Raw genomic sequence first — 72,089 nt, forward strand, 5'->3', positions numbered from 1 at the left:
GGTGTAGATACCTCGAAAGGTTTGATTGACTCCGGTTTTACCTCAAATCGACTAACAATATAAGGAGTAACATATAATGTGGAGCCTGGATAAATCAATGTATATACATTATAAGAAAATATCGATAATATACCTGTGACGACATCAGGGGAGGAATCAAGATACTGTCGCCCCGCCAGAGCATAAATATGGTGCTGATGACCACTAGAATCAGGCGCTCCCCCTCTACCTCTACCACGACTGACTGGTGTCTGTGAGCCCTGCCCCAGAGGGCGTATAGATGATGAAGACCCAACTGTTGACCCTATGGCCTGGACCCTACCCATACCACCTATGGATGAACAGTCACGCATGATATGGCCTGGCCGACCGCAGGCATAGCAAGAATCTGAACCTAATCGGCACTGGCCCTAATGTAGCTTCCCGCACTGAGAACATCGTCATAGGGGTGATCTTTCCTGGCCCGAGTCACCCCTATAATGAGAACCCAAAGCTCTAAAACTCTGACCCCGTCCGGAGTGGATAGGACTATCAAATCTCTGGCCCGCAAACCGTGGAGGCGCACTAGTCATGGAATAGCCTGAATGCCTAGAAAACTGCTGTCTTTGCCCTCTTCTGAACTCACTAGTCGGACCCGAAGATCTAGCCCTCTTACTATAGCCCCTATCATGCTCCCGCTCACTCCCTTATGGTTGCTGTGAGAGGCTGGGCGAGGCCCACTACCATTATTGAGATTCGTAGCTTTGTGGGTTTGGCCAGTTATTACCGTCGCTTTGTAAAGGGTTTTACTACCATTGCTTCATCCTTGACCAGATTGACTCAAAAGGATGTTCCCTTCCAGTGGACGGATGATTATGAGGAGAGCTTTCAAAAGCTCAAGCTTATGTTGACTACAACCCCGATCCTAGCCTTGCCTGTGGAAGGTAAGGATTTCGCGATTTATTGTGATGCTTCCCGTACGGGTTTGGGTGCGGTGTTGATGCAGGAGGGTAGAGTGAAAGCTTCCCATCAGTTAAAAGTTCACGAGAAGAATTACCCTACCTATGATTTGGAGTTACGAGCCGTAGTCTTCGCTTTGAAGCTTTGGAGGCATTACTTGTACGGTTTTCATTGTGAGATTTTCACCGATCACCGTAACCTTCAGCATGTGTTTACTCAGAGAGATCTTAATTCCAGGCAGCGCCGATGGATGGAGCTCCTGAAGGACTATGACATCTCTATTCTATATCACCCTTGTAAAGCCAATGTGGTAGCTGATGCCTTGAATCGCAAGGCGGTGAGTATGGGGAGTTTAGCTCGATTGATTATTTTCGAGCGTCCGTTGGCCATGGAGGTTCAGACTCTGACCAACAGTTTCGTCCATCTTGACATTTCAGTCCCGGGAAAGATCTTGGCCTGTATAGAGACAAGGTCCTCATTATTGGATCGGATCAAGGCTCATCAGTTTGAGGATGCTCATTTGAGAAAGATGCGAGACAGGGTTTGGAGAGGGGAGGCCAAGGAGGCCGTGATTGATTCTGAGGGCATTCTGAGGATTAGAGGACGTGTGTGCGTTCCTCGTGTTGGTGATTTGGTTCAGTTGATCTTATCTGAGGCTCATAGCTCTCGCTATTCCATCCACCCGGGATCAAATAAGATGTACTGAGACTTGAGACATCACTATTGGTGGCGTCGGATGAAGAGAGATATAGTTGATTTTGTGGCTAAGTACGAAAATTGTCAGAAGGTAAAGTATGAGCACCAGCGACCCGGTGGGTGCTTCTGAGGATGCCCATTCCTAAGTGGAAGTGGGAGAGGATTGTTACACTCCATAATAATCCGTGCTACTGTGTTAAAACAAGAAAGAATGAGTTAAGAAGGTTCAAGGAAAGTTAATCGAGTTAGTAAGAATATCGTTATATATATGGTTGTCTTAAGTATCTCGAGGTGACATGGTAACCTAAAGGATTTGAAATCGCGTTATGAGTATGTATATGAGGTAATGCGAGTGACCTTTTAAAGTATTTGAGATTATTAGTAATGATATAGAAGATGGACAAAATATATGAACATACTTTTGCGATTGGAGTTTCGTCGAAGCTGTGTGAGTTCTCTTATGTTTAAGGTTATTGTGATTCTCTGGACCTTTCGAGATGTGTATATGGATATTTATTGATGTATACAAGTGTGTATATGTATGCATAAGAGGTTACATGAGGTTGGAAGAGGATTAGAAGTTAAACGAAATGAATCGGAACAACTTCAATAAAATCTCGGACCCCATTTTAGTCTATATTGTAGGAGGCATATCTCCTAGTATATGAGGAGTTTTAAGGTGTTTCAAAAGCCTAAAACGAATTTCATCGAGTCTAGTTTTCAATGAAACAAACCGGTTGTCGAAACGATATCGGGGTAATGGGATATGGACGATGCAAGTTGGATGAGCGGGGATTAAGACTTAAATGTTCACAATTTTTCAATTGTGGCCGTGTGGGCCCCACAAACACATGGCAAAAATCAGATTTTTGCCCATGCTCAGTTGGGGGAACGTGCAAGACCCCTTGGGCAGAAACATATCCAACTTTGTTGACCAAAAGTTGCATGCCAACTTATTTTTCCCAATGCCACAAATTGAACAAGAGAGAGAAGCTCTCATCTTCTCCAACTAGAGAAAGAGAGCCACGGCCATCGAAGCTCCACCACCAAAAAAAAAAAAAAAATAGTTTTCTTCCTCAAATCAACTCCTCATCTAGTGTACAAGAACGTGTAGTAGTTGTTGGAAAGAAACAAGGAGGTGTAGCACCTCAATAGGGTTGAAGATTCGGCCAAAGTGAAGAACAAGTTGTAAGGTAAGAATGTTTATTGTTCTTGTGTTGCATGATGATTTGAATGTATAGTTCATGAAGGTTGTTGTTGGATTGTTGTTGTAGTTGAAGTATAGAGTTAGCCATGAGTATTGGTGAAGTCATGGTTGATTTCATTTTACTTGTATTGTTGATGAATTGAATATGTATCAACATAGGTAAATGAACAAAGATTGTAGAAGTTTGTTTGTGATGTTGCATGTTGGATATTGGACTGTTTTTCTTGAAATGAAAATGAGCCGTGTGTTGAAGATTCTAATGAAGTCATGATTTATCTTCTTGAACATGTATTGGAAATGGATTGAATGTATTGTAGTTGGATAAACGGATAAAAATCATGAAATTGTGGGAAGGGTGTTGTAGCCGTGAAAAAGGGACTGTTTTAGGGGAGATTTAGGGACTGTTTTGTGTCACCTTTTGATTGTTGTTGTTATGGACATTGTGGTGTATTGTATGCATGTTGAATATGTGAATTAAGGTGTTAAAGAAATGAATTATGTTGAAGCATACGAGCAGTCCAAAAACAGTGGACTGTTTTAGTGCTAGAGGTGAATTTGTATGTGTTGAGTGTTGATTCTTGTTGTGAACGTTTAGTGAAAGTGAAGTGCAATGATTCAGGTCGAAATTGGAATGATTTGTGGGCTGTTATAAGAATGTAAATGATGCTAAAACAGTTCCAAGGATCATGAAAGTAATGTCATTAAACATGTTGTTGTCGTTGTAAGGTTTTAGTGTCGACAATGTAGCTATTTGCGTACGAATTTGGTGATATATTTATCTTGTGACTGCTGGTCGTATTTTACTGAAATTATATGAAATGAAGACATGAAATAATGTGTAAGAATCATATGTGGTTTGCTTGGTATGTTCGTAAACGTTTGCAAGAATTCCGGGCACCTTTATGTTGTTGGTTAGGGACTGTTTTGGGCGTGTTGATTGGTTAGGGACTGTTTTGGGCGTGTTGTTGTTAGGAACTGTTTTGGACATGCTGTCTTCTATAAATTGGAAATACTAATGATAGTTAAGAATCTATATTGTATTTACGTTGTTTGGGTTGTTGTAAAGTTGTTACACGAAAACGTTAAGGCTACGAATTATTAGGAGTAACTTGAGAATGTAGTAGCCGTATGTGAATCGTTATGGAATGTTGTGAATGTGGGATATTTGGAATGTTATGTGGGCTGTCCGGGTTGGTATTGAACATATGATTATTGATGTTGGATTGGTTGTATGTAGTTGGTTTGAATGCGAACGAAACGTGGTCTAAATGTTTGAAAGGGATTGTTAACGTTAAGATACGTATTGAATTCCCTTGTAGACTAATTGTAGCTCTTGATATCTTGATATAGGATAAGTGTATTTGGGCAGCAAGTACAAGTTAGAATACAACTAAACGCTAAAGGTATATAAAGCTTATTCCTTCTTTTCTTGGCATGTCCTAGACGTAAGTATGAAATGATATGAACCTTGGGGTAAATTCTATTCTCTAGTTCCATGCATGACTTATGATTCTATATTTCCTTAATGCTATTGTCACGAGCCTACTACATGATTGACTAATGAATTATGTATAGAAGTTCCTACTCTTAAAAGAATGGCATGAATAGAAGTATACTTGATTTTCAAAAGCTACATCATGAAAATTGATACATGTACATGAAAGCTGAAACGTTCCTTGCTATGGCTTATAATGAGAGTTGAAAAGAATTGAATATGATTATTATCCCAATAATTTAGAGCTGGTTAGTTGCTTATCTATTGAGTCTCAAAAGATGCATTGCATATATGTGGTTGCTTATTATTCTGCTCGTGCTTATCGCTATATCCTTCACTGAGTCCCGGGCCAGGACACGTTCTCGTGCGCACATCTACTATATTATTACCGAGTCCCTCATTAAAGGGCCGGGACACGTATATGTTTATGTTTATGATGCTATGACTATATTCACCGAGTCCCTCACTAGAGGGCCGGGACACGTTATATATATATGATGATATGATGATGTGCTGATATGATGATATGGAGATGGTGGCCAGGAGGGCATATATATTCCTTATTACCGAGTCCCTTACGAAAGGGCCGGGACACGTCTATGTGCATGTTTATGATACTATGATTTTAATTACCGAGCCCCTCACTAGAGGGCCGGGACACGTATATATGTTATATACAGAATGATTATGCAGCTTTGATTACAAAACACTATATTGACATTGATATGAGAATGATACAGATGAAATATGTTCAAAGGCAAGTCTTTATGAAATTCTGTTAGTTGCATTGAGTCATATACATCTTATCTCAGTATGAGTCTATCACTATGTTTCATGCTTTACATGCTCAGTACATATTCCGTACTGACCCCCTTTCTTCGGGGGGCTGCGTTCATGCCCGCAGGTACAGACGTTCATTTCGGAGATCCGCCAGCTTAGGACACTTATTCAGCTATTTTGACTGCTCCTTTGTTCCGGAGCCTAGCTTATGGTATAACTCCCTTATGTTGAATTCATATGAGTTTATTTGGGTATGGCGGGGCCCTGTCCCGCCATATGATACGGTCATTACTCTTAGAGGTCTGTGGACATTTGTGTGGGTCTGTTTATGGTTGTTGACGTGTTTTATGATTATGACATATGTTTGGGGCGTACCCATTCGTAATGGCAGCCTTGTCGGCTTGCATATATATGTATGTTTGGTATGTTGCATATCGTGGCAGCCTTGTCGGCTTGCGTAGGAATATATATATATATGTTGTTGTTTAAAAATTTTAATTCTTCAGGAGACAGGTGCCTACGACATACAAAATTTTGACAGCTTTAAAAATAACACCCTACCTGTTTATACAAATAAGTTCGTGACATGCTAGTGTTAAATGATTACAGTTAACAGGCAATATGAGTGTCCAATTCGGGCACTAGTCACGGCCTACGGGGTTGGGTCGTGACAAGGATTACCATGGATTTTGTCACGGGTCTTCCGAAGACCTTTGGCAAGTTTAATTCTATTTGGGTGATATTGGATCGGTTGACTAAGTCCGCTCATTTTGTTCCGGTTTCCTATACCGCGGAGAAGTTAGCCAAGATGTATATTCGGGATATTGTGAGATTACATGGGATCCCTATTTCTATTGTATTTGATCGGGGTACTAACTTCACTTTTCGATTCTGGAGGGCATTTCATGAGGAATTGGGTACCTAATTGGACTTTAGTACAACTTTCCATCCCTAGACCGATGGCCAGTTTGAACGGACCATCCAGGTGCTCGAGGACATGTTGAGAGCGTGTGTTATTGACTTTGGTGGTCATTGGGACCAACACTTTCCCTTGGTAGAGTTTGCGTATAATAACAGTTATCATTCGAGTATTGGTATGGCGCCTTTTAAGGCCTTGTATGGCAGGAGGTGTAGATCTCTGATTGATTGGTTCGATGGGTTCGAGGCTCGACCTAGGAGGATGAATCTATTAAGAGAGTCCCTTGATAGAGTGAGAGTTATTCAGGCCAGGCTCATGGCAGCTCAGAGTAGGCAAAAGATGTATGCGGACCGGAAGGTCTGAGATTTGAAGTTAGCTATTGGTGACCAGGTTCTATTGAAGGTTTCACCTATGAAGGGTGTTATGAGATTTGGTAAAAGGGGAAAGTTGAGCCCCTTGTACATTGGTTCGTTTGAGATTGTGGATTGTATCGGCGATGTAGCTTACGAGTTAGCATTACCGCCAGGCATGGCGGGAGTTCATCCGGTCTTTCATGTTTCGATGCTGAAGAAATACCATACCGATGGTACCTACATTGTCCGTTGGGATTCTTTATTGCTTGATGAGAATTTGACATATGAGGAGGAGCCTGTCGCGATCTTGGATAGGCAGGTACAGAAATTGAGGTTAGAGGATATTGCTTCTGTGAAGGTGCAATGGAAGTACCGCTCTGTGGAAGAGGCTACTTGGGAGACTGAGTCCGGTATGCCTAGCCGATATCCCCAGTTGTTCACTGATTCAGGTATTTCCCTACTTTCCTTCTTTCTTTGCTCGAGGACGAGCAACGGTTCAATTGGTATCTGATGTAATGACCCGTTTGGTCGTTATAGTCTCTCCTGCATTTTCGCCCGTTTCCGATATTTCCCATCTCGATATTTGAGCTTCAGGAAATTGTTCTTGGAGATAATTTAGAGAAATTCTTGGAGGTAAAACTTGCCTAATCCTTTACTCTTCCTTAATCACAATCATCTTAGATTTCCCCTTTCCCTTTAACAGTCCCTCGGAGGTGGAATTTGAAGGAGGGTTTTAATGTACTTTCCCTTAGGCTCATGTATGAGGAAATTGATGATGTTTATGTTAAAATTTGATAAATCTAAGCTTATTAATCATATATCTTCCACTTTTAACATTGAATTTCGAGATTGAACACTTAGGGTTTATACCCAAATTGGAGGTTTTGCTTGAAATTAGAAACTAGGCTAATCCTTGGGCTAAATCAACAATTAATGGTTGGATTGTGATTGCCTAGTACTTAATTAGGTATTTTGCCCGTGAATTTCACGTTTTTCCCTTGTGGGCTTGTTTCCTCAATTTTTAGGGTTAAAATGGACCTAATTGAAATCCTAGCAATATTAGTATCATTCTTCATGATTTCTAATATAGAATTAGATTATGCTTAGACTACTTTGGTTCTGAGGTTCAGTGGAAGGGCAAAGCAAAAGAGTGAGTTGTTGGTGTTGCGGTTCAGCAGTCTAGGTAGGTTATGGCTTACCTTTGGTGAGACTTCGTATAGCGAAGCACATATTTAGATTATGATGTCGGAGATAGCATGTGAACCTTCGGGTATGATGTTGGGTTAGATATTGCCTTAGGTTGGGCCTGTTATGTGTTGGGACTAGCCACCCCGTTATGTGTGTTTGATTGTTCCATTGTGATGGTTTGATGCCTTGAGTAGTTAGTAAATATCAGAATCTGTGTTATTGTCTTGACTAAGATAGGATTTATATACCGTTGTTAGTATTCGAACTACGATACATCGTTAACATACCCGTTGTTGGTAATTGTGATATTGATATACTGTTGGCATACCACTATTGGTATTGTAATCTGATACATTATTGGCGTACCCGTTGTTGGTACTTGTGATATTGATATACTGTTGGCATACCACTGTTGGTATTATGATATGATACATTGTTGACGTGCCCCATTGTTGGTACTTGTGATTTAAACTTGATTGTTGATGGTTGATATACTCATTTCCCGCATTCTCACACATTCATGATGCATGGCCGATACCCGGTGATGATCTGGTATCGTTGATTGAGTAAACTGATATTTCGATAAACTGTTTACTTGAGTGATTGTGAAAAGACCGATATCCGAAGATGAATTTCGAAATCGTTGATTGTATAATATTGATATTTGATAAACTCTATTACTTGAGTGATTGCGAGAAAGCCGATGTCTGAGGTTCATTTCCGGAATCGTTTCTTGTGTGAGACGGATATTTGACAGACTCTTTTACTTGAGTGATTGTGAGATAGCTGATGTCTGATGAACTATTCCGGCATACTTATTGCATGGCCGATTCCGACGATATCCCGGAATCGGTGTTAGTGCATGGATTCCGCGGGTCCCCCAGTATGGTGCTGGTGAGACTCCCTGTTACACCTCAGAAAAATCTTCCGTTGGTACGCAAGTGAATGAACTAGTGATGAGTACGAGCGTACGATGTTTCCGCGAGTAAAAAATAACATTTGACGACCCTAAGTGAGATTCTGAAGGCAATCGCAATAAGAGAGAGGTTATGCTCCATAATGAATAATTATAGGTTTTGGAAATGTAAAAAGTTGCAGGTTTGCATTCTGGCCAGTTGGTCGTAAAATGAAATACGGACCGTAAAGTGGTATACTGTCCGTAAACTGCCATGTCGTATTTTGGCTTCCAAAACTTCAACTTTCTGCCAAATGAGCAAATGGGTAAAAATGACCCAAAATACGGACCGTAAAGTGGTTTACGGCCCGTAAACTGCGTCCGTAAATCACCACATCTCAGTTTGAGTTTCTGGTTCTGATATGATTAAATACGACCACGAAAGACCGTAAACTGGAATACGGACCCGTAAACCAAGTTTACGACCACTGTGCACTTCAAATCAGATTTTTAAGTCATTAAATAAGGGGACCAAGGCTTATTTCATTTCACTTCTACATCACACCCCTTCTCTCTAAAACATCTCTCTACATATATTCCAGAAGAATTCAAGGATATTTGGTGATCAACAACACAAATCAAGGGAATCAAGTGTAAGAAAACCATCAAGATCATCCAAGGTCAAGAAATCCAAATGGAGATAAACTAGGGTTTTGCTCAAAGTGGAGTATTATCAACTAAAGCTTGTTCCTACAACATTTAAGGTAAGATTCATGATATTTCTATGTTGTTTAAGGTAGTTAAGAGTTGAAATACTTGGATTGTAGCAGAGTATAGAAAAATGAGTCATGAATATGGAATAGTGTCATTTTGAGAAATAGTATGAATTGAGCTATGGGTCTTGATGTATTGTGATGTAAATACAATATAAATGATGTTGAGAACATGAGATGAACAATGTATGTAAACGGACTTCGTGTGTGTTATGGCCATGGTTATGGATGAATTGAATGTAAGTCTAGAAATATGGATAATGTGAATGAGTAATGGCTATTGTTATGGCATCGTGAATTTATTATTGACGTTTGGGAGTCGAGATACGTTATGGAGGAGATGCTGTCCGATTTTCTCTAGTTTTAGTCATAGATGCTAGCTATCGATTCTAATGATAGTATGACTTTAATGAAGGTAGAAACGCGATCGTTAAAGGGGAACGTACAAGCGATAAATAGTCGAACGGAAAGGTATGTAAGGCTAACCCTTCTTTCATAAGGCATGGTTCTTTGGCCAAACATCTAAATCCTCTATACGAGTATGTTGTCTTTCAAATGATTTGATCTTCCGAGCTTGTAAGCTCATGATTCTTGATACGCTACGATTGTACTAAGTTCCTCGCATAACGAGTAGGCCTATTAGGGTAGATGAAATGAATGATGATGATAGTGATAATGGTATTGATGATGGCTATAATGATAATAACGATGAAGATTATGATAATGGAGTTAAAAGTAAAGATGCTTATGAGCTATTGTGTATACGTATGACTATTATGGAACACCGAGCTTATATGGCCGGGTAGTATATGTATAGATGTATATGTATGTATATTTACGTAACGCGAGCACACCACTGCAGTTGGGTATGGACAATATTGAGTCTTGGTAGGGCCAGGTACGTGTAACACTGAGCCTTGGTTAGCCAGGTATGTATGATCACCGAGCCTATATATGATCGGGTACGTGAAACACCGATCCTACGTGGTCGGGTATGTTATATAAGGATATGTATGAAACACCGATCCTACGTGGTCGGGTATGCTATGTAAATGCTATGTGTATGACATGATTATGTATATGATATGATTACGAATATGATATGACCATGTATATGAATGTGAATAAGGGCATGTATACGAATACGAGCAAAAATATGGTACGGGTATTATGGTGGAGTACGGATAGTGATGTATGTACACAAATACGTATTAGCAAGGGGAAGTTCCTATGAAAGGCAAGTAAGTGCATATGACGATGATATTGCCATTTCCCTTCCTATGCTATTTCTTATGTTGCTATCTATGCTTCTATATTGATATTGACTATGCTTTACATACTCAGTACATTCTTCGTACTGACGTCCTTTTGTTTGTAGACGCTGCGTCATGCCCGCAGGTGCACAGGGAGACAGGCTTGATTCATAACGGTATTCTCAGAGACCACCTAGCAGAGCTCCATTTCATTCGGAGCTATAGCTTTTGGGTACTCATTCTTTTGTGTACATAATTATGGGCATAGCGGGGTCCTGTCCCGCTCATGTGATATGTTATACCCTTCTTAGAGGCTCGTAGTCACTTGTATATGGTTAGATATGTCTGGCCTTGTCGGCCCATATTTTGTATATCATTTTGATAGCCTTGTCGGCTTATGTACGTTGATGTGGCATAGATGCCAATCATTATATAAAGGAATTATCGTCCAATGGGACTGGTATGATGAACGAATAGATTTATATGTTTAATTGTATAGCTCACCTAGATGTAAGCATAAAAGTGAGTTAAGGGGTGCCCGGGTGGGCTAGCACCCAGTGCTCGTCGCGGCCCTCTAGACGGGTCGTGACACTCCCCCTGTGAGCAATTAGCCTGGGTCTCGTCTGTCTGTTGGGCAAAGATCCAGGACGGGTGGCACTTAGACTTCGCGAGTCACGCTGGGTTGTGCTACCGATACGTCAATATTTCAGTCCGGAGTATATGTGTACACCTCATTTGCATGGCATTACATTGCATTCATTCCATCATTGCACTGCATTGTATTATGACTTGATTGAGATACTTGGTGATTGGAATGCTTGATGATTGGATTGTATAGGATACATTCGGACTTGACGTATTTGGGTTAGATTCTTTACATAGGCGATTACGGATACTTGGCTGTGATTATATTGTCTTATACTTGCTAGATTCCTTGCTTATCTGCTTTATCTTCTGAATTGTGTTAGCTATACTTAGTCGGCCGATGATGCCTACCAGTACTGTTGTTTGTACTGACCTGCACTTGCTGTATTCTTTTATGAATGCAGAGTTCCAGGTCGGATCTACTTTTGTGACACGTGACCAATCGACACTTCAGCTTTCTCTTGAGTTTCCAGGGTGAGCATGGCGTCCGCTGACCTTGAAGACTTTCTTATCATATGTCTTATTTTTACTTCAGAGACATACACATTATGTATTAGTATTCCAAATTGTATTATTATACTTAGATGCTCTTGTGTTATTCAAACTAGACCGTGGGGGTGTTTATTGTCTTCCGCACTTTCTACTACTTATATATAGATATATCGTGAGACTTACGTATTTGTTCTATTCCGTTGTTTTAAATTCATTCTTCGTGTATTTGTTCATTGTTGGGTTGAGGGTTCGCTTATCGAGGTGGGAAGGTAAGTGGCCACACGGCCCATGGAAAATGAGTCGTGATACTACTTGTGTGCATTTGAACATCTTTTTGTGAGAGAGAGTTAATTCTTTTCATTTGATATCCCATTTGTGTTTTAAATCGCATTTTGCGAGTTGAGATTCTCTTTTGATTGTGAGGGCACATGAGAATTTGAGTTGTGAATTTATTCCATTTTCCAATCGAGAGGAATGAACAAGAGAAAGTTGTTTTATGATGATGAGGCAAATTTTGAAGCTTTAGTGTCATGACTTGATTACTACTTTGATTAACTTAGTGTTTGAGCACTTGAAATGAAAATGAAGTTTTTGAGAAGAAGTTTGTAATTCATATGTTTTGGATTAATTGTTGGTACCAATGAAAGTATGTGTTTGCGCTTAAAGTAGACTTTTTGACTTGGTATGATGTTGGTGCACTGTTGAATGGAATCCTTTGAAGGAAATTGTATGATTTGATTTTCTTGAGGACAAGCAATAGTTTAAGTTTGGGGTTTGATAAGTTGGTATTTTACCAACTTATTTCTTCTTTAATCTTAGATTGTTGTTATGTTTTAATTGAGAAAATAGTGCATTTAATGTCGTTTACTTCAATTTTATAGGTTTATATGATTGAGAAGTGATCATGAAGAAATAAAGTGAAAACAAGTCAAAAAGAGGTCAAAGTGAAGAAAATGACAATAATGGCTAAAACTGCAAAAAAGGGACAGATTCGCAAATCTGAAAATATGGGGCTGTTTGGTCATATTTTGATGTGGAAATATTGGGGAGATATAAAAGCAACACTTGAAGGAAAATATCATCATCTTTGGCCATTTTCAACACAAGTTTTTGCGACTAGGGTTCATCAACTCGCACTTTGGAAGAGAAGATTTGAAGACTTAGATGACAAATTTCTTACTCTTTTACTCATTTCTTCAATTCCTTATTATGTATTGAATATCTAAGTGTGCAGAACTCCATTCCATTACTTGAATCTTGTTTATGGAAATATTCTATGATTAAAGTTTGGATGAAACTCTTGTTTTACTTATGTATTGACTGATTTTTATTGCTACTGAAGTGAGTTAATGTTGTTTTAATTAATCTTGTTCTTTAATGTTTCTTAAGGGATTAGCTAACTCTAAGACCCGCCCATTTACTTCGATTTGAGCTCGAGAGAGGAAGATTGAAGTTGGGAAAGATTAATTTACAAGAATTTGGGGCTTTAAAACTCATCTAATAACTTGAGTTAGAAATAAGAAAGTTACTTGAGATTTTTTATTTATTGTGCTTAATATCACACTCTAAGGCTTGAGAAAGCTTAGAGTGAAATTCATTGATTTGGTCGAGAAACTTTTGATGAGATTTTAGAGATCTTTATCTAATTAGCATAAACTCACTCATAGTTGTAAAATCATGAAATACATTGGATCGTTACTTGAGATTGATTTCCCTTGTATCCATGCTTGTGGCCATTGATCAATTTACTTGTTTTTTAGGTTAGTTTTCTCTTTGTTAGTTTTTAAATCAAAAATCAAATATTGAAAAAGTGTTTGGCTTAACTTAGTTGGTGATAATTCCTTACTTGTTTAAATTGCCTTTATATTGTTCCCTGTGGATCCGACCCCGACTCATAGTAGGATAAATTATATTGCGACGACCGTGTACACTTTCTCTTTGAGAAGTGGATTTAGACGTTATCAATTTTGACGCCGTTGTCGGAGAACAATTTGGCGTATCTGGGTTAGTTTGGGATTTAAGCTTTCTTGCTTTGGTCCAAACTAGTGAATCTTTACTTGTGATTTTTTTGTGCTAATTTTTGTTTTTTGTTAGTTATTTTTGTTACTTGTGTTACTATGGCAACATGGAATGAAAATGGGTTTGATGGTTACGCCCCTTATTTTGATGACCCATGTTCATATTGTGGAGGACCCCACTTTTGGCAAGATTGTAAAAATGCTCACGGGAGAGAGATGTGTGCACCGTCTGAATTCTATGATGGGAATATTTGCGATATATGTGGTGGTCAAGGTGGACATTGCGGTGATTGTCCCAATTATTTGGTGAAATTCCAAGTACACTTGGAAGTTGTGTGACAATTGTTAACCTAACAATGAAAAGAAATTTCTTTCACAGGCTTATTCCTTCCACTTTCAGTTCACTAAGGAGTCTTGAAGTTTTAGATCTTTCTCATAATAAGTTGTTAGGTATGGTTCCAAAGTACTTGGAAGGCTTTGCCTTGAAACCCTTAAACTTGTCGTTTAATGATTTTGAAGGTGCCCTTCCAGAAAGATACATCTTTGAGAATGTGAGTGTAATTTCTTTGGTTGGAAATCCTAGAATCTGTGGTGGTGTACCTGACTTGAAACTTCCCAATTGCAACTTCAGTCATTCAAAGAAGCTAAACTTAAAGCTTATGATCTCAGTGATATTTGGAATTTTGGGGCTAGTTTTTATGGTTGGTTCCCTTCTTGTCTATCGATTCGGAAGGAGCAAAAGAGCATTTCCTTATTTAGATAAGGATCTAAATTCCTTATTTAGATAAGGATCTAAACTAACTCCTGGTCATCTCTTATCAAAGTATTCTAAAAGTTACCAATGGATTTTCTGCGAGCAACTTAATTGGTGTTGGGAGTCATGGATATGTTTATAAGGGAATTTTCGAAATGGATGGTAAACATGTTGCTATAAAAGTATTGAATCTTTTACAACATGGAGCTATCAAAAGTTTCATAGCAGAATGTGTGGCCCTGAGAATTGTTAGACGCCAAAATTTAGTTAAGCCACTCACTGCATGTTCTGGTGTTGATTATGGTGGCAACGAATTCAAGCCTTTGGTTTACGAGTTTATGGCCAACAGTAGTTTGGAGGATTGGTTGCATCCAGATAATTCAAGAGCAAATGTTCAGCCAAGAAGGTTGGGGTTCTTTCAACTACTCAATATTGCTATTGACGTTGCTAGTGCAATCGATTATCTTCATAATGATTGTCAAATATCAATAGTTCATTGTGATCTCAAACCTAACAATATTCTCCTCAACAATGAATTAGTTGCCCATGTTGGGGATTCTGGATTGTCAAGATTCCTACATCTTACTGATGAAACCACCTGTAGAATTCATACAAGTTCTACAACTTTTAAAGGATCTATCGGCTACATAGCTCCAGGTAATTTCCCATATAATTCATGATCATATTCTAAAAATAATTTAGTGTGGCAATATTAATTTTGAACGTGGCTTAGGTCATAACATAAGGATTAAGCTTTTAGATTGTTGCACAAACATGTCCTCCTATCATGATGAATAGAAATAAGTAGAAACTAGATTAGCACATTAATTCTAGTGATGTTCTAATTATTTGTGATATATTTTCATTGCAGAGTATGGGATGGGTAGCGATCCAACAATGCATGGTGATGTGTATAGTTTTGGTATTGTCTTACTTGAAATGTTAATCGGGAAAAGGCCAACAAATGACATGTTCGGTGGTGATTTAAGCCTTCATGATTTTGTTAGGAATCACATGGCTGATGGATCACTTGAAATAGTAAATCCAGTCCTTGATTTGGAAGAGGAAGAGATAAATAGAGAGAGCTCTCGAATTCTAAGATTCATGAGAAGGCAAAAAATGGTACAGGGTTTAATCTCCTTGTTTCAAATTGGAGTTGCTTGCTCGGAATTGGAGTTGCTTGCTCAATGTATGATTCAGGTAAAATAAAAAACATCAGGGAGGTTGTTAGAGAGTTGTGCTCTATTAGAGATTCTCTTGTTCGTTGCACATGAAACACTTTTTTTGTTTATGTTATAGAAGGTTCCAATAAAGCATTCTTGTGAATAATATGAATGTATAGTTTGCTTATTTAACTGATATCTGTTCTCAATAACATATGGATAAAGCTTTTATTTGCTTACTAGATGGGAATTGCCCTTTGCAAAGCATATGCACTGATCGACTTCTAGAAGTATATGTTTTTAGACACATTACACCTCACATTTGTTACTCTTTTCTTGTGTTTTTACGTACATTCCGATCACTTTATACTCATTGCATTCAGTGTTATGAGACAACAAATAATAAAAGAAATGATAATGAAAAGAAAACCCACGGCTAGTCACCAACTCCTTTTATTTCTCAACGAAAAATGATTACGAAATACCACAGAAAATTTAAGTTTGTATCGGCTACCAAAAACCCTAACCCCTAGAGTCTCTTGCTTCGTCCATTGCAGGCCCCTGGAACCCTCGCAGTTTTGCCCACAAACTTAACATTCAGAATATGAGAGGAACATGAGCCCTTCACTTCATTCAATATACAACGTACAATACATTCATAATACAAGAGTACTAGGTGAACATGAACTCTATGAGATACGACTAGTAGTTCTAGCTATACAAGACTAGGTTAACTCACTGAAAATAAGGTTGATCCAATATCCCCCTTGCAAATTAAAGGTGATTGTTGCACCTTTACTTTGTCTCTTAAAAATTGAAACCTAGATGTGGAGAGTTGTTTATCAAGATATCCACTACTTGATCCTTGGATGAGAGAAACTAAACTATTAGATCCCGGCTAGCTACCTTGTCCCGAACAAAAAGAAAATCAATCTCAACTTGTTTAGTGCGCGAGTGTAAAATTGGATTTATAGACAAGTACACATCACCAAGATTATCATACCACAAAATGGGAGCACGAGGAATATTAATCGAAGCTCAAAAAGTAGTGATTGAGTCCATGCTAGCTCGGTGGCAACATCTGTTAAAGCCTTGTACTCAGATTCAGTAGAGGACCTGGCCACTATTCTTTGCTTTCTTGAAGACCATGATATCAAATTCGAACCAAAATATATGGCATAACCCCAGTATAATTATGATCCTCAATGCTCCCAACCCAACCAGAAACATTAAAAGCTTGTAAGTGAGCATCAGGAGCTCTAGAAATGAAAAAGGACATGAATTTGGTGTGTTATAAATATCCTATAATCTTCTTGACAACAATCCATTGATTTTGCAAGGTATTGTGCATGCACTGACAAACTTTGTTAACTAACAAAGAAGATATGTGGTCTTGTTAATATAAGATATTTTAGAGCACCAACAACATGTCTATAGAGGTCGGGATCACCAAAGAAGGAACTATCACCCTTGTAAAACTTTGCATTGGTGGCCATAGGTGCCCACAAAGGTTTACAATGAAGCATGTTGGCCTTGGACAAATAGAGGAATATGAGATCTTCACAACATTATGAGTGGCTTGTTGTTCTTATTCTATGGTTACGGGATTATCCATGATTGTTGTTAGTAGAAACTTGATGTTAGCATACGTTTTATTATCATCGATTTATATTGGTTTAATTTGTTTATTGATGTTATCCTGCGCTTAATTATTTGATTACTAGATCATCGATTGAATACTATCTATGAATTTAGACCGTGAGTCCAAGGGAAGAGGTCTATTTTGTATTATAGTATAAGGTAGGGCTTGTTCCGTGATCCGGCGATTCGTCCAACACTGATTAGTGCCTCTTACAAACGTACAATTACCAAGTGAATGACTAGTTGTAGACCTTTACTTTGTTTGCCTTCCGTAGTCAAATATTGGAGATACAACGGCATCCTTATTGTTAGAAACGATCATGGAGACATAGGCGTTTTAGTAGTTTGGGTAGACGTCGGTCGAGGATAGGTCATGTCCGAAGTAAAATCAACCCCGTGGCTAGTAAACTAGATCTTCAATGGACTAACTCAAGTGAATACACACCATTAATGGATAAATCGCCCCGTAAGTCTAGGTTTTTTTCTCTCTTCTGAATTCTGAAAATCATCTTCTGCGTTGTTCTTACTCACATAACAATAAAAGTATTAATGTAATAAACTTGGTCGAGCTATTTGATCTAGTTAACACTAAATCCTTGTTGGGAACGATACTTTACTTCATTCTATACGATTTGTTGACCATGTGCACTTGCGTACTGCTGTTTAGCATCGATCAAGTTTTTGGTGCCGTTGCTGGGGATTTAAAGATTAACTTTCTTTTTAGAATAGATAGTTCTAAAATTTTCTTGTTTAACGTTCGTTCTTCACGTTTATATTTTGTTACATGCACTTGAATGCATAGGGATAATGTTCTGGATAAAACCTCGTTGAGCCAGATTCGGATCCCGAAAAGACACTACGCAAGAGATTGCATTAGCAGAAAGCTTTAGCCGACGAGGCCAAGAAACTTGAGAATCTTGTCGATGAAACCTTTGACATTGACCCCACAACTGTATAGATGCACACGTAGATGGCACAGGTTATGGAACAAGTTGTAATAAAGGCGGCTTCTCGATGTGCATGTCGAGTACCTAACACAGACGATCTCAACGTCCATATTCATAATAGAATCAAATATCATAACTAGTATTGTGGAATATAAATAAATCATGATTAGCAGGTAAATATGTAATCTACTTGCGAATAGCTCGAAAAGTAATCTAACATGAAATTATTGCTCACAACATCTTCACTAGCATGGAATTATGCTCAACTAATCAATTAAAACATTCAAAAATAGGCCTAATAGATAAATAAACCAGAAAATGTCACCTGGTACCGGCATTAACGCTCGTCACTGATGTGTTGTAGAAATACGACACATTTGATGCCTTTTTACTTAAAGTTTTACTTGTTTTTAAGTAACTTTTTGTCGTTTTGATGTCATTTGTCTTGTTGTAGGTATTTTAGTCATGTGATGGCAAATACATGGAAAATAGTATGAAGAAGGCCCAAAAATGTGAAGTTCAGAAGAAGCAGATTCAGAGGATGGTTTTACGGTGACTTATACGGTCCGTAAAAGATTCTACGGACCGTATATCTTGTCCCAAACATCAACAGAAACCAAATCAAGAAGAGTTGAATTACGGTCAGGATTTACGGACCGTAATATATTCTACGGGCCATGAAATCGACCGTAAAGTCGCAACAGGAACTTATGCATGATATGTCATTCTATGGTGGAAATATACGGACCGTATTTCTGTTTTAGTGTCCGTAAAAATGAAGCATAAAAGGAAGACCTAATTTGAAGAATTCCAGTTCTACGGTGGATGATGCAAATTTTACGGACCGTATTCTTGTTTTATGGTCCGTATTTCTTTCGTCAGGGCAGGTTTGTCTAAAATTATTTCTCATGTGTGGACCATTATAAATACATTTTTTAGGGTTTTGTATTCATTATTCTGACTTTACTCTTGGTTTTTGAGCATTGCATACTTAGAATATTGGTGGTTGGAAGCTTTTAAGAGAGAATTTTGCACTTTTTGTCTCCTTCTTCCATAAAACCTAATAAGCTTTATGGATCATTTTATTATTCCTGTCTTTTAAAACTTTTATTTAAAGAACATGAGTAGCTAATCCCATTGGCTAAGGTTGTGGGACCAAATGTGTTAGTTATGTGATTGGATTTTGCATTCAAACTTTATTAGTATGTTAATGGTGTTTGCTATTAACTCTTCAAGCTTGAATGACTTTTAATGGTGACCAACATTATTTGTACCTAAATACTTTTATTTTGCTTGGAAAAGAAAGTCCAAATTAGGAAAATATTTAAATGCAAGAATTTGGGGATTTAAACCCCATCTAATAGCTTGAGCTAGGAATAGTAATGCTAACTTGAAACTAAAATGGGTATTCATAATTTCTACATTCTAAGACTTGGAAAAGCTTAGAAATGATGTTTATCAATTTGGTTGGAAAATTTTTGGTAAACAAAAGAAACCCATTGTTTATTACATCTAAACAAACTAATGAATTAAATTAATACCCATTTGCATTACTTTCCTTTGGAATCACAACCTTAGTCCCTTTATCAATTGATTAAATTTACAACAATATTTCTCTAGCAATTAGCATAACAATCTTCAAACCAAAATAATATTTATACTCCCTTTCCTAGAAATATAGACTAATAGTCGAGCGTTACACTTAGTAAGTACATTTATATATTGTATTCTATGTGAGATTCGACCCCAACCTCGTTGGGTTCTATATTTGACCAACGATCGCGTTATACCTATTTAAAGGTGTAATTTGGGCGCATCAGTCACCTTGCCTATTAATTAACCCCCATACCCACAGTACGTCACATTTTTATAATTAGTTGGGAAACATCCTCTATCAAAGTCAATCTGAAGCCTTTCAACCACCTTGAACGACCTTCCTTTCCTCAAAGCCTCTGAATACTCTCAATCTATTCAAAAGTGTACTCTAAAAGGTTAAACGAGTCCAACAATACCCATATTGCAATATAAAAGAATCGGACTAAAAGTCAATCAAAGAGTCAAACCCGAGCCCCGGGGTCAAAATCCAAAATTGATTCCAAGAATGGATTACTTATTCCCTAAGGGTTCCAAATCTACAATATCAACCCTATCCAACCTCAAATTGAGCTCCAAATAAAAAAATATATTCTCATAACTTAGGGCCATAAATCTCTCTTTTATACTCCAAAAACATGGATTGAATATCTAAATTAAGCGAGTAATCGAGTAGGATAACTAAATCCAAGTTTAAAAGCCTTAACCCGACTCAATTGGTGGAAATCCCCTCGTAAATCGCCCAAATACGAGCTTCAAAATCCCCAACAATCTTGAATTGAATTCAAAATTCCGACTTTCAGATTTTTATACATGTCATAATTACTCTTAGCTGATTGCGACAGGTTTCCACATGATCATGAAGAGAAACTTGGTGTGGACCCTACGCTATCGCAGTCAACAGCCACGTGACCGCATTGACTAGACTTACCCTCCTTCGCGATCGCGATCCTAGCCCTTGTGAACACGAACGGTTAAACCGGCACACGATTTTTTTTTAACACAACCCATAGTTAGTTTTTCTACCCAAACTCTCACCCAAAACCATCCAAACAAGTCCTAAATTGGCATAAGAACCTATAGGAACCTTCAAATCATGAACTAGGTCCGTTAACTCAAAATTTTGACTTTGATCAACTCTAAACACTTTAGGCCACTAGTTCAAGTGCTTCAAAACACTCCTGAGCCCCTCGAGGTTTGTACCACCCATATCCGCAAGTCACAAATCACTAAAGAACCTACGGGAAGTCTTAAATAGGGAAAAGAGGTTCTAGAACTCAAAACAATCGGCTGGGTCATCACAACTTTGGTAAGTGGAGGCAAAACGAGAAATCAAAATAAGGCATATGACGACTTATGTGGGGCAACATTTCTTCTTATAATTGGCTAGCTAAATTGGATCAATATTCATCACTTTTAGGACCTTACACTTTTTATTTTAATTTTGATTTCAGAACTCAAGCATATTTTTCATTTCTAATATGTTTATAAATAAATTAAAATTTTATACTCATGGATATAAAGTACACGTGCAAAACCTATATGTGAAAACTAGTATTTAAAAACATTTTAAATATTGAATATCTTTTAAATAACGATCTTAAAAGTGGCTACTGATGCACTCAGCCCTAATGATTGGCACAAGGGGTGCAGGTACAATTACGGACAGACTAGCTTCCATAAGCCACTCCTATGAACATCTTCAAGTCTTCAACTTTTTTTCTTTTTTTTTTAATGAACTTTTTTTTAAGGTGGAATATGTCATTTATTAGATCTTCAAGGAAGAGAAATTCAGAGATCACTTTCCAACTACCTTGAAGATAGTCAAGATTATCCAAAGTGAATAATTACACTTTGATGTTTTTGGAGGTATCCCACCATTGACCTCATACACAATTCTTGTCCAAGAATGTGTTCTTTTGCTAAAGCGCATTTACTTCATCTTTGTTTCTTTGCAAGTTTAAGTCATAGTTTGTTTCTTCTCTTTTGACTAAAAGAGTTATTTACGTTATAAAACTCTATCTTAGTCCTTGTATTAGCATGTTTAAGATGAATAAAATGCGCAGTTAAAATTTAAAAATAAAATAAAAGGGTGCAGTACACGGGGCCTGGGGCCTAAAGCCAAACTTCAGAGAGAGAGGCCCTAATACCTTCTTTTTTAAAGGAAAGATCGTCATGTATGTTTTATTTAAAGTCTACTTTTATAACTTTTTTTTAGATACGAAGACATTAATTATTATTTTATAATCGTCAAGAACAATGCAAAATTGTTAACAATTAATTTTTCTAAATCTTGTGCTATGTGTATGGAAAAATTCTTGGTAGGGAGCGCTTCCCCCCGAATGAGGCCCTACGCGACATGAATTCGGATATAGTCGGGCTCCAATCCGGATATCAGACATTGGGTGGGAAACTAAAAAAAATAAAATTCCAAATCAATTTATTCTAGAAAAATTTCAACTAGCAATATAGCTAATCAATCACGTGACCAAAAAAATTCTTCTCTTTTTTTTTTCTTATAAAAATTTTTACTCCCTCTGTATCAATTTAGGTGACACAATTCGAATTTCGAGAGTCAAAATTCTTTATATTTATCGTGAATTCGAACATACAGTCTTTAAGTTTTTTTGAAAAATAAATTATATATTTAAAACTATATAAAAATACCATAAGTCCCAATAATTTTTTAAATAAGTTAGCAACAAAACCTACGTAATAAAAATTGGGGCCCAAAGCCATTGCCTCAGTGGCTTTGGCCTTGAGCCGGCCCTGCCAGTACAATAATTGGTCAACTTTCTTTTAAAGTGGATCGAATGCGATAGAATAATTGTGAACATGCTTTAACCAAACTGCTACGAAATTTACAGGTTCCGTCCAATAGCAATTTAGTTTTAATTACTCCAAAACAATGTATTTTGGGAACTAAAATTTATTTTGCAAAACTCTAGAGAGTGATAAATTTAGTGTGAAATAAATGAAGATAAATAAAGAACTGTTATACAATCATTGAGATTATTCAATTTATCATATTAAAGTAATCTTTAATGTGAATTCATCTCTACACATGGTTTGTTATACTGGAAATCTATATATAATATAAAGCTAGGCATAAACAAGGTGATGTGGCACCTCTCTATGACCTCCATTCCTATTTATCCTTTTTCTGGATTTTTAAATTTTTTCTCCTTCAATTTAATTGACACAAAATGGAGTAATAAAGAAAGAAAATGTTTCATCCGTTTAATTTGCCTAATAAAGCCCAAGTAGCCAAATAAAGGATGATATCCATTTTCTTAAATAGAGCCCACGTAGTTGTAGCACTTAATACCATTTGCAGTTATCTTTTTCTCTTCTTTATTTGCTTTAAATTTTGAACCCAAAAGGCACTACTTAAATTTTCTTAATTACCACTTTCCTCCATTATCTGCTTTCTTGGATTTGTATTTCACAAATCTATGGTTTCTTTCATCCAAATTCTGCTCCATCCTAAATGGTAACTATTTCTTGCTATTACATAATGACAGTGTGGTAGAATCTGGAGTATCTACTTTGGTATTTTTCTTTTATATTTTTATGGTTAAATTTGTTAGAATGATGTGTTTGTAGCATTTTCTTCTTAATTTATTTTTTGTATGTTCTCTATAATACTCTTTAGTTTAACTTTTATATGACTTGTGATTGCTGTTACTAACGAATAACAACAAAATGCATAGGGTGGTTAAGTTTATATTCAAGTGAAATTTTCCACCATCCTGGATATTTATAGAATTAAAAAAACTCATGCAGCGTACTCTTTTGTTAGGCTAAACTTTATCTTAAATTTTCATGTTGGCCATCTTCTTTCGGAATTGAAAGCGCTGAAATATATTTTGCTAGAAGCTTCTCAAATTTTGTGTTACATTTAACCTTTTTTATTGACAGTCTGATAAAAAAAGTTCATTTCATGCATGGAATCTTACTGGTTAGATAGGTATAGGTGCATGCCTCGTGTTGAAGTTTGCATTGAATGTACACTCATGAATTTTGACAACAAAAAGAGGGGGAATATGTTGCATTTCAGCAAGTTTCCGAAAAAATAAAACTCTTTCAAATGTTGAGAGAGTGAGTGAATGGCTGGTTTTTTCTTTGCAATATGTTGCATTTCAGCAAGTTTCAAAATTTATAATTGATTTTTTAAATGGAAGAAATTTAAACATTGAAATACATGATATTTGTTATTTTAAGTTTGTAAAATCTGTAAGAAATATACAAAGCTTGAAAATTGATGAATATAAACTATATAGGGGAGGAAGAATAAGGTAATTTAAATTGTTTTATATGCATGATGAAGAATTATTTATGTTTTATTTAAAGGTTTATTTATTTCTTCTTTTTTTTTCATTTACTTTAGAAATTGAAATTGTGTACTTATGTGATTTAATTTAAAATCGGTGTAAATTATAAGAATAAAAAGTGTGTTCTTTCACTTATAAAAGAGTAACCACATATGAATTCTTATGAGATTTATATAGAAACGGCTAGGTGGGTTAGGTGGGTGGTATATATAAAATTGTCTTTATTTATTTGTATTTATTTATTTTACATTCTTTTTTTATGTAAGGAGGAACTATTGGAAAATATTTAAAAACCTTAACTTAAATATGCATATATTAAATATATATTGCACATTATTATTTATATATATAGAAAAAGATACAAATTTACTTTAAACATCAACATCCATAGAGTTTAACTGATTAAGAAATACCTATCAACTATACAAATATAGTCCATTTATAAAAGTCGATCGAGCCATCGGACTAAGATATGCATATATTAAATACTATATATTAGATAAACACATTATTATTTATATAAAAATGATACAAATTTACTTCAAACATCAACATTTTAAGAAACCAAAGAGTTAAATGATTAAGAAAATACATACCAACTATACAAATATAGTCAATTTATAAAAGCTGGTTCGTATGAATGCTTTCATGAACAACTTCTATTACTGATTTCATCAATTTACATAAATAATATATACATGTATACACACACACTCTTATTATTGTTTTTCATGATCGCGCGAAGCGCGGACAAATTCACTAGTGATGTAATAAATAAGGTAATCTTCTATGAAAGTTCTTTAATTATTTTGGAGTGAATTTATACAACACCCTCCAAAGCTCAATTAAGTAGACTTGTAAATTCCATAGTTGTCTTTTAAAGTAGAATTGATACCTCAAAATCCTCCTGAATTATCCACTTTTTGTCAGTTTTATGTTTAAACAATGTGATGTTGTTTTTACTCCCCTGAACTACAACAAATTTTATTTAAAGCCTCCTTCCGGTGACAAGTGGCATGGAGAGTAACTTCACGTAATCAAAAATTTATTTTAATTACTTCAAAACAGATTATTTTGCGGTCCAACACGAATTACGCAGATTTTAGGGGTGGTATTTTAAATTAACCCAGGATTAAATAAAGAATCTGGTGTAAATCGTTTATATTTTTTAACTTTACTTTAAAAATTAAACTTCCCTTAAGTTTGAACAATTGACGTTAGCCCCCCATATGTGGATAAATTTTTATAAATGCCTATCTTACCTTTACATTATCAACTTTTTTTTTTCTTTTACTTCTTTAAAATCATGATATTTTTCTTTTTTTAAATCTATGTAACAAATTTATCTATAGAAAAACAAATATTATTTTCAAGATTAAAAAACAAGTGAGAAATACGAGTTGAGTATATAAGTTAATGTATGTAAATATTAAAGTAATAATCATAAAAGAATAACGTTAGATTTTGTAACAAATTCATAAAAATATTATTCTACCGATACAATCAATGAACTTAAATAAAGATCTATAATAAGATATAAAATTGTTTTTATGAAAATTAAAAAATAAATAATATATATGATATAAAAAAGGTATTACAGAGATGAATAATTTAAAATGTCGAGGGCAAAATAGATAATGTATAAAATAGGGAGAATAATGTCTATTGTTCAAATTTGAGGGGTAATTTATTTTTTAAAGCAAAATTAAAGAGTATAAATCATTTTCACCAATAAAGAATCTAATTTGTGAAATCACTGAAGATTACTTTAATTATTACATCATAGAAATCTCTATGTCTAACAAACCAAGTGAAGATATGGCATATCACATTAATGTTAATTATCCAAGTAATGAAATACCCAACACTTCTCAACCAATATAAATAGGCTTTCCACCTTAGTCATTCATATCTCTCTCTCAAAAGCCTTTCTTCTTCTCTTCTCATAGAAAAAATGACAAAAATCCTTTTGACTTTGTTTGGTCTGGCTCTAATTGTAGGCCAAACAAATGCAACTATTCAATGTGGTACTGATGTTATGCCAAAAGTAATGTCTTGTGGAAGTTATATGGTAGGTCCAGCTCCAACACCTAGCAAAGAATGTTGTGTTGGATTGCAAGATTTGGCTAAAATTGCTGCTGCCTCACAACCTGACCGCAAAGCTATTTGTACATGCATTACAGCTGCCATGAAAACTGTCCCAGTGGACTTTGAGAAAGCTAAAAAACTTCCTGATCTTTGCCACTTCAAACCCTTTATGCCATTGGATCGCAATCCTGATTGCTCCAAGTAAGCATTTGTACATTTTAATTTAGCATGACTATTATTGAACTTAATTCTCTCTGCACAAGGTTCATGACTGTTTTCTAGGTGTAGAGGCGGATTCAGAATTTAAAATTTGGGCAAACGTGCAAATATATCCCTCAACTTTGCGATTTAGAGCAGATATACCCCTCGTTAAAAAGTGGTGCATATATACCCCTGTCGTTACACAAATGATGCATATATACCCCCTACCGTTACAGAAATGGTGCAAATATATCTTTTTCGCTGCCAGAATTTTTGTGAAAACTCATTTAGCTTATCTTTTAATAAACAAAATATCACGTGACTAGGAAAAAAACGTCTACCCATTTTTTTTTATAGTAGACTTATTTTATTTAAAGCCACGAGGCAATTTGTTTTCCTAGTGGGTTGTCTCGTGCGTTTTAAAAAAATATCTCCTTGGCTTTAAAAATAAATAAGTCTACCCATTTTTTAAAATGAACCAGACCTGACCCACCAAAAAAAAAAAAGTTACCACGTGGCTTAAAAAAAATAGGTTGATTATTTTTTTTAAAGCCACGTGACATTTTTCTAATTAAAAAACAAGCTAACTCGCATATTTCCACTATTTGTGTAACGGCAGGGGCATATGCACCACTTTTTTAACGAAGGATATATCTGCTCTAAATCACAAGTTGAGGGGTATATTTACACCTTTTCACTAAAATCTGTATGGTTCCTACACCGGCTCTAAGTTCACGCTATAATAATAACGGGACTACAATAAAAAATCTATCTATCTATATGTGTGTGTGTGTGTCTAGGTCCGTCTGCTAGGTTATCTGATATTAAATGAGGTGCAGGGACATAAACGCGGATCTATCGCTCGTCGGCATAGTTGATTAAAAGTAATTGATAGGTATCAATTGTAAAAACCACATTTAAGTGTTGAGCTTGGTTTTATATATTCTTAAAAATAAAATAGAGGCACTTCTCTTTATGTATTTATTAGGATTTCTTTGAATTGATTTAATATCTTGATTTACCCTTTTCTTCTTGACTATGCGATTTCAGGGTTATTTGAAGAAGAAGTAAGAAGAAAACCATCCATAGGCCTAAGAAATCTAGTCTTGTGGGGCGATCATATTTTTGTGACAAGAATGTTGTCAATTTCCTTTTCTGGCAATTGCCATCTGTGTTTTAATTAAATGATAGAAAATCTATTAAAAACTATGTTTTACCTTTACTCGAGCTCTCTCTTTGATTTCTATGCATCACATCGATTCAATAAACTGATAGTATAAAATACTTATGACACAATACTTATGACACAAACAATTTATTTAAAAGATAATTATAAGTATCTATTTTCAAAAGTAGAATTATTAACCTGAAAAATGAAAATATAATACAATAAACAAACTTCAACCTCATCGCATTTTGACATGAGTTTTTGAAAATATTTTTTGAAAGAAAAAATATGTTTTCATATAATGATGTGGTGCGATGAATAAGATTCATCCACCTGAAAAGTCTTACATTCAAGTCTAAGGGTAAAAAAACACTCCTGATTGGAAACGTTGCTTCCCCTTTAGTTAGCCCTAGCGACACAAATTTTGATTATTTAGACGGGCGAACTTCAAATACTGAATTATTACACTACAAAAACATTGCAGTCACATGAAAACACATATTTAAAGCAAGGTACTTATAATAATTAGGGGTGTAAAATGTGGTGGTTGTGCTGAATTTGGATGGGTGAAAATGAGTGGGTTAGTAACCTCTCTAAATTTACTTGAGATGAAACTAGTTGGATTGAAATAGTGAAATGCGCTAAACAATGAATCATAACCCAACCCGCCCAAGTCCTAACTCACTAAGTGTAAATTTCTTTGTTTTTCATATAATTTGTTTAAGTATCTAATAAATCTCTCTTCATTGAGGCTATATAGTATTTTAAAGAAAAAAAGTATCTTTTTAATAATATTTTGACGATTTTCTCATAGGTCATTTAGGTTGTATATCAGCCTAACTTTTAAATGGGCCAAGTTGGCAGGGTCAGAATTGATTTGTCACGAATCAAAAATCAAAAGTCGTGATGGCACATACCTTCACCGGTAGGCGATCCAAAAATAACTTAAAATTCAATTCATTCAATTAATTAGGCAAAAAAGTGAAGTGATAAGCGAGACATTTCATAAACGTTGTCTTATAGTCATAACAATGCGGAAATAGCAACTACCACCCAAAACCCAGTGTCATGTATAAAAAAGAGACTAAGAGTACGAATACAAGTCCAAAATAACCAAGTACAACTGTTTGAAATGTAAAAAAGACAAACATAAATAAAGATAGAAGGAGACTGACGCTGCGGATCAGCCAGACAGCTCACCACTAGACTCCTAAATCAATATCCTCGGGCTCAGACGGCTCCGTGAACTCCACTAGCGCTCGAGTCTAAATCTACACCGAAAATAGTGCATCAAATGTAGTATGAGTATGGGAAATACGTGTACTCAGTAAACCTCATTGACTGACAACGTTGAAGTAGTGACAAGATTAGTTATACAAAGTCTTATTTTACCATTAACAGGGTTGATTTATCACAATTATAGTTTATCGAATCAAATGAAAAACAATCAAGTAATCAAGAGAAGCAACAAGTCAATCAGGTAAATATGAAATCAAGCTGATACAATGCAATGCAATATCCATATTAACAATCAGTATATACACTAACTTCCATGGTGGGGTTCCTATAGCTGCAACCCATGGGGATTCACAAGGTCCATATACCCATCCAAAACCAGGTCCAACCAGACCACATTGGGCACTCAACCATTTAAAGGTGAAATAACCAGCACTCCACCCGAAACCAGGTCCACCAGACCACATCGGGCCAAAAATCATGCTAGTCTACCCAGTGAATATGCATTAACGACCGTAAGTAAGCATGAATATCATATGCAATACAGTACTATTCATAAATACGTCCAACAACTTGATTATCACAAGTGTAAGAAATTTAAAGGAATGATATATGCACACAGACAGTCAAATCAAGAGAATTATCTATCAGCTAATACCCTACATGCTAAATTTAGCACTCATGGACTTCGCCAGTCAATCTCATATTTCAATAAAACTACCCATAACATGTCACCAATACCTATATCAGTGCCCGTCACACTACGGATACTAGACCTCTCTTTCACCCTTTATCCTTATCATTATTAAGTTATTGAAAACATCCCCCAAACGGAGTCTAAAAAAGTTTTAACTTACCTCAAAGCCGAGCAATCGAACTCATAAAGTCGCCTTCCCTTACCAGAACGCTCTCAATCTATCAATTACATAATCTACATGGGTAGGGCGGTATAAAGACAATCTACAAATCGTACCAAACCAATAATCTGAGTCAAATCGAGAAAACAAAAACGATTAGTGGTTTGGTTTGACTTGGTTTGTAGTGAAAAACAAAACCCGACCATAATTGGTTTGGTTTGGTTTTAACTAAAAACAGTCAAACCGAACCAAACCCACCCGACAATACATATATACAATTTTAAAGAATATTTTATACATAAAAATATTTATTTGTAACTCTATTTATAAACATTTCTTAAATGTTTTCATAGTTTTTGTTTTTTACATATTATTTCAAGTTTAGACTTGGAATTTTGAATGGTGCAATAAGTTTAGAGCCCATAAATGTTAGCAAGTCAACTAAAGTTCAAATCAAAACCAAGTCAATACTAATGCTAACAAAAGAAATTCAATTCTATCACTCGGAATGACAATAATATTAGATATCTATTTTTAAGTTTTGCATTGGTTTAGATTGTGAAAATATATAACGTAATTTTTAATTTTATTTTTGTCATGTAATTAATTCTTATTAGCCGTTCTTATTTTATCATGACTTAGTATTTTTAATTATGATCATATTACTTATTAATTAGCAATATCTATATTATGCGATTTCATTATCTTTTTTGTTGAATACTTCATTACAATGTCATCATTCATCTAACATTATGTGTTATTTTCTTAAGAAACGCCTTAATTATATAGTTGTATCTTACTATGACTAAAGAAATATTTGAAGTAAAAGTTATATATTTTATATGAACTTTTCCCAAAAAAAACCCCGAAAAAACTCGAGAAAACCCGACTTATGTTGGTTTGGTTTAGTTTGTAGATTTTAAAATCCGACATAATTGATTTGGATTAGTATTTGAATAACCTGAACCAACCCGGTCCATGTACACCCCTATATATATATATATATATATATATATATATATATATATATATATATATATATATATATATATATATATATATATATATATATATATATATAGGTATACGAGTCCATAGACACCCATATCTCTAAATAAATAACCCAATTGAAAAGACAAACCAAAAGTCAGCCTTGGACCCAGAGGTCAAAATGGAAACTTTACTGCAAAAGCAATTTACCTATAACTTGTATAGCCTAAATCCATAAAATCACCCAAATCCACCCATTAGTCGAACCCTAAATTGGAGATTTCTACTCTCTTAATTTTAGGGCTCAAAACCACAATTTCATCAACCCAAATTGTGAATTAAATGCTATTACATGACAAGAATCACTAATAAACGAAGAAGAGAGGTTAGATTCTTACCCCCTGGATAATACGAGTTGCTGGCCTCCAACATCGCCTGAATTCGAGACCAAATACTCCCAAAAAAGAGTTATGAAATGACTTATCGAATTGGGGAAAATAATTATAAGACTGCCCGATCCCTAGCAGGTGTGGAAATCCCCTCATAGATGTGACATCACATTTGTGGAACACCCTTTGCAAATGCGAAAACCCAAACTCATGCCGAACTCTACAGATGCAGAAACCTATCGCATGTGCAAAGCTGCAGGTGCAGAACCTACCCAGTTCACCTCTCTTCGTACCATTAAATCACTATGCGTAGGTGCGACTCTGCAGGTGCGGAGCCAAAAGCTCCAGTGGGATTGCACCAGACCTTAGCTGAACCCAAATTCTCTCCAACACTTCTATTAATAAACTTAACCCTTGAAACTCATCCGAAACCTCCCAAATAGAAACCAATATGCAAATTGATCATAAAACACACTAGGAACCTGCTGGAACGATCAAAATACTGACCCGGAGTCGTCTTAACCCGATGTTGATAGTGGTCAACTCAAATCCATGAACTTAAACTAGAATTCCAACCAAGTGTTTGAATCACTCTCGAGCCCCTCGGGATCCATCCGAACCATCCAACTATGTCATAAATCATGTTTCAGAAGGACTGTCATAACTCAAATCCGAGCTCATTAATCCCGATATTGACTTTGGTCAATCCCTTTTCCTTGTTTATCAACTTAAGAACTTCAAAACTTACATTTTCTTTTTCGATACTCATCCGATTGCCTCGAAAATAGTGTCACCCATCACCGCAATTCAAAAACACCCTTTTAAAGCTACATGTAGGGTCATTTCGGAAAGAAGAGTCTTAATGAGATTTACTTCATCCACCACTTAAACTGTCACGACCTAAAATCGCGGGCTATGATGACACCTACCCTATCCCACTGGTAGGCAAAACATTCCCAAAGTAACAAAATAAATATAAAACAAAGTAGCAGAATTGATTACGCTTCCATCATTAACCAAATAGTCTTGATATAAATATATAAGTGCGCAATATAACTTAGTCAAATACAACCCAAAACCAAGTACAAGAACTACTAGAATATGAAATTCTAATCCGATAAACCATACTGAATATACTGTCCCAAAGTATAGATAATAGAATAAAAGTAAAGGAATAGAGTCTGGTGCCCCAGATCAGGCAGCAGCTCACCCTGGATACTTCAAATGGTTGCCTCAATGATCAGTAACTCTACGTGCTACACTGGTGCTAGAAACAGACTTTGCACACAAAAAGGTATAGTAAGTGTAGAGTGAGTACGAAAAATCAGCATGTACTCAGCAGCATCATCAATCGACCCCAAACTAAAGTGGTGGCAAGGTTTTGGCTTTCGAATGCTCACTGCCATTCTTAGCAGTTATTAGCTCAAAAGGGCATAATGGTAATTCAACAAATAAAGGACAAGTAAGGTACCAACTTGCCTTAATTTTATAAACTGAAGCTCACAACAAGGCCTTGACTTTCCTCAAAGCTTCTGAATAATCCCAATCTGTTCAAATATGTAATCTACATGAGCATACGAGTCTGCAGACACCTATATTGTTATATTATTATTATTATTATTATTATTATTATTATTATTATTATTATTATTATTATTATTATTATTATTATTATTATTATTATTATTGTTATTATTATTATTCTAAACCCTAAACGTCAGCCCAAAAGTCAAACCCGAGCCCCTAAGGTCAAAACTATAATTTCATCACAAAATCAGCTTACCCATAACTTATAAGTCGTAAATCTAAAAAAACATCCATTTTCGTCCACAATTTGAATCTCAAATCATAAACTTATATTCTCTTAAAATCTAAGAGTCAAGCTCCAATTTCTCTAGTTCAAATCCTTATTTTGTTGTTAGATCTAAAGATATAATCATTTATAATGAATAGATATAGATTAGGATCACTTACGCCAACCTTGATGGTAAATTTTTAGGTCAAAACCTTGCAAAATCGAGCTCCCATGTATAAAAATGGTAGAGAAATGAATTGAAAACGGCTGAAAATTCGCCCCCTATGGGTAGAAGCTTTAGGCGCCTGGGCCACTGGTTGGCGTCGAACTGGGCGCTGGCCCAAAATGCCTACCCAAGACCCGGTTAGTTTGGGCGCAACAGCACCGCCGGTCGGTGAGCTGGGCGCTGAAATCAGCAATACTTCAAAAAAGCTGTCAACTCTTCTCCAAACATGTCGAAACTTACCCGAGGCCCCCCGGGACCCCGTACAATCAACCCATCTAGTCTCTATACACTCCACAAACTTGCTCAAGGGTTCAAAACACATACAGAATCATCACAAATACGAATCAAGTGTAAAACCAATTCTTGAACTTTCTTAACTTTCAAAGTTAGAACTTCCACAAGAATCATCTAAAACTCATCTGGAATCCCCCCAGACACAAATCAAATATGCATTTCCATCATAAAACGCACTACGAACCTGCTAGCTTACTCAAAACACCAATCCAGAATCATCTTGACACGATTAAATCTAATTCATTAACTTAACTTGTTTCCCAACCAAGGGTCCAAAACATTCCCGAACCCATGGTGTAACGACCCTACCGATTGTTATGGAAAACATAGGATCACCCCACCAAATTGAACCTTACCATGGGTAGAACGAGCTAATAGAAACTCAATTATATAAGTCTAAGAACTGAAAACTTGGCTTGTGTTGTGATTTTGTTGTTTGTGTTTAGTCCATTGGGGGTGACGTAGGAAATTAGAACTCCGTTGGGAATTCTGAGGACACGGGTGAGTTTGTATGATGTTTTTATGTCTATGTGCATGTTTTGTTTTTGTTTGTAAGGCGTCGGATGAAATGTTGGATGGTAGAGTTGAAAAACTGGGAAAATTACGAGCTTATTGTTCCAGTAGTACCGCTGTAGCGGGGGGGGGGGGGGGTGTACCGCTGCTGCAGGACTGCTACAGCGGTGATCCTTTCATCGCAGCAGACAAATGGGATTTGGGTTGTCCGCTCTGGCGGGCACTGGACCGCTATGGCGATGTCACTATAGCGGGATTAGGCCCGCCATGGCGGAGGTCAGGTATATTGTGGTCTGCTATAGCAGGAGCTTGGCCGCTATAGCGAGACAGTTGCAGCGGTGATTTAACTGTCGCAGCTGTTGACTGGAGCAGAATGTCGGCTTTTAAACACTTAATTCCGAATTCTTTATTCATAAAACTCCAAAATAGTTCCCCACAAGCACCTAGGGCGAATTTCCAGGCTAGGGAAAGAATATCCTTAAGAGGTAAGTCTCAACCATCCTTTCCATCATTACGTTATCATTTTCATGATTATCATCCCTTTATGGGTCTACAATGGTGAATTAGAAATAGTAACCCTAGAACCTAATAGACCTTCTATAGTTGATGGGTTATGGTGGTTATCATGTGTTTATTATCTAATGGCTTGGGTTATCTCCTTTTAATCAAGAATTGAACCATTGGAGTTATGAACTAAGTGAATTGAGACTTAGGGTTTTATAAAAATGGTAGCTTGACCATGGAAACTACTTGTAATAGATATTTTAATTAAATATCCTTATAAATTGATAATTGGTGGTTGCTAAGGCAAATATTAGGTTAATGGACACCTAGAAATCATTCACCCATTGAAATGGGGCTAAAGGGAAGGGTGTTCTTGAATTGATCTTGTGATTAGAGTAATTATGACTCATTGAGCATTCTAATTGCTAGACTTTGAGTGTTCCGAGGCTTTACGGAAGGGAAAGGCTGTAGTGGAGTAATCTGCATTGTTCCAGCTCTACATTCGAGATAGGTTACGGTTTACTTAAGTTAGACTTGTGATTAGTTGATTGTATGTGTTGTGAAATGATAAGAGAAAGCATGTCTAATCTTCAAACATGATTATGCGTGGTTGAACTTCCTATATGTTGTTGTTTGAGTGATTATGTGTGCTTCGTGCCACTATTCATTGTGTTGGGACCTACAGGCTGATGGTGTTGTGATGAGAAGTTAATATGATCTTCTTGGTGGAATCGAGATACCAATGATGATTTGATTATTGAAAATCATGTGACACGATATATATATATATATATATATATATATATCCTATATGTTGTTGTTTGAGTGATTATGTGTGCTTCGTGCACTATTCATTGTGTTGGGACCTACAGGCTGATGGTGTTGTGATGAGAAGTTAATATGATCTTCTTGGTGGAATCGAGATACCAATGATGATTTGATTATTGAAAATAATGTGACACTAGCTACGTATATATATATATATATATATATATATATATATATATATATATATATATATATATATATATATATATCGTATATGTTGTTTGAGTGATTATGTGTGCTTCGTGCACTATTCATTGTGTTGGGACCTACAGGCTGATGGTGTTGTGATGAGAAGTTAATATGATCTTCTTGGTGGAATCGAGATACCAATGATGATTTGATTATTGAAAATAATGTGACACTAGCTATATATATATATATATATATATATATATATATATATATATGAAACGGCTCAATTAATCAGGGTTGAGGATGAGGCCTATATATGAACAGGCACATTTGACCAGGGGTAAGGATGTGGCCTAGTTATGAGCTCGGGTCTGAGGAGTGAGTCCGGAATGAGTGGTACATGGACACCATGGGTCCCCTACAAGTCATGACTACTGAGCAATGACATCAGACAACATGTGTGTGCAGCGTGTATATGGTTATTGTTGGTAGACTTATTTCTGTTGTTTGCTTCAGTGATTTGACTCTTGATATCATTGGGTGACTTAATTGTTAATAACCATGGTTGTCTTGTTGATTGGGGTAACGGATTATGTGTTGTTGGCTAGCTTATCTATTTTATTGATTTTGTGATGTATGCATGATACTAATCTTAGTCGGCCTATGATATCTACCGGTACATAATATTTGTACTGATACTATCTTGCTGCATTCTTTTGAATGCAGATTGTGATCCAGAGACTGCTACCCGACCTCATATCTAGTGTTGAGGCCGTTTGTTGACAGATTTAGGGTGCGCTTCTATCCATGCCAGGCCGCCCAAAGATCTTCCTTTATGATGTCTATTTCTATTCCAGACATTGTTGGTTATTTATTTAGGCAGCTTACATTCCTTAGACATGTTTTGGATTAGAGTCCTTGTATGGTGACTTTCGAATTTAGGGGTTGTAATAGTTAGGACTTCCGCATTTGTTTCATTATTTTATGGCATGACTTAATTTGATTTATCTTGTGCTTGAATAGTTAATAACTAATTAAAATGGTTAATATAAAAATGGACTTGAATGAATAGATGGCTTACATGTTGGTTCGCCCATTAGGAGTTAGTGTAGGTGCCAGTCAAGGCGGGTTGGGTCGTGACAGAGCTGGTATCAGAGCCTTAGGTTCATCGATCTCGTTTTACAAGGACATGTCTAGTAGAGTCTTGCGGATCGGTACGGAGGCATCTGTACTTATATTCGAGAGGCTACCAGACACTAGAAAAATTCTCTTTTCTTTCTTTCTTTCGTGCTACTTGATTCCAATTGGTAACTGGATGATTCAAATTGGTATCTGACTATCCTTCATTGTAACACCCCGTATCTTGGAACTAAGGTTAGACTCATATCATTAGAGTTTTAGTGGAAGAACTGAAGATTTGAACGTTTTGCGAAAATGGTTGATAGGCCTACTTCGAGCAGTGATAACTCCTTGATTAGTTGGGAATTTGGGAAGGTACCCTTAATAAAAGTTGTAGTATGTAGAAATACCTTTCTAACGATATAAGGACCAAGCCAATCAGAGATCGGAGCAAGGAGATATGATCGTCTCAATATGGCTAATAGTAAGGCACTTAAAATTCGATAGAATCGGCTAAATTTTCGATACGTCTGTCTTCCAGTCAAAGTTGGTGAAACTCAGTTGGGAATTTGAGGAAACCTAAAACATGAAAGTTGTATCCCTTCAAAATGTATTTCCAACGGTATATTATGGGTCTCCAACAGAGCTGTGTACAAGGAGTTATGTCCATTTTACCGAACGCTATGCGAAACCGACACCCGCCACTTCTGCAGGCGCGTGAGGGCGCGTGCGATGGCCATGCGTCACGTACCGATCGCACAAAAACCCCCTCTCTGAATATCGACCTGCATGGGGGTCTTGCGCTTCTTGTGCGGCGCGAGCCCATCGCATAACAGGGTCAGTTTCGGGTCAAAAGTCGGGTTTACGCGTTTTAAGCTATATTTAGGACTTGGGGTTTATTTCCCCAGCCCCCCATTCATGAAAATTCTCTCTAAAATCATAGAGAACAAGTCTCAAACCTCAAGATCTTCCAAGGTAAGTTTTTATCATGATTCTAGGTTTAATTTAAATCCCTAATCCCTTTCTAACTTGAGTAAACTCTTCTAATCCATAGAGTTAGGATTGGAACATTATTGTTGGATGTGGAAACCCTAGAACCCGAATTCAAGAGGATTGGGCTTCAAAAAGGTAATGTTTCTACTCTCTAAACATTTATAGTTGTGAATTGATGAGTTCTTGGGAGAATAGTAAATGGGTTTGATAAAGAGGATTATATGAACTATGCTAGAGTTTTGGATTGTTGACTTGGGATTTTTGTATTCATGTGGGTGATGAAGAATGATGTTAATTACACCTAATTAAGATTGTAGAATCACCTAGAAGTAATAGAATGAGAATTGGGCAGCACATAATCTTTATAGACTTATGTATTGTTACCACATGAGTCTCAATCTAGAAATTCAGTATGCTTAGAAACAGTCAGTGTTTTCAATTCAGTCCAGCATGTCTATTTCAGTTCAGCATTGTTCATTGTTGTTATGGTCTCAGTCCTTATTAATTAACCATAATTATACATATGTGATTTTGCCCGAGGGCACAGCACAGTCTTGTGTATACGTATACATGGCCGAGGCCATTAACTGATGCACTACTAGGCCGAGGCCATAGCGTGCATTTATTAATGGGCCGAGGCCCCACATATACAAACACAAATAATACAGATGATTCAGATACAGAGCAGGGAGTATTCATATCTCTACTTCCTTGCTATTACAGTTACAGTTATCAGTTTCAGTATTTTATTGCTTCAGTTGTTTTACATACCAGTACAATTCAAATGTGCTGATATCCCTTTTTATTGCTTGGGGGCCTGCATCTCGCGATGTAGGAAACGATATACAAGTTGACGACTCAGCTATTTAGGGGTGCACGTATCAGCTACTGGTGAGCCCCCAAATTCCTTCGGGGCGTTGTCAGCTATCCAGTTATTTCAGTTTATAGATAGCTCTATTATTCAGTACTCTTAGAGGCTTCATAGACACAGTTCAGACAGTCAGATATTTATTATGTTAGCCTTGTTGGCAGTCGTTCAGTTGTTTGGTTTAGCCATGTTGGCTACTTTCAGATATGTTCAGATTGTCTAAGTATTTCCGCATTATGATATTTCAGTGAGACTTTTAGTTAATCAGCATGTGTTTAGTTTTATTTTATAAATTAGTTATGTTTTGGTATCACATGTTGATTCAGCCAGCCAGTTAGTTCGCTCGGTCATATGCAGTCAGGCACCGGGTGCCGTGTTACGTCCAAGCCCAGGTTCGGGGCGTGACATTCATTATCTCATAGATGGCAAAAACACACGCGGCAGCAGCCAGAGATAGAGGTGGAGGTAGAGGAGTAGGTAGAGGGGAGACACCAACAGGGGGCGGAGTCCCAACAGTTAATCCCGTGGCTCCAGTGGCTCCTAATGAGGCCGCGGGAGATGCAGCCGCATCAGCCCAGCTAGTTGCAGTACTAGTTCCTCTAGGGGCTGCAGCTGCTCCTGGTATACCAGATGCGATGACACAGGTGCTAAATTAGTTGCATGAGTTAGCACAGACCGGGGCTATACCGGCTGTTCTAGCAGGTACGGGCGCAGGGATAGCAGCCTCAGGTCCGGATAGGGTTCAGGCTCTGGGAGTTCAGCATGCCACAGTAGTGGCACCTCTCTTGAATGAAGTTTAGGGGTTTAGGGCTTTTCGAAGGCCAGTTGTAGGGCCGGTGATGACTGGTGAGGAGCATGATTTATTTTTGAGGTTCACTAAAATGAATCCTCCGGTTTTCTATGGTACTGAGTCAGAGGATGCGTACGAGTTCATTATAGATTGTCACGAGAGGCTCCACAAGATAGGTACCGTGGACAAGTATGGGGTTGAGTTTGTGACTTTCCAGTTCTTGGGTGATGCCAAGTTATGGTGGCGGGCATATGTAGAGTGCAGGCCAGCTGGGTCACCTCCGTTGACTTGGGTTCAGTTCTATTCAGTGTTCTAGATAAGTATGTCCCGCATACTCTGAGGGACAAAAGCAAAGATGAGTTTTCTAATATTGACCAGGGGAGCTCGTCTGTTGCTGTTCACCAGTCCCGTTTCCTTTCCTTGTCCCAATATGCTCTTCAGTTGCTGCCTACTGAGGAGGATAGGATCAGGCATTTCGTAAGGGGTTGAACACTGGACTTCAGGTATCAGCTTGTAGCCACTAGTTCTTCATTCTAGGAGGTAGTGGAGCAAGTCCGTGTTATTGAGGGGATTAGACAGGAGAGTCATGCAAAGCAGATAGAGAAGAAAGCCCGAAGGGGTGGGAATTTCAGAAACTCTTTCTCGAGGGGTCAGAGTTCACAGGTGTATTCAGGACGTCCGGTTCAGTCTGCTATGCAGGTGTCTACTTGGGGCCCATCAGGGGCCAATTATCAGTCTTCAGGTCAGCATGAGTGTTATACTGCTTCATCAGCTTCTGTTCAGCGACCTACGCTGGACCGTGCATGTTACGAGTGTGAAGAGAGCTTTCAAAAGCTCAAAACATTATTGACTACATCGCCTATTCTACTATTGCCCGTGGAGGGAAAGGATTTTATTATTTATTGTGATGCTTCATGTTCCGGTTGGGTGCTGTTTTGATGCAGGAAAAAAAGGTGATTGCATACGCTTCTCGGCAGTTGAAGGTGCATCAGAAGAACTATTTTACTCATGACTTGGAACTGGCCGTGGTGGTGTTCGCGCAGAAAATCTAGAGGCACTACTTGTATGGTGTCCATTGTGAGGTTTACACTGACCACCGTAGTTTGTAGCATGTGTTAACTTATAGGGATCTGAACTCTAGGCAGCAGAGATGGATGGAACTGCTGACAGATTATGACATCACTATTCTGTATCATCCTGGTAAAGCAAATATGGAAGCTGACGCGTTGAGTAGAAAGACGGCTAGTATGGGAAGTCTTGCTCGTTTGATCTCTTCGGAACATCCGTTAGCTAGAGAGGTTCAGACTCTGGCTAACAGTTTTATGAGACTGGATATTTCTAACACGGGCAGGGTGTTGGCTTGTGTTGAGGCTTGGTCATCATTTCTGGAGCAGATTAAGGCTAAGCAGTTTGAGGATGTTAAGTTATGTACAATTCGTGACAAGGTGTTGAGTAGTGAGGCCAAAGAGGTCGTGATTGATAAAGAGGGTGTGTTGCAGATTAAAGGGCGAGTTTGCGTGCCACGTGTGGGTGATTTGATTAAGACTATTTTGACAGAGGCTCACAATTCGAGGTATTCCATTCATCCTGGCGCTACTAAGATGTACCACGATCTGAGACATCACTACTGGTGGACTAGGATGGAGCGGGACATAGTGGAGTTTGTTGCTCAGTTTTTGAATTGCCAACAAGTGAAGTATAAGCCTCAGAAACCTAGGGGTACACTTCAGAGGATGCCTATTCCTGAGTGGAAGTGGGAAAGAATAGCAATGGATCTCGTGGTTGGTCTTCTGAAGACGTTGGGGAAGTTTGATTCTATCTGGGTTATTATTGACAGGTTGACTAAGTCTGCCCACTTTATTCCGGTGCGAATAACTTATGACACGGAGAAATTAACCAAGATCTACATGCGTGAGGTGGTTAGGCTTCATGGGGTGCCTATCTCCATCGTGTCCGATAGGGGCACAACTTTCACATCTAGATTTTGGGAGCATTTGTATGAGGAATTGGGTACTAGGTTGGACCTTAGTATATCTTTCCACCCTCAGACTGACGAGCAATCCGAGCGGACTATTCAGGTCCTTGAAGATATGTTTCGAGCTTGTGTGATAGAATTTGGTGGTCATTGGGATCTGTTCTTACCATTGGCAGAGTTTGCATCTAATAATACCTACCACTTAAGTATCGATATGGCTCCATTTGAGGCGTTATATGTGAGGAGATGTAGGTCTCCTATTGGTTGTGTCACGACCCAACCCCGTGGGCCGCGACCAGTGCCCTAGCTGGGCACCTATACGTACCCGATACCCAAATTAGCATATTATCAAAATAATGTAATATAATGGTAACATTAGTGGATGCTACAGAATTTAGCAGAAAAGCGGACTTGGCACACAGAAGCCGATAAGGCTATCATAAAACAAAACATCCCAAACATATGTACAGAACCCACACAGATGTATCCATAGACCTCTACAGAACATATCATAATCATAAGACGGGACAGGGCCCCGTCATACCCAGAACAAAGTACATATCCAGATAGCAGTGACAGACTGTACCAAAAGATGGGCTCTGAAGAAGAGAGCGCCCCAAAATAGCAGAAGTGGGATCCTAAACAGATGGATCAGCGAACCTGTCGTCTGTACCTGCGCGACATGAAAACGCAGCCCCCGAAGGAAGGGGGTCAGTACGAAATATGTACTGAATATGTAAAGCGGAATCACAGAAGTCAAATCATAATGGTTACAGAAAATGAGTACAAAATCCAGAGTGTCGAATGCATATTTCCCAAAACAGACAGAATGTGTACAGAAACATATGTCATATCATATCCGGCCCCTGCCACGGGACTCGGCAGACAGAACGTGGTCACCCTCCCGACACTGGTGCCACAATACAGAGGAATCAGAAAAAGGGGCGTGGCCCCGTATCATAAAATGTCATATCAGAATGGCCATAACAGATCAGATCAGAATAGGCGGACATGGCACATCATACTCCACAGACCCATGTACGCGTATACCTGCCCCCTCACATCGGGGCGCGGCGAACAATGCAGAGAATCACGCTTGACAACATATCTTGGCCCGGGCTCAGTGTGGGAAACATTGGGACATCCACGAATGGAGTAGTGAGAGACTAATGCAATTTAAAAATATCATAAGTGTTTTCAAAGACTCGATGAAGCGTAGCAAAGACAAACAAATCAAATGGAGTCGGACGGAATCATATTAAATGTATTCCGGAGATCATAATAAATTACAGAAGTATAACTTTCCCGAAGTCATTCCGAGTGTCAAAATAATTTATAATATTTAATAGAATATTTAAAAATAATATTCGTTAAGTGATTAGTAGGGTAATTAAAACATTTCTTTCAAAAATCGCTTAAAAAGGAAGCTTTAGCATATTAGGGGCAAAACCGTAAATAGCGGGCCCGCCTTGGGACAAACAAGGCGGCGGGCTCAAATTGTGCCCTCTAAGCATATAGTATCACCTAAAAAGGTTATACAGACATTCTATGGCTTTCTGAATAATTTAGAGCAAAATTGCATAATTTCAGAAAAAGCGTATCAAAATGGTTCAATTCTACTGAAGGAAAAACTGAAGTTTTGTCTTGCGGATTCCGAGGGCCAAGAGGTCCTTCGAGGCCCGGATCCGACCCTAACACACTAGGGGCATGCCAAGGGAAGAATTGGGTTTGCTTTACATACCTTTCACGCTCCTTAAGCTTTTCCAAATTCACTTCCCGTTTCGTCGAAAAACTGCAATTGGTCAAGTTTACCAATTGTAAGCTATAAATACCAAAGTTCCAACTTAATGCATATTTGGCTACCGAAATTTCGGCAGCACTTCCCCTATACATATAGCACCCCGAGAATTCAACTCGGCTATAATTCATCAACAACAACCCAAACGAAAACATCAATATCAACAATAAACATTAAAAACACAAATATCCTTCAACTAGTCATTTTTCTCACAAGTTGACATAATCTTCAATTCAACCCAAACTTTCGAACTAACATCATGATTTCACATCCATTATCACTCAAGATCATCACAATATATATTTAGAGACATTTCATATCATTTTCCTTAAGATATACACTCGATATACATAATATACAACTTTCCGCCAAAATCATAACTTATGCAAAACACCAAATATTTGGCATACAACTTCATAACAAGTTTCCAATTTCCAAATTCATCAATGATCATCTTAATTCACAACCAAACAACTTCATTTCCTTAATGTCGGAAAATCATACTAAAACGACATAAGTTTCTACATTCCAGTTCAATACAAACTTATATCATTCTAACTCCATTTACATATCAAGCATTACAACAACACTCCAATACACTAAACAACTTAATTCATTTCTATTCCAAATGCAATATACCACACGGCCATATGCTTATTTTTCCATATCAACTAAATTTATCCAACTTTCAATTCCCATATGCATTTCATCACAATCACAACTAGAATATAACATGAATTCTATACATTTTGGCTATACAACATATATATACACACGGCTACACCTCCAATTCCAAACCCACATTACAAACTTCCATTTTTCCATATAATCAACACATTTCTAGGCCAAACCCGAGAGCACCCCTAAGCTTGCTCTTGTTCTTGATTTTTTTGATCTATGTTTTCTTAAGTCTTGAACCTTCTAATGTATATCTTATAATGACTTGGTCACATGACCAAGTAATGGGCTTGGGTTAAGGCCTAATGTTAATTAATTCACATGGAAATTTAATGCAAATTGTGGGCTTGGGCCACACCATGGCCGGCCACTCCAAGTGCATTGGGCCTTAAATTCTATTCCATTATTTTTGGCCCAATGACTTATAGTCCACGTTTTGAAATTCCCGAAACTAATTTCCAAAATTCCAAAATTGCCCTTAGCCTTGTATCACACTTTCATGACTCTATTCTTTCATGCATAACTCCTATGTTCAACAAAATATCAAATTTGACCTTATATCTCAAGGATCCAATATAATTCAAGTCTTTCCAAACGTGTGAAAACACGGGTTATAACAGGTTGGTTTAATGCATTTGAGGTGAGACGTTAAAGTACGAACATTCTGAGAGAGTCCTTAGAAAAAGTGAAGGTGATTCAAGCTAAGCTTCTGGCAGCACAGAGTAGGCAAAAGGAGTATGCAGACCACAAGGTCCGAGGTCTAAAGTTTGGAGAGAGAGAGAGAGAAAGTGTTGTTGAAAGTCTCACCCATGAAGGGTGTGATGAGGTTTGGGAAGAAGGGCATTCTCAAGCGTGTGGGGGAGGTAGCTTATGAGTTGGCTTTACCTCCGAGTCGATCACGCTTTCATCCGGTATTTCACGTTTCGATGCTGAAGAGGTACCACAGTGATGGTTCGTACATAATCTATTGGGATTTGGTTTTGCTAGATGAGAACTTGACATTTGAGAAAGATCCTATTGCTATCTTAGATAGAGATGTTCATAAGTTGAGGTCCAAGGAAATAGCCTCTGTGAAAGTTCAGTGGAAGAGTCGCTCGGTGGAGGAAGCTACTTGGGAAACAAAATTGAATATGCGTAGCAAGTAACCTCAACTTTTCGCTGAGTCGGGTAACTTTTCCTAGATTCCTCATCTTTGTCCGTTCAGGGACAAACGGTATTTTAATTGGTATTTGATGTAACAACCCTGCCGGTCGTTATGAAAACATAAGATCACCCCACCAAATAGAACCTTCCTAAGGGTAGAACGAGCTAATAGAAACTCGATTGTATAAGTCTAAGAACAGAAAAATTATCTTGGGTTGTGATTTTGTTGGTTGTGTTTAGTCCATTGGGGGGTGATGTAGGAAATTAAAACTCCGTTAGGAATTCCGAGGCCACGGGTGAGTTCGTATGGTGTTTTTATGTCTATGTGCATGTTTTTTTTCGTTTGTGAGGTCTCAGATGAAATGTTGGGTGGTAGAGTTGACAAACTAGGAAAATTGCGAGCTTACTGTTCCAGTAGTATAGCTGCAGCGGGACCGCTACGGCGATGATCTTCTCACTGCAGTAGACAAATGGGATTTGAGGTGTCCGCTATGGCGGGCACTGGACCGCTATGGTGATGTCGCTATAGCGGGATCAAGCCCGTAATGCCGGAGGTCAGGTATATTGTGGCCCGCTATAGCGGGAACTTGGCCGCTATAGCGAGGCCACTGCAGTGGTGATTTGACCGCTGCAGCGGTCGACAGGAGCTGAATGTCGGCTTTTAAACACTTAGTTCCGAATTCTTTATTCATAAAACTCCAAAATAGTTGCCCACAAGAACTTAGGGCGAATTTCCAAGCTAGGGAAAGAATATCCTTGAGAGGTAAGTCTCAACTATCCCTTCAATTATTACGTTATCATCTTCATGATTATCGTCCCTTTTATGGGTTTACAATGGTTAATTAGAAATAATAACGCTAGAACCTAATAGACCTTCTATAGTTGATGGGTTATAGTGGTTATCATGTGTTTATCATCTAATGGCTTTGGTTGTCTCCTTTTAATCAGGAATTTGTCACGACCCAGCTAGGGGCCACGACGGGTACCCGGGGCTAACCACCGAGCACCGCTCGCTCTATGACTTATTCTACTAATTTAATGCTCTTTTAATCAATTTTATATTCAAATCATAAAGAAATCATCTTTCGCTTGAAACATAAATGCTTTCATAAACATAAGCTATCAAAATAATATGCACGTATATGTATATAACTTTGGGAGACCCCATAGCCCACACTACGTATCTACGAGCCTCTACTGGAGAACTAGACATATTCAAATATATACAAAAGCATAGCCCGACGGGCACCTCCGAAATAGTGGAGTGCCCCTGTAAATCTGCTGATAGCTCCTATAAGTCTGCGCTGCCTCTCTGTCTACCTGTGGGCATGAACACAGCGTCCAAAGAAAACGGACGTCAGTACGAGTATTGTACTGAGTATGTAAGGCATAACAATGGAAATACATCAATGAGATAAAGGAAACATCAATAAGGATCAACTGTATGTGACTGTTTCGTATAGAAGAAATAGCACATGCTGACTTACTTCTTATCCATCATCATATCATATATTGCTGCGGAACGTGCAGCCCGATCCATGTATCATCATATATATATATATATCTCTGTTAGTGCCGAGGAACGTACGGCCCGATCCATAAATAATATAGTATGTTAGTGCCGAGGAACGTACGGCCTGATCCATCACCCATATACCCCGCGTCCGGGCACCCCGCGTCCGGGCACCCCGCGTCCGGGATGGAATCATGATATGCCAACTGTACAGGTGGCTATGCGTCTATAGCGCCTCACCTTTCCCCACTTCCCCTGAAAACATTTTCATATCATATACATATATATACATAATATACGTAGCATGCATGAGGGCTCAAGGAAAGTTATGTTCCTGCCGGAGTGACGTAAGGTCGAACACCTCCGCTTATATTATGGATTAATCATGATCGTCATGTCTCGCCTTGAAGGGACAATCATCATAAGGCGAGAATATCAACGAAAGCTAATGTAAAGAGAACAGAGAGTAGGGTCATAATCCTGTAAGAAGTCATTCTGTATACTTTTGGAAATCTTAAAGGAAATATGGTAGTCATCCATGAATAAAATTGAGAATTCAAGAAATAGCTCAATATTCTTACATCGTCATTGAATTCACAACTTGGAACCTTTAAACATGAAACCGTCTCATCGTAGTCATCATAGGAAAATATTCTCATCTTTGGCATCATTGTAATCATGATAAAAAAATATGTCCATTATTGTTCTCATAAGAGCTTACAAACTCGTAAACCTTCGCTTTGGAACGATGCAGGCATTTGGAAAACATTTACGGGTTATCAAGGAAGGAATCATGCTTTGGAATCATAAACTTCTAACTTTTGAAATTAAGGAAGTCATGGAAGCATTTATGAATTCGCAACTTAGGAATCATGCCTTTGAAAGAAAGGGACAAGCCTTAACATACCTTGTTTGCTTAGCTAAATATCGTTCACTTGCTCTTCTTCAATATCGTGTCGTTACCTTCATAAGGGAATTCGAATTATCATTAGTTGATGGACTATAAGAACGCGTCGCTATTTCTAAAGAAAATTGGGCGGAACTTCCTTTGTTTATGCTACTTTTCCCATGTTCTATATCAACATCCAACATTCACCACAATATCACAATCAACAAACATCATTTACATGCCCTCATCACATTCCACCAATTTCCTCAAATTTTCCCCATATTTATCCATATAGCTTATTATCGTGTTTCCGCACCTTTAATACTTATTTCATGATAAAATCAGCATTTCTAGCATATTCATAACTATAACACCTCAACTTCCATGATTTAATTCCATCATTATTCACTAGTGGCACTATTCACCCTTTTAAGACCCATTTTCCATGTCTTTCTACAATTCAAGCTTTCCTTAGTCTTCTAACACTTAAATAACTTGATAAAGTCATGAAACATACCTTGGATGGTGATTGAACAAACCTTGAGTTGAAATACTTCACTTTCACAAAACCCTAGTTCCACCATCTAGGGAATTTCTTGGCTTAAATGAACAATGAGGAGTTCCACACTCTTAATTCCTCTAATTTGGTTGTTATTGATCTTGATTCTTACTTGAATTCTTGGTTTAGAAGTGTGTGGGAGGTTCTAGAGAGAGAGAGGATCGTGTAGGAGAAAATGGGAAATGAAAAATGAAACTTTGGACCATATTTTTATAAAACACACTTCAGTCCCGATGTCATTATACGGTTCGTTATACGGTCCGTATAAATTTATACGGTCCGTATAACTGACCGTAAAATGGACTCAGTGATCGCCCCTCTCTGTGACCATTTGACGATCCATTTGACGGGCCGTATAATCGTTATACGGTCCGTATAATTCACCGTAAAACTGACCTTCTCTCAACCTCATTCTGTGACACTTTGACGATTCATTTTACGGACCGTCAAACCGTTATACGGTCCGTATAGTACACCGTAAAACTCACCCTTCAGTCAGTCTCTTCTGTGACGCTTCTGCGGTCCGTATAATGGACCGTAAAACACTTTTACGGTTCGTATAATGGACCGTATACTCCCAGTTCACTGAATCTTATTTTCTTTACTTTGTCTCATTTCCGATCCTTATGGAACCTTCTTAAAAGTTGTTCAACTCCTCGATACCAATCTACGGGACCTTATTACTTGCCTTCGAAATGCCACACACACATTTTATCCTTATTAGCCTATTTTGCACATGCTAACGGAAAAATTTCCGAGGTGTAACAGAATTGAACCATTAGAGTTATGAACTAAGTGAATTAAGACTTAGGGTTTCATAAAAATGGTAGCTTGACCATGGAAACTACTTGTAATAGATGTTTTGATTAAATAGCCTTATAAATTGATAATTGGTGGTTGCTAAGGCAAATGTTAGGTTAATTGACACCTAGAAATCATTCACCCATTGAAATGGGGCTAAAGGGAAGGGTGTTCTAGAATTGATCTTGTGATTAGAGTAATTATGACTCATTGAGCATTCTAATTGCTAGACTTTGAGCGTTTCGAGGGTTTACAGAAGGGAAAGGTTGTAGCGGAGTAATCTGCATTGTTCCAGCTCTACATTCGATGTAGGTTACAGTCTGCTTGAGTTAGACTTGTGATTAGTTGATTGTATGTGTTGTGAAATGATAAAAGAAGCATGTCTAGTCTTCAAACATGATTGTGTGTGGTTGAACTTCCTATATGTTGTAGTTTGAGTGATTATGTGGGCTTCGTGCCACTATTCATTGTGTTGGGACCTACAGGTTGATGGTGTTGTGATGAGAAGTTAATATGATCTTCTTTGTGGAATCGAGATACCAATGATGATTTGATTATTGAAAATAATGTGACATTAGCTACGGATATATATATATATATATATATATATATATATATATATATATATATATATATATATATATATTGATCGAGGGTGAGAATGAGGCCTAGTTATGAACAAGCACATTTGACCGGGGGTAAGGATGTGCCCTAGTTGTGACCTCGGGTCCGAGGAGTGAGTCCTGAACAAGTGATACATGGACACCATGGGTCCCATGCAGGTCATGACTACTGAGCAATGACATCAAGTAGCATGTGTGTACAACGTGTTTATGGTTATTGTTGGTAGACTTATTTTCGTTGCTTGCTTCCTTGATTTGACTCTTGATATCATTGGGGGACTTAATTGTTAATAACTGTGGTTGTCTTGTTGATTGGGGTAACTGATTATGTTTTGTTGGCTGGCTTGTCTATTTTATTTATTTTATGATGTATGCATGATACTAATCTTAGTCGGCCTATGATATCTACCAGTACATAGTGTTTGTACCGATACTACCTTGTTGCATTCTTTTGAGGGCAGATTGTGATCCAGAGTCTGCTACCCGACCTCATAGCTAGCGTTGAGGCCGTTTGCTGACAGATTTAGAGTAAGCTTCTATCCATGTCAGGCCGCCCGAAGATGTTCGTTTATGATGTCTATTCCTATTCCAGACATTGTTGGTTATTTATTTAAACAGCTTACATCCCTTAGACATGTTTTGGATTAAAGTCCTTGTACGGTGACTTTCGAATTTTGGGGTTGTAATAGTTAGGACTTCCGCATTTGTTTCATTATTTTATGACATGACTTAATTTGATTTATCTTGTGCTTGAATGGTTAATAACTGATTGAAATGGTTAATATAAAAATGGACTTGAATGAATAGATGGCTTACATGTTGGTTCGTCCACTAGGAGTTAGTGTGGGTGCCAATCATGGCAGGTTGTGTCGTGACACACGGTATCAGGCCCAACCATCTAACTAAGTCAAAAAGCATGATTCGCTAACAAAACTGTCCAAGCTTGATACAAAATTCGTTTACCCCTGATGTTGACTTTGGTCAACCGTTTCCATTTCTTCAACTTAAAAACTTTCAAAATTTCATTCTTTTTTTTTTATTCTCACCTGCATGCTTCGGGAACCATGCCACGATTTTCGCAAGTCAAATTATCATTTTAAAGCTACTGGAAGGGTCTTTTAGGGGAAAGGGGTTGTAACTACTCAGTCGGTCATTTTGAGAACTGATGCTCTATTTTGCGTGTCGTCTATTCTAGAAACTTTGTAATAATTATTTTGACTTGCTAGCAAAATTTAATTTCAAACAGATATCATTTGGTTCACTTTGGAAGAAGGTTTTGTTTTGGAAATTCGGTATTTAATTATTTGGATTAATTGATCATTTGGGGAAAATATGCTTTGATTGATAATCTGAAGATTCTGTTAGATTTGTAATATTATTTGTGACCTGTAGAAATTGACGGAGCTAAACTTAGAGTTTGTTTGGTTGGTTTTTGATAATTATGTCGGTTTTAGTATTTAATATGCCTATTTATGGTAAAAATATTGTCAAGGGAAGAAATAATACCGGATTGGAAATTTGTTGGTTCCATTGACTAAGGAAAAGGATATTTTGGAAATCTAGGTTAAGAAATGAAAAAGTTAGACCAAAGTCAACATCGGGTATAAATGAGTCTTTTCTAAAGTTCTATCAATTCCGTTAGGTCTGAAATGTGATTTATGACTTAGTCGAGCCATTGGTTCGGTTCCCGGGAGGTTCAGGTGTGATTTAGGTGGTCAGTTGAGAAACTAGCTTTTGTGATGATTTGGAGTTGACCACGGTTAACATCTGGATAAGACGGCCCCGTTTGGATGTTTTGAGAGTTCGAGCAGTTTTGTATGATGATTTTGGACTTATCCACATATTTTGATTAGATTCCGGTGAGTTTCGGATGTATTTGGGTTGTATGGTGTTTGTTTTTTTTATTTTGACGTCGTTTTGAGTATAAAGGGTACCATATTGAGCAAACAAGATTTGATTTGTGTTTTCATTAAACTGATTAGATCTGTATCGTGATTGCAGAACTATAGCAACAAGAATCGTCGCATTTCGACAATGTATGAGGGAGTTTTGGTCAAAATACCAAATTAAATTTTAGCTAGTGCAAAGATTGCTGGTGCGACCTTTTAGCGACCAGGTTTCTATAATTAGCGAACGGATTTCACCTTTTATAGTGACCAGATCTGGGATTATATATTGGACTTCTTTTTCGTCTTCATATCACGTTTTTGGGAGCTCTGGAGCCCGGATCAACGAGGGGTTAAGTATCTAATCCTTATTTTCATTTTCCCTATAATTATTTTTGTTGATTATTGGTCTTATCCGTGTTTGGACAGTAGAAATTGGAGTTTTGAGTCTAAATGTTTAAAAGTGGTAAATTATGGATTTGAGGATCAAGATGATGGCTTTTTGAGTGGGTTTTCTAGATTTAGACTAATTACGCTATGGGTAAACCAATTTTGACATAGAATTCTAGTTTTTCCCTTAGGGGCTCAGGTTTACCTTTTGGGTTCGTTTTTGGGTTCCAAATCAAAGTATAGCAATATGGGTACAATTGGACTCGTTTAAACTCGTAGACTACTATGTTGACTATATTGGACCTGATTTTGTAACGAAATTATAGTTTTGACCTATGGGGCTCGAGATTGGCTTTTTGGGTGACTTTTTGGACCCGAATTATTGTCATAGCAATATGGGTATCTACGGATTTGTATATTTATGTACATTACGTATATGAATAGTTTGGGATCATTCAGAGGCTTTGAAGAAGGGCAAGGACGTGTGGTGATCGCTTGAGCATTGGATTTCAAATCAGGCAAGTTGAGACCTTTCTTGACCTTATTTGAAGCAACGTGGTTGGTTAAAATGGACTAAGTAAGAGGGAGTAACGGGGTAACTAAAGGGTCCCGATACATGTGAGGTGACGAACACTTGTATCGGGTACTGGTGCCATGTATGGGTATATGCATATATTTACGTTGTATATTTTGATTTGAATGCCATGCTTTAGGCATTAGTTGATAGCATAGATTGATTGTGATTGCGATTGGGATATGAGGTCCCTTTTTTATTTCTTCTATGCTCATTATCTGTCTTATTTGTGATTATGTGTTCTCCTCACTGCTATATACTCGTTTAAAAGTGGAAAAGAGCTAAAGATCGAGTCTTTATTGCTTAGCTTGATTGCTTATTGTTGTGAATGTCATATTCATGCTTTATATAGTATCTAATGCATATTTGAGGATACATATGTAAGGTCCAGGAGAAAATGGTTCCGGACGAACTGATGCTGATGATGTGAGCCAAAATGGGCTAGTGACAGTTAATGTGAGCCTGCGGGCTGAGTATGATGATTTGGAAGCCTAAAAAGGCTAGGAACCTGAAGAGAAATGATTCTGTATGGTATATGGACCTCGCGAGTCCCCCATGGGTCACAATTCATAGTATTTGAACACGTGTGTACTGGTGATGGAAAAGCCTTGCATTGCATCGCATTTGCGTATCATATGATCTCATTGGTTCCTTATTTAGATGACGTGCTTAAACTGTTGATTGAATTGTAATTTACTCGCTTATTTGGCTACTTAGACAGACTTGAGGACTCAGAGGCTTCTTACTTAGGATTGTAACCAATGATTATTGTGAATATTATTATGATGGACTAACAGCGGTTAAGTGTGGAAGTAGTATTTGAAGATCAACCCTCGTCTCCATTTTAGTTTAGGTTCGATCGATGATGCTGCTGATAGGTAGAAAGGGTAGAGAGAGCTTGAAGAATCTAGAGAGTTCTGATCTTTGGGTGTAAATAATGACCCAAGTCGTGGACCTTTTAATTTATAAGAGAGAGAAAATTTACACCGCCTGCGATTTGACGGCAAGGTCGATGGTCCGCCGACCAGTCGATGATCCGTCGACTCGCAACCGTCGAATAGCGGCAGCTTCTGGTTCTCAGAGAGTTGTTCGATGGTGCAGGTTGACGGTCCATCGACCAGTCGACGGTCGGTCGACTTGCAGCCGTTGAGTTGCTCAGCTGTCATACTCAGTTTCTCTGGTTTATTCAGCCTCCAATCTTCCCGATACTTGTTTCACATAACTTAAACTCCTGTATATGTGGAATAATCATGTAGAATCTCTTATAACCTTGACAACAACCTCACTTAATAACTTCACGTCGGCTATCTTACAGCGAAACTCAGCATATAAAATACGGGGTATAACATTCCTCCCCTTAAGAACATTCGTCCCCGAATGTTAAACTCTTAAGGGTTTTCAAAATTTTTGACAGAGTTTCCCCTGTAATTATAGCACTACCATCCTGTCATGACAACCCAAAATATACGCGCCTCACAGGGCTACAACAATAATAACGCAATGTCCCAACACAGCCAAAAACTATAAAAAAAAAAAAGGACATTACGCACCTGAAATCAATGGCGTCTCCGTCTGCATTTCCTCTGGAATAGGGAACAAATGTGGATACCTGGACCTCATATCTTCTTTAACTTCCCAAGTCATTTTTTCCTTATTGTTGTCTCTCCAAAGAACTTTGACTGAAGCTACATCTTTAGTCCTCAATCTCCGAACTTGTTTATCTAGGATAGCAATAGGAACCTCTTCGTAAGATAGTTACTCCGTAACCTGAACATCTTCTACGGGCACAACTCTGGAAGGATCTCCAATGCACTTGCTAAGCCTTGACATATGGAAAAATGGGTGGACTGACTCCAAGTCTGAAGGTAGATCTAGCTCATAGGCTACTTGGCCCACTTTGTGTACAATCCTGTAGGGTCCAATGTTTCGAGGGCTAAGATTACTCTTCTTACCAAATCTCATGACACGTTTTATCGATGACACCTTTAATAATACCAAATCACCAACTTGGAATTCTAAGTCTCGTCGGCGATTGTCCGCATAATATTTCTGATGACTCTGAGTGGTCAGTAATCGGTCCTGAATAAGCTTGGCCTTCTCCACTTCTTGTTGGATCAACTCTGGCCCTACTAACGTAGTCTCCCCTACTTCGAACCATCCAATTGGTGATCTACACTTCCGCCCATATAAAGCTTCATACGGGACCATCTGAATGCTGGAATGTTAACTATTGTTGTATGCCAACTCGATAAGTGAAAAATGATCATCCCAGTTGCCTCTGAAGTCTAACACATATTCCCTTAACATATCTGCGAGGGTCTAAATAGTACGCTCAGCTTGTCCATCAGTCTGGGGGTGAAATGTTGTGCTAAGACTCACCCGAGTCCCCAAACCTTGTTGAAAGGACTTCCAGAAGTTATCTGTAAACTACGCACCTCTGTCAGTGATAATGGCTACCGAAACACCATGGAGTCATACTATCTCTTTGATATAAAGCTTTGCATAATCTTCAGCTGAGTACGTAGTTCTAACAGGAAGAAAATGAGCTGAATTTGTGAGTCTATCTACAATTACCCATATAGAATCATACTTATACTGAGAACAAGGCAAGTCTGTAATGAAATCCATATTAATTACTTCCCATTTCAAAGTCGGAATCTCAATAGTTGCAATAATCCACTGGGTTTCTGATGCTCTATCTTTACCTACTGATAGTTAGGACATTGAGCTACGAACTCTGCTATGTCTTTCTTCATTCCATCCCACCAATAAATTGACTTAATATCATGATGCATCTTCGTCGCTCCTAGGTGAATAGAGTAACGGGAAAAATGGGATTCTCCCAAAATCTGGCGATGTAACCCTGCTACATCAGGAACACATAACCTGCCTCGGTATCTAAGAACTCCAACTGCAAGAATCTCGAATGGTGACTTTTCCTTCTGAGGAGACGTATATCTATAATGATCTAACATGGGATACTCATACTGGCACTCTTTCACCTCAACTACTAAAGACGAGACAGCTTGATCCTGGATAGTGACTCCTGTATCGCCCGAATCTAATAATCGGACTCCTAGGCTAGCTAACTGTTGGAGCTGACGAGCTAGCTCCCTTTTCTCTGGCTGGACATTACATAAACTACCCATGGATTTGTGACTGAGAGCATCAGCTACCACATTCGCCTTTCCAGGATGATATAAGATACTAACATCATAATCTTTCACTATCTCCAACCATCGCCTTTTCCGCAAATTCAACTCCTTCTACTTGAAAATATACTGGAGGCTCTTATGGTCTATATAGATATCAACATGAATGCCATACAAATAATGCCTCTACATCTTCACTGCATGAATCACCGCAACCAACTCTAGATCATGGGTTGGGTAGTTTTTCTCATGTTTTCGCAACTGTCTTGAAGCATAAGTAATATATTTACCATGCTGCATCAATACACAACCTAGTCTAATGCCTGAGGCATCACAATAAATAACATATCCTTCCGATCCCTCTGGGAGTGTCAGAACTGGGGCCGAAGTCAATCTATTCTTCAACTCCTGTAAACTGCGCTCGCAAGCGTCCGTCCATTAAAACTTAGCTGATTTCTGAGTGAGCTTCGTCAGTGTTGCAGATATGGAAGAAAAACCCTCTACAAATCTTCTATAATAACCTGTCAAGCCCAGAAAACTACGAACTTCAGTAGGTGTTGTAGGTCTCGGCCAAGTGTTCACAACTTCAATCTTCTGGGTATCCACCCGAATACCATCAGCTGAAATAATATGCCCTAGAAAAGTTACTGAATTCAACCAAAACTCACATTTTGAGAACTTTCCATATAACTTCCGGGCCTAAAGAACTCTAAGAACAGTATGTAAATGATCTGTATGATTTGCCTCGGATCGAGAATACACCAGAATATCATCGATGCACACAATCACAAACGAATCTAGGAAAGGCCCGAATACACTTTTCATCAAATCCATAAATACCGCTAGAGCGTTTGTTAATCCGAACGATATCACACGGAATTCAAAGTGACTATATCTGGTTCTGAAGGTCGTCTTCAGAATGACTTTCTCCCTGACTCTCACCTGTTGATACCCTGATCTTAAATTTATTTTTGAGAACCATTTGGCGCCCTGCAACTGATCAAATAAATCGTAGATTCTTAGAAGTGGATACTTGTTCTTTATTGTCACCTTATTCAGTTGCCTGTAGTCGATACACATACGTAAGGAGCCATCTTTCTTCCTTACAAATTACACGGGTGCTCCCCACGGTGACAAGCTAGGCCTAATAAAGCTTTTCTTAAGCAAATCCTTTAACTGCTCCTTTAACTTTTTCAATTTTGAGGGGGGCCATTCCATAGGGAGGAATAGATATTGGCTTGGTATCCGGTAGCATATCAATGGAAAAATCAATCTCCCGTTCTGGTGGAAGGTTGGAAGCTTGTCTGGAAACACATCAAGAAACTCATTAACTATTGGAACAGATTGAAGAGTTGGCGGCTTTGCTTCTTAATCTTGAACCCGTACTAGATGATAAATGCAACCTTTAGCAATCATCTTCCTTTCCTTGAGATAGGAAATAAATCTAACTTTCGGCAATGCTGTATTACCCTTCCACTCTAGAACTGGTTCCCCCGAAAACTGGAAACGAACCATTTTCATTCTACAATCAACATTGGCATAACAAGAAGCTAACCAATCCATACCCATAATAACATCAAAGTCTACCATATTTATCTCAATTAAATCTGCCATAGTATGACGATCATAGATTATAAGTACACAATTTCTGTACACCCGTCTAGCTATCACTGGATCACCAATGGGTGTAGATACTTCAAAAGGTTAAATCGACTCAGGTTTTATCCCGAACAGATCGACAACATAAGGAGTAACATACGATAATATAGAACTTGGATCAATCAATGTATATACATCGTGAGAAGATACTGATAATATACCTGTGACAACATCGGGGGAAGACTCGAGATCCTGTCGTCCAGCCAATGCATAAATACGGTTCTGAGGACCACTCGAACTGGGCGCTCCCCCTCTACCTAAACACGGCCTTCCAGTGTATGTGAGCCTTGTCTCAGAGGGCATACAGATGATAAAGAACCAGCTGTGGACCCTGTGGGCTGAACTATACCTCTGTCACCTCTCAACGGACAATCACGCATCATATGGCCTAGCTGACCGCAGGCATAACAAGCATCTGTACCTAAACGGCACTATCCAGTATGCAACTGACCACACTGAGTACATCGTGGTAAAGGTGGCCTCATCTGACCTAAATCACCCATATACTAATAACCTGAGACTCTGGAACTCTGACCTGGTCTGGAATAAATAGGGCAATCAAATCTCTTGCCTGTAAACCGTAGAGGTGCACTAGCTGTTAAATGGCCTGAGTGGCTAAAATACTATTGCCTCTGATCCCCTCTGAACTCACTAACAACACCCAAGGATCTGGCCCTCTTACTATAACTCCTATCATGTTCACGCTCACTTCTCCGCTGCTGCTGTCGCTCCTCAAAATTCTGGGCATGGGCCTGAATATGAGAAATATCCACACCTTCCTGAAGTGAGGCTGTTAAACAATCACCAATCAAATGTGGCCCCAAACCATTCACAAACTGGTGGATGCGATCTCCCATATCAGCTACCATAGCTGAAGCATACCTAGCCAAGGAATTAAAATAAAGGCTATACTATTGGGCCTTCATATTCCCCTGTCTAAGGTTTAGGAATCTATCAACTCTGACCCGTCAAACTTCTAGCGGCAAATAGTGTCGGAGAAAAGCATCTACAAACTCCTGCCATACAAGTGGCATTTACCCCTCTAGAAGACATCCAAGTACTATACCAATGAACAACCATATCTCGCAATCTATAAGAGGCCAACTCTACCGACTCAACATCAGAAGCATGCATTACCCGCATTGTCCTCAATATCTCATCTATGAGATTTGCGGGTCCTCGTCTGGTTTTGATCCAAAGAATTCTAGAGGTTCTAAATTGATGAAACCATGAACTCTAGCGCTGACAGCCCTATCATCATTACCTGTACCCTGATGCTGGGTCTAAGCGGCTACTAATTGGGTCAGCAACTGAATGGCCTCCCTTATCTCTTGGCCTGAGGCATCTAGTAAAGGAACTGGGGGTGCTGGAGCTGGAGCTGGAGCTGGAGCTGAGGCTTCTCTATGCTCCTCTGGAGCAGGCGGAGTTTGAGAGGACCGAGCTGGAACCTCATTCTAGGACTCTCCCTCCTCTACATCTATAGGCGGTACCCGTTCAGTCCTCCTACCTGCCACTGACTTGCCTTTCTGGCCGCTGTAGCTTTTCTTTTCACCGGCATCGCTGAAAAAGGAAACTCTTATAACATGGCTCTATCGCACGATCTAAGATGAGAAACAAAGGTCAATCATTCCTAAATGCCCCGCAACCTTATTTTTATAAATGTGGCGCGCTTTACACCTATGAACAAGACTTTACTGGACACGGCTCGTAGACACACCCTAGGATGAACTACTCTGATACTACTTTTGTCACGACCCAACTGGAGGGCCATGACAGTTACCCGGAGCTAACCTTCCGAGTACCTCTTAACATACTTCTCATAATCATACCTAGGTGGACCACATGGCTAACTCATAATTATCATAAACCTTAAAAGACACAAGTTCAGTAAACATATGCACGTCTATGCAAACATATCAACTATGCCCAAATATACAAGCTGACAAGGCTGCCAAAAATAATATACAAAGATATGAACCGATGAGGTTATAAAAAATCTAACTATATACATTTGTCTACGAGCCTCTATATGGAGTGCATGGAATCATAAGGACAGGGCAGGATCTCGCCACTCCCATATGTACACAAAAGAATAGTACTAGCTAAACTTTAGCTCCAAAACGAATGGAGCGCTCTTGTGTGATCGCTGATGAAGCAGCCTAGGGGTCTGGTCCGTGTCCCTGTCTACCTGCGGGCATGAACACAGCATCCATAAACAAAAGGACGTTAGTTTGAATAATGTACCGAGTAGGTAAGGCATGAATAACAACATAATGAAAATATAAAAGAACCATGAGATAGGAGAAATAACATGTACATCTGATTGTCTCTTAAGGCGGATATCATGCATGCTTAGCTTTTAGAAAAAAACATTTTCATACATATATAATATAAGTCTTAGTGCTATGGAATGTGCAACCCGATCCATAAATCATATCATCCTGCATCTGGGGCATCCCACGTCCGGGTAACATCATAACGTACCCACTGCAGTGGTGTGCACATCTACGTGCTGTACCGGGCCGACTATAGCGCGGCTCGGTGTGAGAAAATAACTACATATATATAAAACATGCATGAGAGCCCAAATAAAATGTTACCACTCTATCGGAGTGACGTATAGTCGGTAAATCTCCGATTTCTATGGAATCATCATCATCACTATATCTCACCTTGAAAGAACAATTACCATAAGGAGAGATCAACAACAATGAATAGAATCAACAATCATGGAACAAGAACAATAATATCATAAGAACATCAAGAAATATAAGCTTTGGTATCTCTAGAAATGGAATCATCATCATCATTAAGAACATTTATCAATAATATCATAATAACCTTGGGAATCATGAGCTTCTAGAATTTTTTTAGGAATAAGGATATTATGTATATCATGTGTAGGTTCACAACAAAGGAATCATGCCTTAATAAAGAAAAGGATTAGCCTTAACATACCTCGTTGTCTCCTTAACTTATCTAGCGCCTATCCTCCCGAGCTTGTAATCTACATTCAAGATGATTCGCATTGAGGATACTTCATTGGAACACTTATAAGGTCAAACTAGAATGATTGGTAATCTAATGAAAATTGGACAGCATTTTCCTTATATCTTTTACTTCCACCAATCCATCAAACAACACCCAAATACCAACAATTATGTCAACAACTCCATATTTAAGAAATTATATACAATTTACACCTAAAACAATCCAAAACTTCCTTCCAAATTCCATTCATAATCAGCAACTACAACACAATGTCTCATAACTTTTAATACCACAATTTCCTTCACCCTTATGATTTATTAACCTCCAAATCAACTCAATATAAGAAATAAAGAGAGAGCATACCTTATTCTTGAAGAACCCTAACTCACCCAATATTGTTTGCAACCAAAACTATCACAACTTTAACTAAAAGCAAGGACAATCATCATCTATATGCTAGCTTAGGGTTTTTAAAGCTTGATCTCAGTTGATTTAGCCTAGAAGGTGTATGGATAGGTAGAAAGGGTAGAGAGAGCTTGAATAATCTAGAGAGTTCTGATTTTTGGGTGTAAATAATGACCCAAGTGGTGGCCCTTTTAATTTATAGGAGACAGAAAATTTCCACTGCCTGTAATTCGACGGCAAGGTCGACGGTCCGTCCGTCGACCAGTCGACGATCCATCGACTCGCAACTATCAAATAGCCACAGCCGCTGATTCTCAGAGAGATATTAGACGGTGTAGGTTGATGGTCCATCGACCAGTCGACTGTCCGTCGACTTGCAGCCGTCGACTTGCTTAGTTGTCATATGTGGTTTCTCTAGTTTATTCAGCCTCCAATCTTCCCGATACTTGTTACGCATAAGTTAAACTCCCGTATACGTGGAATAATCATGTAGAACCTCTTATAACCTTACCAACAACCTCACTTACTAACTTCACGTCGGCTATCATACGGCGAAACACAGTGTATAAAATACGGAGTATAACACTTCACACTGGGGTTGATTTCCTTTTTCTTTTGTTGGTTTTCCTTTGTCTGTCCTACATCTAATTACAGATCGATTATGATACAATACTAACTAACATGATTTCATTGTGTAGACCCAATAAGAAGAAGCTCCCACCTATGAAACATTTCCCACTCCCCAAAGCAGAAGGCGCTACGTGGAGCAGGTAGAGCAAGGTGTTGTTGGCCGAGTGGGGCTTCGTTATGGATGAAGTGGATGAGTATGCCCCGAATTTTTACAACTTCCTTCAAGCCATCGGGTGACACAAATTGATGGAGGACCTCGGTAAATTCAATGCTAATTGGGTCCGAGAGTTTTACGCTATGCTCCCTATGGTAGATTAGTCCTTTTCAGATCCGGAGATCTTGATTTGATGGATTAAGGTGAAAATTGGGGTCGAGGTGATTAATGCAATCTATAAGCTGGACAATGTCCCGGACATCGAGATGCTTGCAAGGGATCACGATGGTAATGGTCCTTGGCTGGTATCTATACGGTCCTTGGCTGGTATCTATACTGGTTCATCTAGTGCTACTTCTTGGTGCAGTGGTTTCACTCCGGATGAGGTGAAGAAATGTATGGATGCTCAGACAAAGATGCCGGAGTCGGTTGACACTTTGCAAGGGGCCTATATTTCTATGGCTGAGACCCAGGGAAGCCTCCGGGCGGACATCGATGTCACGACCCAACCCCGTGGGCCGCGACTGGTACCCTAACTGGGTACCCGTACATACCTACCTGACCGAATTTCGTATCATACAGATTTTTTTTTTTTAAAACAGATGTTACAGAAGTAGGCCGATACAGATATGGCACGCGCGCAAACATATATATGTATATACCTGAACATGCAGACATTTACAGATAAGCCGATAAGGCTAACATACAGACGAAACCCCGTAACCCACACATCTATCTACAGGCCTCTACAGACATACAGAATCATATGACGGGATAGGGCCCCGCCGTACCCCAAAATACCATACATACAGAGTCTACAGATAACAGAAGATATATACCAAAAGTATTTGCTCCGGATCGAAGGAGCTCTTCAGAATAGCATAATCTGAGCCCTAGACTGGCGGCGTATCACCAAGTGCGCCTGTACCTGCGGGCATGTAACGCAGCCCCCGAAGAACCGGGGGTCAGTACGAAAAATGTACCGAGTATGCAAAGCAGAAATATATCAAACATAATCATGATCTGGACCGGAAGCACAGAAATATACTAGACAGGCTCATAAGTCGGACGGACAGAGTCATAGTCCCGACAAACGGACAGAATCATAGTCCAGACAGACAGAATCAGAATTCATACGGACGTACAGAATCGGAACCCGTCGGCCAGATAATCCAGACGGACAGACGGAATCGTAACCGGTTGGACAGATAATCCGGACGGACATACAGAAGCATAACCAGTCGGACAGATAATCCGGACGGACATACAGAATCATAACCAGTCGGACAGATAATCCAGACGGACATACAGAAGCATAAGTCATACAGACAGAAAGAATCACACGTAGGGTGCAGGAACGTGGTCGCCACTCCTGCCATTGGCACCACAACACGTCAGATATCAGAAATTCTTCTCCGATCTCCATCACACATCATAACATAACCACGACACCCGGGGGCGGACAGATAACACAGCACCCCGACCCCGGACTCATCATACTTCGTAATATATCCTCGGTAACCGGGGACGGACATATAACACGGTACCTCGAAACCGGACACATCATACTTCAGAATTCACATATGGGGCTCGGCGGCCCACCGCACGATATACGTACCGGCCCGGGATCCGGTGAAAGGAATCATAGCATGTGCACGAACTGATTAATGAGGAACCACATACATACAGATCGTCATACAGACTCAACAGAACAGAAGTAGGCCAACTGGCCGATCGAACCAAGTATTCGGATAGTTTTCAAGGTACGTGCCTACACGTCACTTGGGGAGGCACGACAGATTATAACCAGAACCAGATTTCCAAATGTCAAAAACTATTTTGTAAGATTTGTATAAAAACAGTCGTATCGTGATCAGAATAGTAGTCCAGGTGTTTTCTGAGAAAATCGGGCAAAACTAAAGTAATTAAGGTCATACAGAAGGTATCGGGCCTCGTGGGCCCGCCTCGGATCAACTCGAGGCAACATAGGTAAATTACCGATAGTAGACCTTATAAGGTCATCCAAAATCATCTGGAAGTGTTCTGACTCCGTTTAGGGAAGTTTTGTACAAAAATTCACTTTAAAGGCAATTTGTAAGAAAATAGCTCTAATTGGATTGAAGGAATTGGAGCGGTTTTCCGTCTCGAATTCCGGGGGACGGAGTCGTACTTAAGGCTCGCGGCCGAGCCTATCACATCCAGAACATGCCTAGGAACAAAGGGAAATGCTTCACATACCTCGATAGCGCCTTACGCTCGCTTGGCGTCAATCCAAATTTCGTCCAAAATCTGGAAATGGTCAAGTTTACCATTTGTTAGTTTCAAACTTTCAATATTCCAACTTAACACATACTTGCCTACCGAAATTTCGGCAGCATTTCCTCTGTATATACGACATCCCCGAGACTTAGCTCGGCTCAATTCATCAACACAACAACCCAGAATAACATCAAAACAACAATAGACATTAAAACATACACTATGGCATCACTAGCCATCTTTCGACATAACGAAACATCTTTCGTTTCAAACTTACATTTCCAAACCAAACTTATCATTTTCATATTCATCAACCATCAAAATCATTACAACATACGTCGAAGGCATATCATACCATTTTCACACAATATACATAAGATATGCAAACATTCAAACTCTCCATTAAGCCACTACTTTTCCAATATTTCCTAACCTTCAACATACAAGTTCATTATACATTTCCATCTTCCAAATTCATCAACAATAATCATAATTTGCCTCTTGATACATTCATTTCCATTTTTACATAAATCATAACAAAGTTGCATACTTTCCTACAACAACTTGATAACCATTTTTCCAAGACAATAAAGATTGTTGTCTTTCCATTCACTTCACCATAACATACTTAACATACAAACAAGATCAAATTTATACTCCATCAACACATAACAATACCACACGGCCACCTCCTACATTCTTCAATTTTCACTAATTCATTCCACTTCCATTTCTAATACAATTTCCACCATACTACAACTAAATTACAACATGAATTCAAATCATCCAAGACATGTAATACATGTACATGTATTCGGCCAACAAGCATATTTTTCAACACACAAAATTTCCATGTTTTTCATTCATTCACACATACTACAACATACATATACCTTCCATAACATATCAAAAGCATAAAATCCTTACCTTTCGTCAAGTTCTTCACTTGGCACTAAACTTGTCCTCTTGCCAAACTAATTGTACCAAGTTGTAGAGGACTTTGCACTTAGTAGTATTCCCACAAGAATTGAATTTTAAACTCAAGGATTAGGCTCCAAAATTTTTCTTTCTTTTCTTTCTTTTTCTCCTCTCAAACCCGAAATGGTCTTGTTCCTTTTTCTTGATTTTTTTCTTGCTTTCTTGAACCTTCTATGGATATGTATAACCATATATAATATTACCTAATTAAATCATGGACTTGGGCCCTTCTTTTTACATAGCATGGCTGGTTGGGCCTCCCCTTTTGGGCCTTGTTTTATTATTTTTTTTTAAGTCCAACTTGTTGGCTACATATTGCAATCCATAAGGCAAATTTCCAAAATTCCAAATTTTGCCCTTGGCCACCTTTCGTAATTCCACACCATTGTATTCATTACCTACACATTCATGCCAAGTAAGGTCCAATTGTGGCCTTATTCATTGCAAGTCAATTTACCTTGAATTTTCGAATAAGCAAAAATGTCGGATGTAACAATCGAGAAGGAGAAGCAGAAGGGGTGATCTAGGGACAAGCTGTTTTCCCGAATGTGAAAGCGCATCAAGAGCTTTTTAAAGGCTTTAGACCCCAAGGCGAAGCTCCCCAAGGTGACCAAGGATGACATCCATCAGTTTTCCTTTTTGAGTCGGTCCGGGCTAGACAATAATAGAACAAAATAAGTCACAACACAACGGGGTGGCAAACCCCAATCACACAATAGGGCCCAACCTAAGACAATATTCAACCCAACTTTATACCCGAAGGTTTACATGCTTTCTCCAACAATATTGTCTAAATATATGCTTCGCTAAACGAAGTCTCACCATAGGGTAAACCGTAACCTACCTAGAAGGCCAAAAAACAATATCACCAACAATCACTCCTTAGACTTCCCTTTCCTTTGAGCCTCGAGATAAATAAAGTCTAGGCACATTCGAATTAAGAAGAACATCAAACGAGCCCTACTTCTATTCAAGACCCAAATCCCCAACCTATGAATGGGTTTTATGAACTAGAATGGTGAAATTAGGAATCTAAAGGTTCCAACATGAAATTAAATATCTAGGTGATTAATTCTCATCAATAGCAAGCTAGAATAATCAACAATTCACTCAATTCCGGATTCTATGTAAAACACTCAAATTTGGGTATAAACCCTAACTTCCAATTCCATAAATTTGGCCACTAATTAGGAAGGATCATGAAATAAAGGATTCTATTCATCAATTCAATGCTTAAAGAAGCTAACCCAACCGACAAATCATGATTTCGAAGCCTAGAAAGGATAACTCGTTGAACCCACTTTTAATCTTCAATCACTTATTGAACTATCAATATAAATGAATTCTAAGATGATTAATGACAATGGAATAGTAAAGGGATTAGAAGAACTTACCACTAATAATTTCCTCTAAGAATATTCTAGAATTTCTCCCAATAGCCCAAATTTCATAATAGTAATAAATGAGGGACTTAGGGCATTTAACACTTCATTTAATGACTTAACTGCCCGATACCCGCTTCCGCGACCATCATTCCACTTCAGTGACACCGTTTCGGCGGTCCCTTGACCGCTATAGCGGTCAAGCCAAAATTGAACAGGCCGCTCCAGCGGCAGGGTGACTGCTATAGCGGCACCGCTGCCGCGGTGCTGGTGCCGCCAAAGCGGGCACCAGACACCAGAATAACACATAGTTTCACACTATCAACCCGAATTTTTGACTAACTCCCGAGGCCATCTGCTCACATACCAAATATGTAGACATACATAAAAACACGCTACGAACGCACTTGTGGCCACAAAATTCCCAACAGAAGTCTCATTGACCGAGTCAACCCCTGATACCTCAATTCCTATTTACCAACCCAAGTCCCAAAATGCACCCGAGTGCATTGGAAACCGAACCAGATATGCACACAAGTTCTAAATGACCATCTGGACCTCTTGAAATCGACAGATTTTCGAAAAAGATCGGTTTACCCAAAATTCAACTTTGAGTCAACTCTTTTTTCGCTTAAAGCTAAATTTTCCCAAAAAGTCACCCAAATCAACCTCTAACACCTCCAGAAGCATGTCAATTATCCCCTCGAGTCAAAAGTGAGCTAACAAGCTCAGGGAAAGGTCAGAAAGTGCCGAAAGACTATAATGACCAAGCGGGTCGTTACACTTATATGTAACAACCACACATTTGGTTCGACACCAAGCCCACATAATTATATAATTAATGCCAACCTAACTAGTATTCAACCGAATGCCGTGTCCGAAGATCGAATCATGATTTTCTCCCGTCAATTCTACACATATATACGAGTCACTAATCAAAGTCTAACTAAAGTAAACCATAACCTACCTCAAGGCTGAGCAAGTGCCGCGAATAATTACGGAGTCTTCATCTCTTGCTTCTAAATACGGAGACCACGATGGAGAATTATATGCACACTTGCCAACGCGAGGGCAAGGGTCCGCACGACATATGCGTAGGTCTATATTGTTCAAGGTATATACCTAAGATGAAAACAACAATGAAAGAACACCTTCATTAACTTTGGAGAATTAAACTTTGTCAAAAAGGAAGAATCGTCTTAAGGAAGAGGACGTGAAGAATGGTTTAAGGTTTACCTTTCGCAACCCTCTAAGTGTTTTGGTTCCAAAGTTTCTCCCAAGTGACGGCTTAGAACAAGGTTTTGTGGAAAAGTGGGATTAAATCCCGAAGTCAAGTACTTAAGCGGAACTGTCTCGCGTCGACTGCTGTAGCGATCTTCTGTCCACTGAGGCGGACTTGCTGTGGCAGTTCCTTGACCATCATGGTGAACGCATCCACTGAGCCCACACCTTTTTCATTCAATTACCTATTTGATCACGATAACAAAATATACACAAAAAACTTTCCTCTGGACTAATTTTATAACAAGAAACTTAGTTTTCATTCATAGGCTGTGGAAGGTCCAATAACGACCAGGCGGGTCGTTAAAGATAGGTAATATGAGCCTAAGGGATGAGTATTGTGATTTGGAGCCTACTGGACTGAGTATTGTGATTTGATGCCAAATGCGCCTTGGAACCCCAAGCGACATTCTTGGTTGGTATATGAACCTCACGAGTCCCTCATGGGTCACGATTCATAAAATTTGAATGTGTGTGTAACATGAGGTGGAAAGTCCTTGTATTTCCTATTATTGCATGTTTATATCATTGGTTTTTTGTTTGTTGACTTACTTGAATTGTTCCCTGATTTATCTTAAATGTTTATTTGATTACATGATGGACTTGGGGATTTAGAAGCTTGACCTAGGCTTATGACCTGAGATTATTGTAATTATTGTGATTATGAACTATTAGCGGTAGGCCAACCCTCATCTCTATTTTCGTTAGGATCGGTCAACGATGCTGCTGAGTACACATTATTTCCCATACTCATGCTACACTTACTACACCCTTTTTGTGTGTAGATTCTGTACCTGATACTAGTGCATCTCGAGACTACTCGGTTGCTAGTTGAGGAGATTATTCCAGATAGTTTGGGGTTAGCTGCATGACTATTTGTAGCACCGAATTTCCCTCTATCCAGACTCCCGACCAATGGTTGTTATAAGGTATAGGACCATAGGGGCACCGCCAGATGCTGCTGTGGCTCCTTAGTTTTAGAGTTTTCCAGTTTCAAGTGTTGTTGTCCGCCCAATCGCCCAGCCCACTATGACCATAGAGGAGCAGAAGAGGTGGGATAAGATTAAAAAGATGAAGCCACCACAGTATGATGAGTGTCCTGATGATGATGCGTATGAGTTTCTAGTTATGTGCCTTGAGGGATTTCACAATTTAGGGTTGGTTGAGTTTAACAGAGTTGATTTCGTAGCATTTCAGATGGTTGGCCCCGCTAAGAAGTGGTGGAGGGTTTTTATTAAGACTAGGCCAACTAGGTCACCTCCACTTACTTGGGCTGAGTCTTCTCGCGTATTTCTGGAGAAATGGATTCCCCATAGCTTGAGGGATAAGAGGCGTGAGAATTTTGATAGGTTGGAGCAGCATGGGATGTCTGTGACCGAGTATGAGATGATGTTTCACTCCTTGACTCTCCATGCTTTGACAGTTCTACCTGATGAGGCTGAGAGGACTAGGAATTTTATCAAGGGGTTGTCTTATCCCATTCAAATTTATCAGGGGGTTGTCTTATCCCATTCGACTCGCAATGATATATGTGACAGCATCAAGAGGTACTTTTCCGGCGGTGATGGATGCCACTAGGAATGTCTAGTCCATCATACATCAAGAGTGTGCGGATAGGTTGAGCAAGAAGCCCTGTAGGGTTGGCAGTTATAGAGGTACCTCATATGGAGGTAGAGATCACTACGGTAGAAGATATCATCCTCAGTTCAGTTGACCAGTTCAGGCAGTGATTCAGACTTTGACAGGTGGTTCTTCGGGTCATGATGCTCATGGTTCGAGGCATGGTTATCAAGGTTCTTATTCTTGATCTGCATGTCGAGGTGGTCATTCTAGCTCTTCTCAGCAGCCAACGGCATGTAGGGATGTTTTGACTATCATCATAGGGCATCTCGCCGGGGAGTGCCCCAGACTTAGACAGGGTGGCTCACACTTAGGTTCTCAGATTGCTGCACCTAGGTCAGAGGCCCAGCCAGCTAGAAGAAGTACACAGAGTGGCATAGGTGGTTCTTATTATGGTATAGGTGGTACTCAGACAAGCTGAGGTGGTGGTCGCGGAGATTCTCAGGCCGAGGGTGGCCGTGCTCAGTACTTTGCATTTCCAGGTAGACCAGAGGCAGAGTCTTCTGATGCAGTCATTACAGGTACTATTTTCGTTTGCCGTTGGTCTGTATAACGTTATTTGATCCAAGCTCTACATACTTTTATGAGTCTACCTACTTTGCATTGGGTATGGATATGTTATCTGAGTCACTTGATTTCCCTGTTAGTGTTTCTACTCCTGTTGGGGATTCTGTAGTGGTAGATCGAGTGTATCGATCCTATGCAGTTACTTTGATGAGGTATGACATTTGGGATAATTTGATGATTCTACACATGGTAGATTTTAACATTGTTTTATTTATAAATTGGTTATCTTCTTATCATGGACTGCCATGCCAAGACAGTTACCTTAGCTATTCCAGGAGCCCCTAGGTTGGAGTGGAAAGGCGCTACTAGTTATGCACCGAAGAAAGTGATATCGTTCCTTAAGGCTCCTCGAATGGTTGACAAGGGTGTTTAGCTTATTTGGCCTATGTTAGGGATATGAGTGCCGATACTCCTCCACTGGAGTCGGTAACAGTAGCAAGGGAATTTCCTGAGGTGTTTTCGATAGATTTACTAAGTGCTCCACCGGATCGTGACATTGATTTCTATATTGATTTGGGGTCATATGCCAAGCCTATTTATATTCTGCCATATTGGATGGCACCGATAGAATTGAAGGAACTGAAAGAACAGTGCAAGGCATGTTTAGTAAGGGGTTCATTAGACCTAGTGTTTCCCCTTGGGGTGCTCTGGTGTTGTTTGTATAGAAGAAGGATAGGACTATGCGCAAGTATTCTATTGACTATCGACAGTTGAACAAGGTGACCATCAAGAACAAGTATCCCATTCCTCGAATTAATGATTTATTTGATCAGCTTCAGGGTGCATCGATCTTCCTTAAGATCGATTTGAGGTCTGGTTATCACCAGTTGAAGATTAGGGTGGAGGATATCCCTAAGATAGCTTTTAGGACCATTTATGGCCATTATGAGTTTCTAGTTATGTTTTTAGGTTGACCAACGCCCCAACAGCCTTTATGGATTTGATGAATGGTGTTTTTAGACCATACTGGATTCTTTCATGATTGTCTTTATAGATGATATCTTGATATACTCTCGTAGTATAGTGGAGCACAAGCAGCATTTGAGGATCGTGCTTGGGATTCTTAAAGAGAGGCAGTTATATGCTAAGTTCTCAAACTGTGAGTTTTGGATCAATTCTGTGGCATTTTTGGGTTATGTTGTGACCAAGGATGGTATTATGGATGATCCTAAGAAGATTCAGGCAGTTCTTGATTGGTTCAGGCCTACTTCAATGACCTAGATTTAGAGCTTTGTTAGCATCGCTAGTTACTATCAGCGTTTCGTAGAGGGATCTTCATCTATTGCATTTCCTCTGACCAGATTGACTCAGAAGAATGTAACCTTTCCTTGATCGGATGAGTGCGAGGTGAGCTTTCAAAAGCTCAAGCCTTTATTGCCTATAGCTCCGATTTTGACTCTTCTTGTGAAAGGAGAGGGCTTTGTTGTTTACTGTGATGCTTCAAGGATTGGCCTTAGTTGTGTTTTGATGCAGAAAGGGAAAGTAATAACTTATGCTTTGAGGCAGTTAAAGGTGCATACGAATAACTACCTCACTTATGATTTGGAGTTAGCAGCGATAGTATTTGCATTGAAGATTTGGAAACACTATTTCTATGGTATGCATTGTGAGGTATTTACTGATCATCGGAGTCTTCAACACATTTTCAATCATAGGTATCTCAATTTGAGATAGCGGAGGTGATTAGAGATGCTCAAGGACAACGATATAACTATTCTTTATCATATGAGCAAGGCCAATGTAGTGGCGGATGCCTTGAGTCGAAAGACGGTGAGTATAGGTAGCCTAGCATCGTTACAGGTGGGGGAATGACCTTTGGCTATAGATGTTCAGTCTTTGACTAATAGCATGGTTAGAATTGATATTTTAGAATCTGGTAAGGTCCTAGATTGTATGGAAGCGCGGTCTTCTTTATTGGAGCAAATTAGAGCCCAATAGTTTGATGATGCAAGGTTGTGCAAAATTCGAGACAAGGTATTGAAAGGAAAAGCAAGGGAGGCCATTCTTAATGATGAGGGAGTTTTAAGGATCAAGGGTCACATATGTGTTCCCCAGGTGGGTGATTTAACTAGATTGATCATCAAGAAGGCTCATAATTTGAGATTTTCTATTCATCCGAGAGTCACGAAGATGCATCGAGATCTGAAACAACATTATTGGTGGTGCATCATGAAGAGGGATATTGCGGGAATCATGTCTCGATATTTGTCAACAAGTGATATGAGCACTAGAAGCTTGGTGGAATACTCAGAGGATGCCTATACCTGAGCGGAGATGAGAGCGAATTGTTGTGGATTTTGTGGTAGGGTTAACCTGGACTTTAGGGAATTTGATGCTATTTGGGTAATTTTGGATCATTCAACTAAGTCGGAACATTTTGTACTGGTTCAGACTACGTACAATTCAGAGAAGTTGGCCAGAATCTACATCTGAGAGATAGTTCGTTTGCATGATGTACCTATTTCTATCATTTCGGATCGAGGCACTCAGTTCACATACCATTTCTGGCGATCCATGCAGAAGAAGTTGGGTATGCAAGTGGAGCTTAGTACAACATTTCACCTTCAGACTGGTGGTCAGTCCGAGCATACTATTCAGGTCCTTGAGGATATGTTATAGGCCTATATGATTGATTTTAGTAGTCATTGGGATCAGTTCTTTCCTTTGGATGAGTTTTTTACAACAGCAGTAATCACTCGAGCATTGAAATAGCTCTATTTGAGGCATTGTATGGTAGAAGGTGTGGTTCTTCGATAGGTTGGTTTGATGCATTTGAGGTAAGGCCTTGGGGTAAAGGCTTGTTGCGGGATTCCTTGGACAATGTCAAGTTTATTTAAGGGAGGCTTTTTACACCTCAAAGTAGACAAAAAAGTTATGCGAACCGAAAGTTTCATGATTTGGAGTTCATGGTGGGTGAGCGAGTTCTGTTGAAGGTTTCACCCATGAAGGGTGTGATTAGGTTTGGGAAGAAGGGAAAGCTGAGCCCTAGGTACATTGGTCCATTTGAGATCGTTCAGCGTATTGGTGAGGTAGCCTATGAGTTGGCTATCTCCTGGTTTGTTGAGTGTTCACCCTGTGTCTCATATTTCCATGCTCAAGAAGTATC

The 72,089-nt window shown here is 38.6% G+C and overlaps 2 protein-coding genes and 1 long non-coding RNA gene across 3 annotated transcripts; all 3 read left to right on the forward strand.

Annotated features, from left to right (window-relative positions):
- The first annotated feature begins 2,562 nt into the window (after positions 1-2,562).
- LOC132632122 (uncharacterized) lies at positions 2,563-5,325 on the forward strand. The gene is made up of 3 exons (XR_009579265.1): positions 2,563-2,828; positions 4,193-4,245; positions 5,242-5,325. It is a non-coding gene; the product is annotated as an uncharacterized LOC132632122 (long non-coding RNA).
- An 8,684-nt stretch (positions 5,326-14,009) lies between these two features.
- LOC132610275 (putative receptor-like protein kinase At3g47110) lies at positions 14,010-15,768 on the forward strand. Its single transcript, XM_060324587.1, has 3 exons — positions 14,010-14,341; positions 14,478-15,064; positions 15,279-15,768. The coding sequence occupies exons 1-3, from the start codon at positions 14,010-14,012 to the stop codon at positions 15,614-15,616; spliced, it is 1,257 nt and encodes a 418-aa protein (XP_060180570.1). The 3' UTR covers positions 15,617-15,768.
- Positions 15,769-25,979: 10,211 nt separating this feature from the next.
- On the forward strand, positions 25,980-27,596 carry LOC132632185 (non-specific lipid-transfer protein A-like). The gene is made up of 2 exons (XM_060348052.1): positions 25,980-26,374; positions 27,425-27,596. Exons 1-2 carry the CDS (start codon positions 26,040-26,042, stop codon positions 27,432-27,434), a joined length of 345 nt encoding a protein of 114 aa, XP_060204035.1. The 5' UTR covers positions 25,980-26,039; the 3' UTR covers positions 27,435-27,596.
- The last annotated feature ends 44,493 nt before the right edge of the window (positions 27,597-72,089 follow it).

This window comes from Lycium barbarum, chromosome 1, assembly GCF_019175385.1.
Source record: "Lycium barbarum isolate Lr01 chromosome 1, ASM1917538v2, whole genome shotgun sequence".
Classification (NCBI taxonomy): Eukaryota; Viridiplantae; Streptophyta; class Magnoliopsida; order Solanales; family Solanaceae; genus Lycium; species Lycium barbarum.

Coding starts and splice junctions, on each gene's coding strand:
- LOC132632185 (XM_060348052.1), top strand. CDS start 26,040: ATGACAAAAATCCTTTTGACTTTGTTTGGTCTGGCTCTAATTGTAGGC.
- LOC132610275 (XM_060324587.1), top strand. CDS start 14,010: ATGAAAAGAAATTTCTTTCACAGGCTTATTCCTTCCACTTTCAGTTCA. Junction 14,342..14,477: donor GTGATATTTGGAATTTTGGG/GCTAGTTTTTAT, acceptor CTCTTATCAAAG/TATTCTAAAAGTTACCAATG. Junction 15,065..15,278: donor TATCGGCTACATAGCTCCAG/GTAATTTCCCAT, acceptor TTTTCATTGCAG/AGTATGGGATGGGTAGCGAT.